Source organism: Eptesicus fuscus, chromosome 6 (assembly GCF_027574615.1).
Source record: "Eptesicus fuscus isolate TK198812 chromosome 6, DD_ASM_mEF_20220401, whole genome shotgun sequence".
Lineage (NCBI taxonomy): Eukaryota > Metazoa > Chordata > Mammalia > Chiroptera > Vespertilionidae > Eptesicus > Eptesicus fuscus.
The window spans coordinates 41,922,232-41,994,320 of record NC_072478.1 but is presented as its reverse complement, the minus strand read 5'-3'; the positions used below and the strand labels follow the sequence as shown (position 1 = coordinate 41,994,320).

General features: G+C 39.4%; 2 protein-coding genes across 3 annotated transcripts; one reads left to right on the top strand and one right to left on the bottom strand.

The window, feature by feature from the left end:
* The first annotated feature begins 20,361 nt into the window (after positions 1 to 20,361).
* CTSO (cathepsin O) lies at positions 20,362 to 36,940 on the top strand. 2 transcript variants are annotated; one of them, XM_008146779.3, is made up of 8 exons: positions 20,362 to 20,517; positions 23,707 to 23,815; positions 24,415 to 24,554; positions 27,799 to 27,966; positions 29,215 to 29,336; positions 33,384 to 33,547; positions 34,118 to 34,210; positions 36,539 to 36,940. In XM_008146779.3, exons 1-8 carry the CDS (start codon positions 20,383 to 20,385, stop codon positions 36,571 to 36,573), a joined length of 966 nt encoding a protein of 321 aa, XP_008145001.2. In that variant the 5' UTR covers positions 20,362 to 20,382; the 3' UTR covers positions 36,574 to 36,940. The 2 variants fall into 2 exon arrangements, with proteins under 2 accessions (XP_008145001.2, XP_054572927.1); XM_054716952.1 differs by lacking the exon at positions 34,118 to 34,210.
* Positions 36,941 to 42,978: 6,038 nt separating this feature from the next.
* TDO2 (tryptophan 2,3-dioxygenase) lies at positions 42,979 to 67,079 on the bottom strand. The gene is made up of 12 exons (XM_008144573.3): positions 67,004 to 67,079; positions 66,680 to 66,785; positions 65,385 to 65,475; positions 59,655 to 59,725; positions 58,225 to 58,352; positions 54,457 to 54,643; positions 52,908 to 53,015; positions 48,483 to 48,594; positions 47,526 to 47,583; positions 45,929 to 46,008; positions 45,200 to 45,290; positions 42,979 to 43,545 (listed from the first exon to the last, which is right to left on the bottom strand). Exons 1-12 carry the CDS (start codon positions 67,036 to 67,038, stop codon positions 43,392 to 43,394), a joined length of 1,221 nt encoding a protein of 406 aa, XP_008142795.2. The 5' UTR covers positions 67,039 to 67,079; the 3' UTR covers positions 42,979 to 43,391.
* Positions 67,080 to 72,089: the final 5,010 nt, after the last annotated feature.

Sequence of the window (72,089 nt, the reverse complement as noted above, 5' to 3'; positions counted from 1 at the left end):
ACTCAGAAATACCTTTCTGTGCATTGATGAGAGACTAATGCTTTGCCTACTGCTATGAAACTAGCTATTTACTGGTTGGACTAATTCCCAGGTAATTGAAATTGCTACAGATATGCAATTGGAAAAAATAAGTTCAAAATGTTTACAAATGCTAAGGCTAAAAGCATATGAGGTCTTAAGGTATAAAACTACTGAATATCTGTATTATAGAAGAAATTGGTTTCAAAGAGGAAGATATTAAAGTAGAGAATGAAAAAGATGTATTTGATGTTAATTCAGTACTAGCTCCAATGGAAAAACTATATAACTTTAAGTAAACTTAGGTTAAACATGAATGCACTCATAAGATTTCGTTAAATACTGAATACAGTGTCCAATAGAAGCCCTCAAATTAATGTGTGATTTTAGGACCTTGGAATTCTTAAGATGGGAAAATCTGAGTATCACTCAGTCAACAATCACCTTCAGAGTTGTTCTACTAAAATCTCTACATCAAAAAATTTTAAACGACCATCTTTTCTGCCCAGCCCTTCATCTTGCTTCTTTCGTCTCCACCATTCACTCTTCAAAATGGAAATGGAAACCTCAGAAATCAGAACCAGAAGCAAACAGAAAAGAAACTAGTCATTCAAAGTGAAAATGTGTCAAGAGAGAAGGTTTGAGTCAAATCCAGATGGCACTGTGCCATGAAATGCTAACATAACTACTTATTTTCAGCAGAGAGCAAGAACAGGCAGTGTTTATAATGAAGTGCTAACATCTGTCTGTGAATATCATCTCCATGGCACCAGAGTGCACCACCCAAACAATGGAAACTTACAATAAAGGCAAGACTATACTTTTTAATAGGGAATTAATATTTGAACTGTCAAAGAATCATCATATACATTTGACAAGTCTAATTAAAGTGTAGAATGATTTTCATACTAGATTAGACATGAAAAAGAAAGACACCGAGGAATTTTTAATATGGAGTTTTTTTCTAACCAATCACCTCAGTTGGTGGCAGTGGAGAGCAATAGAATAAGTACTGGTTTGACATCATATTTACCTAAATTTAATCCCAAATCCATCATTCATTTTCTGTGTGTGTCTGGGTAAGTTATTTAACTTCTCTCAGCTTCAGTTTCACTGTTTAAACGAGGAGAATTACAGGCAATTCATTGTAAGAATAAATAAGATAATGAATATTGATTCAGCAAACTATCTATTTGTTAATGTGCACTCAACAAATGTTTAGTTTCTTTCAGCTGTCCTTATAAAATAGTCTCTATTAGTTTGATCTAAAGTCATAATTGTCCATCCTTTGTAAAAGCAGATTATTAAGGCTATAAACACAAAATGGCTTTATTTTTTTCCTGTCACTACTTCCAGCCATATTCATTTGAGCCCCCTTTCCCATTCCTGAATTTCATCTCAGGCAGATTTTGTAACTTTCTGAATATTTTTCCTTATTGAAAATCAGCCCAGTCCAACTCACAGTCCAGTCTCATATCTAATTCAATGCTATCCCTTTTGCCATCTCTGGCTATGACTGTGAAATGGTCAACTCTTTCACTGCACCTCCCATGCCCTTGTAAACATGAAACCCTGGTTCACCATGATCAGGAGGATGGCTTATGGGGGGACAGGCAGATGTCATGTTAACAGATCAGTGGCAGTCCTCTGTATTGGGTGGTTAATGCTCCAGAGCCTCCTAGTGCACACACAGCTCCTAAAAGGAGAAACTTAGGTCTGATTTACTTTCCCATGTCCAGTGCCTTCCAGCTCTAGCCCCTGATAGTGCACCCTGAGCCCATTGACACTAAACTCCCCTTATGTAGTGAGCCTGCTAGAAAGACAGCTCACCTCAGTCCCTTCTGGGGTTTCCACTTGACCCATGAGAAAATACACATTCTTGCCATGCCACAATGGCAGGCAAGGTCTACTTCATTTCTGCTCCTCTCTGTGGCCTGCCTTTTCTCTCCCACATCACCTTTGCCCCTGCTCAGGTGGGCGTTGGGCAGAGAAGCAGGGGTGTTGCCTAAGCATCCAACAGCAGATAAGAATGCCAGCTTCCCTTGTTCTCCATTCTCGCACACAAGCCCTCCTCATTAACACTCCTTGCTGTCAGCAGGCACGGGGACAGGGACTGGTGTGACTCTTACTTAGTTGGAAAAGGCGGGACTCAGTTTTCACCACTATACTGACCAGGAAGCTGATGACTTTTTTTTTTTTTTTTTTTTTTTTTTTCGCCTCCTCCAGCATCTTTGCGAGAGGCAGGAGTTCTCAATGTCACAGGCTGGTTGTGTAGGTGTCCAGCTGTAGTTGTTGGTAGTTCTCTTCAAAATGTGAGAAATGTGCTGTATGGTTTCAGCTGTGGGTACAGGCCGCCAATTTTAGGGAAAAGGGAAAAGTGTTCATCAATGTTGAATTACGGTATTATCACAATTATAAAGATTGTCAAAGAAAAGACTGAGAAAAACGAAATGGATTAAATAACAGGAAACACAGATTTGGGGTGTATACATAATTTGCTTTTCCCTCTGAAGTGTGGCCACAGGCTTACTCCAACGACAGCTTCGTAAACTGACGCGGGCTTCCTCACAAACTCGCAAGCAAGATGGTAGGAAAAACTCAGCTTCTTCGTTGAGCTGCCCAACTCTCCCTCACATTCTTCTCTAAGGCAGTGTTTGGTGTGTGGATGCGAGAACACTCATGGGATCTTGAGGGAGCATGGGGAATGGATTCTCAGGTTTGTCCAGTGTCCCCAAGGGCCTTACCAGGCATCTGCCAGCCCCATATTTCTTGGGCCTCACACGCAAGATTCTGTCTCTGGGTGTTCTGATTAGCAAGATTCTGTCTCTGGTGCGGCTGAATCAGCAGCTGACTCACTAGAGATCTACTAGTGCTTAGCTCAGTTGTAGCAGGCTAGCTCCGCCCGTAGGCTCAGCCTTTACATTGCTGTTCACAGCTGGACACCCCACATTCTCCCTACTCAGTTGCCTGGACCTTGCAGTTTTTGAGGCAAGTTCATCTCACCACTACCTGAGTGTGTGCCATCTGGATTTGATGGCACACAAATCCTCAGCATGTCTGTGACAGCGCTGCTGGAAAGTTCTCTTGGGTGCAGGGGACTTACCAAAAGGGCCCACTCGCCCCCTACTCAGCATCTTTCCCATATGGGAACCAAGTGGATTAGAAGTGCCATGGGAAACCTTTGTATCTGCCCATTCTATCCCATCCTCTTAATGAGGATGCTGGCTCCTTTGTCCTCTGTGGGATGCTTTGAAACCTATGGTGTGCTGTTTTGTTTGCTTGTTGTTGTTTTTTTTATTTTGTATTTTTATTGACTTCAGAGAGAGAAAGAGAATCATTGATCAGCTGCCTCCTGCATGCCCTACACTGGGCATGTGATCTGACCAGGAATCAATCTGTGACCTTCTGGTTCATAGATCGACGCTCAACCACTGAACTATGCCAGCCAGGCAATGGTGTGCTTTTTAAATCAATTCTCTCTAAGTTTCCTTTGGAAATTTCTAATAATCGTTGGGTTAAGATACTGAACTACCAGATATTGAGTTCACTGAGACTGTTCAAAATGATCATCGCCTCCAATGTAATTTACTGAAAAAAGAAGCCATCATTATTTGTTAATTTCTAGTACAAATTTTGTAACATTATCTGTTCGTTCAATTTAGTAGAAACAAAAATCTTACTATAATGCTGTAATATGATTTTATTGCCTTCATTAAAGATTGATAAATATTGGAGGGAAAGTTTCAATAACAATAAAACTGGCAATTTTGTTACCATTGTCTTGGGGGTGGGTATTGCATAGGTACATATTACAAAATTCTATAGTACAGAGAATAAAAGTGGCACTTAAAAGTAATCACAATTACTGCAGAAAATAAACACTTCTCCATAACTGACAGAAGTTGGGTCCTTTTTGGAAAAGATATATTAACATCATTTAGAGTTTTCAAATGCATGCCCTATAATTTAATAGTTGAAAAATATAATTATGCATGGCATATAGGAAATGACACATTTGAAATGAAAATTGCTTTGTCCCAAGAAATTCTATTACATATTACAAAAACCATTTTTAAATAAAACTAGTTCCATTATCTTCCCAGCCTCTTTAATAGACATTGTCATGCAAACCCTATCATTTATAACTTTGAAAAGCCTCAAACCAATATTTTAAAGTTGTAGCTATAGTAGATTTTAAGAGTACTTATGCTTCAAACTATCTTCAAAAATATGCTTATGTTGATTTAAACCATTTCTTTGAATGTTACTAAAAAGTTTTTATGGTTGATTCCATTTTGCTACTTTTTAAAAAAATAAAACCATCAGTTATGAGTGTGTGAGATGATAATATGTTAAGCTAATCACAAAGAAATATCTCAGGGCCCTGGCATGGTAGCTCAGTTGGTTAGGACATCATCCCAATATGCCATGGTTGTGTGTTCAATCCCCAGTAAGGGCACATACAAAATAAGGGGGAGAGAGACCAACCAAAAGACTTGTATACATGCATAAAGCCTAACCAATGGACACAGACAACAGGGGGGTTGAGAGCATGAGTGGGGGTTGGGGGAGGCAATGGGGCTATAAGGACACATATGTAATACCTTAACCAATAAAGAAAAAAATCTTTAAAAAAAATCAACCAATGAATGCACAAATAAGTGGAACAAAAAAAATCGATGTTTCTCTCTCTTTTCACTTTCAAATCAATTTTAAAAAGTCTCAGAAACTCTGGATTTTTCTAGTAGTCAAAGTAATAGAATAATTTGGATTATATTTTTTTATTTATGTACCAACTGGAGCTTTCCTTCCATATATCATGATATTTACTACTTGTTATAAATACTAATGTTCAATTCTTCTAAAGGGATGATTATTATCTGGAACAAAGGTAATACGCATCCAGTCTTTGGCTCAGTAGATGATAGAATGAGTATCTGGTGATACTGTAAAAAGACATCTCTAACAAAATCTCAATTGCAAAAGAAATCAGGATGTAGCAATGTAAACCGCTTAATAAGGAGACTCGGGCTCCTCCCCAGCCTCAGAGCAGCTCCGTACCTATTTGGGCGTCTCTTCCAGGCATTGGCGCAGATGTTTTCCTGACTCAGTTACATGGCACACTCCCTTCACCTTCATTTGGTTTAGTGTTTCAGCAATGATTTTCCAAACAACAGCTTTTCTTCTGGGTTTAGCTCTGGCCTTTGCTTCACATCTGCTCTCACATCAAATCCTTCATATGTACTCACTCAACCTGGGCCAGGTTTTCCCAATGTCCAAGTTCTCACCATAAGCATTTGGCAATTAGAACCTGACAACCCGAACTCTTGACTCTCTGTTTTCTCTTTAAATTAATTATCCAACTTCTTATTGAGCATGTTTATTTAACCTTTACTATTTAACCTTGAACTATACTTTGAGATGAGCATCTAATACAGAATTCTCATGAACTGCAGCTTCATATTATTTTTTTTTTATTGACTCAGAGTCACTAATTTCAGAGAACAAACAGTGATTGGTTAGCATGCATTGGGCATTGTATGCTCTACAAAGTATGAGCCAACAGTATAGACAGGCTTCTCTCATAAAGATTATAGTTTACCGATATCATCTGCCAGGGATACAGACAAGAAAGGACAAAACAAGTTACATATTCCTTTGGGTAGTTTACTGTTATATGAAGAAGGCAGACACAGAAATGTGATCAAAAAAGGCTCCCCGTATGGGTGCTGCTTGAATAATGAAGGTCAGGGAAGATATTTGAAATCCCAAGGAAGAAAGAGATGAGCAATGTGGCTCTCCAGCCATCTGGAACTTTGTAGTGTCCAAGAGACACAGGGAAAAAAAAGGAAGGACGCTGATGTCCAGTGAGCAAAGAGGAGGGATGTGGTACCTGGTGGGCTCTATGTGGCGTGCAGGGGCCAGGTCAGTGAGGGAGTTTTGACATAGATGAAGGTGGTTTCTACAGGATTGCATATGCAGGCCAATAGAAAGAAGCAAGAAATGGGTATTTATGAACCTAATTTCTAGTAATCACTCTCATTCACTAACTATATAAAGTTGGCCAAATAAATCACTCTTATAGATCTCATTTTTCTTACCTGTAAAATGTAGTTTAAACTGTCAAAGTGCCATTATAGACTTTAAAAAAATATATTTTTGTATTGATTTCAGAGAGGAAGAGAGAGGAAGAGATAGAAACATCAATGATGAGAGAGAATCAGTGATGGGCTGCCTCCTGCATGTCCCTTCCTGGGGATGGAGCCTGCAACCTGGGCATGTGCCCTGACCAGGAATCAAACTGTGACCTCCTGGTTCATAGGTTGGCACTCAACCACTGAACCACATAGGTTACGCAGTGCTATTATAGACTTTAATAAATTAAATTGAAAAAAATTAATCATCTAACATTAATTGACAACTAACACTGTTATATTAAGCATCTGTATTTTTTATGTTAATCATACTAGGAATCTATTATATCTTTCAGCCTAAAAATGATAATATGCATATCTTGTGACTGGACAAAGTGGTATCTTAGCAACAAAAAAATAAGCACTAAGCTAATAAGGTTAATATGCTAACACATAGATGGAAGGAAAAATGCCCTGATATAAACAAAAATTCCTTCACTGGATAACTAATAGAATAGAAGTTAGAAATTTCTTTAATCAACTTTTTCATTAAATGCCCACTAAATGTCAAACACCATGATGATTACTGAAGACTTGAAGTCAATGCCCAGCATAAGGGGTTTTGGGGTTTCATATTTAATATAGTATTGATTGAATTTATGAATAATCCTAATTAGTAAATTATTCTACAACTGACATTCTGGTTTCAGTTGAAAATATGTTAAGAAGAGCCCAAGTCAGGGTTCTCCAGAAGAATCATTACCAAACAGGATGGAATAGGGTGTGTGTGTGGTGTGTGGTATGTGTATGTGTTCACAGAAATAGATAGAGAAAGATACTTATTATAAGGAATTGACTCATGTGATTATGGAGACTAGCAAGTCCTCAAATCTTCCGTGTAAGTCAGCAAGCTGGAGCCCAAGGAGAGTCCATAGCTCAAAGCCCAAAGGCCTGAGAACCAGGAAGGCTGATGCTATAATTCAGAACTGAATAAAAGCTGACTGGCTCAAAACCCAGAGTCCATCTTTCAGTTCAAGACTGAAGGCTGGAAAAGAGCCAATATCCAAGTGTTAAGACAGTCAAGGAAGAGGAATTCACCCTTACTTGGGAAGGTTAGCCATTCCATTCTATTCGTTCTGTTTAACCTTTAACTGATTGGATGTGGCCCTTGGATTGATATGATTTGAGGATGACATGATTTATCCAATATACTGACTGAACCATTAATCTTGTCCAACAGAACCTCACAAAAACACCTGGAATAATGTCTAACCAAAATATCTGTGACCCCCCCCCCGCCCCTCCCAAGGCCCAGTTAATCCATAAAATTAGCTCTCACAGTGTCCAATGTTTGAGGTTGGAGAAATGCAGAGGAGCAATAATGTTGGCAGAGGAGAAGGAAAAACTGCAAAGATTTAAAAGATAGTAGGGAGGTAGAGAGAAATGGGGGAAGGGGAGTTGTGCAGCAAGCACATCTATTGACCCAGATTAGCCAACGTTTATTCGTGAAGTTCTGTTGTACGATGAACATTATCAGTGCAAAGTTAAAGCATCTCTCCCTGCCCAAGTACTCCCACTCCGATACTGCCACTGGTGATTATGTTTTTGGTTTGTTTTGGGTTTTTTTTGCATTTCTCTGGCTGTGTATGGGTATGTATTTGTGTGACTAGGGAAGGGGCTGCTGAGAAAGTAAAAAACAAACACACAAGGGCATTTACAAGGCCAATTAGGTGTGTAATCTGCCTTTGCCAGCTCCTGCTTCTTGGAGACAGTGTTGCCGTTTCAAGGCAAGTGGCAAACACCTGGTTGTGAGCAAAATATTAATGACAACCTTGAGAGATCATGCAGTTCAATCTTTTGCCTTCAAGTTTACTCCTAGGTCTTCCAGAAATGAGATCTTTTTATTTTTCAATTTCTCCAGAAAGGAACAGTCCTGTGGCTAATTCATTATGAGAAATGTTCGATTTCCTTTAAAATACTGTCACACACAATCTTGGTGCATAATATAAAAGTCTTTTAAGCACCTACCTGCTCTGATAATACAATTATTGTTATTTTTAATGCTTGTGGACTGGTTCTTTGCACTACCCTCAACAGACATCAGTTGCATATCAGGGCTTGCTGACTAGCCTCTTTGGACCTCAGTTTTTTCAATTGTAAAATTAAAGTTTGAATTAGAGATTCATTCTGGAGTCCTCTGGTTTTATGTATCTATGATCTCGATAGCTTTAATACCAGGTTGTTTTTTTTCCTCCCTTCAATCTTCGGCTCACTTAAAAGGTACCATGCTGCCCTCATGTGGTCGGATTTGAAATAATACACAATTACTGAAACCAATAAATACATTGCTTTGTTTTAATTAATGGTAAGTGAAATCTTCTACTTTAAAATAAAATTCGTAAATGATCAGTAAAAAAATATATACATATTTGAATTGCCTATTCACTGAAAGTGTTGAGTTTTTACCCCTTAATAGTGATGCAAATTTTTCATGTAGGAATAATAATATGAATACTAATGTTGGTTAACATTAATGAGCACTAAGTATGCAGCACTATAAATACTTTACATATCCCATCTCATTTGATCCTTCAAAGATGGGCTTGTTTGTTTTTAATATGTCATTTTCCAGATGCAGAAACTGAAACACAGTTGGGGAATATTCCGGGATGTCAGAACAGATACAGGGGCAGGCCAGTCTCAGCCCAAGTTGTCTCACTCCTTAGCCAAAACTGTTCCACCCAGGTATTCTCCCTCAATCATTTTATATTTATAAGAGCTCATTTTCTAACACTCCTGCATTTCAGGAGATATTTATAAGGAAATGGACAAAAATTTTTAAAAATGCGATGAGAAAATATACATGAAAATTACACAAATGCAATGCCTGAGATAAAAATTGGAGTCCAAAGAATGTTAACTTATTTTTGAAGTATGTATCCTACAGTTAATACTGCTTTGTTTAATGATTAATATTCACTATATATCAATTGTGACATGAATCAATAAAGAGATTAAATATCTTACACCACCCAATGAGTAACCATTTTCTCAACAGAGTAACCATTTTCTAAACTTTATTGCTGGTGAGTGTAAAAAGCTCTTAGAAATGTTGTAATAAAAGGGGACTTTTTTCAGGTTTATAGCTGTACTGGATGACTTCAGTGAGATCAGCAGTAGCTATGTTTCAAATTGCAAAAATAAAGTCATCTTTAGTTTTTAAAGTGGAAGGTCATATTTACTCAAAGAGGCAGCATAAGCTATTAGAAGTATGATAGTAGGAGTCTGGATACCATGTTAACCTCTGGCTCTCCAAGTGCTAGTGAGGTGACATTATGCAGTGATGGGCAACCTTTTGAGCTTGGTGTGTCAAACTTCGCCAAAAAACTGAGCATAACTCGGGTAGTGTGTCACTTTGAGGAAAAAACTAACTCCAAGACTCTAGTCGCAAATGTTTCATCCTCAGGAGCAGCAAATGTTTCATCCTCTGCATGCGGCCGCGTGTCATCAGAAATGGCTACACGCGTGTCATAGGTTCGCCATCACTGATAGACGCTCTTCATCTCATTAGGAAATTCCTCACATGCAAATAAGGAGAATAGGCTCAAGGATTCATATATGCTCTGCTAGCTTCTATATTCCATTTTCCTAATGATTCTAAAAAGTTTTGGGTTCAGATCCACGTTATCTTTGGCCCACTTTCTTTAATAAGGTCACAGTCACTCCTTGACTGTACAGGTTAAGTTTCAGAACCCCCCTGTGGTAGAAGGACCTGTGTTTGGTTAGGCTTGATTTGACTTCCCTATTTCTCAACCACCTCTAAGAACCGAGGTTAATGGTCCTCTCTCTGCTCATAGCTACTCAATGACAAAGCAGGTGCCATCGCACAGACCGAGAGAGCTAGTGATTCGATTTCTCATATCCTCTCTCCCCAAAGGCCATGCAGAAATCATGCTTCCAGCTCTGCCATTCATCTGACTTCTACATTCTATTACAAACTTTAAGAACCCTATTTTCTTAAATGTCTCTAATCATAGACATATAAACTTCAATAAAAATGCTCTGTGTTTTCCGGGTCATTGAGAATAAGAGGAAATGATGACTGTATTTCTAAAACCTAAGCAGAATCCTCAGGAAATTGTCTTCTTTCCCTGATAATGAGAGCTAGCTCTTACACTATGTGACTACCAATACAGAGGTAACATTAGTAAAGATCACTACGATGCAGGAAAGACAGGGAAAGACTACAATCATCAAATATGCTATTATTTTTGTCTAAGGATTTAACAATGAAGGGAATAAAGTCTACAGATTTGGGGTTTGAATCTTGTCCCAAAGAGAAACGTTATGGCCCAGCAATTGTAGCTGCAATTATGAAACAACTTCTTTGACTCAAACCCTCTATTCATCATCTCCAACCCTCATAACACTAGAACTAGAAATTATTTCCAAGTTATGTATAATGAAATTGAGGTTCAAGAAGGGTAAATAATTTTAAGGCCACACAGACAATAAGCAAACAATTATAAAAACTCATGTTTACCCACATCCAAAGTTGTAGTTTAGCCAATATTGTGCCACACTTCGGCATTACATAAGGTCTTAGCTCAAGAATTACCATAAAGACTTTGAAGTGCACAAATGTGGATCAAAAATGATCATCAGGAAAAAGGTAAGTATGTCCCCTCTTACCACCCTTGTTCAAATTTTTACTGAAATTCTAGCTAAAGTGATAAAACAAGAAAAAAAAGGCTATATAGATTAGTAGGAAAGAAATAAAGTACTTTTGTTCAAAGATGACAAATTCATCTATATAGAAATTCTGGAAGAATCAACCTAAAACTACTGGAATTAATAAACAATCATAGCAAGTCTATAGCATATACGGTTAATTTACAAAAGTCAATCTCCTTCCCATATACCAGCATTAAACAAGTGGAATTTGAAATTAGAAATACAATACCATGTACATTAGGACCCCAATTCAAATAGAAATAAATCTAACAAATATATACAAAATCTATATGAGGAAAATTGGAAAATTCTGATAAAATATATCATAGGAGAAGTAAATAAATGAAAAGATACTCCATGTTCATGGATAGAAAGATTCAGTATTATCAAGGTGTCAGTTCTTCCCAATTTTATTTGTGAATTCAACACTGTATACCAATCAAAATCCTAGCAAGTTTTTTTGTGTGTGGATATGACAAACTGATTCTAAACTTTACACATAGAGGCAAAAGCCTCAGATGAGCCACCTCAATATTGAAGGAAAAGGACAAAGTCAGAGAGCTGACACTGCCTCACTTCAACACAGTATAAAGTAAAGCAATCAAGACTGTGATATTGGTAAAAGTATAAGCAAATAAATCCATGGAAGAGAATAGAAACCCCAGAAATAAGCCTACATACATACAATCAACTGATCTTTGACAAATGTGCAAAGGCAATAAAATGGAACAAAGAAAATCTTTTCAATAAATGGTGCTGCAAAAACTGGATATTCATATGCCAAAAAAATAAATCTAGACACAAATTGTGTAACTTCACAAAAATCAACTCAAAATAGATCATAAATCTAAATATAAAAAGCAAAACCATTAAATGCAAGAAGATACTATGGGGGAAAACCTAAATCACATTGGGTATGGTGATGACTTTTTAGATTCAGCACCAAAGGCACAATCTATGAAATAAATAAATCATAAGTCCAACTTCATTTAAATTCAAAAGTTCTGCCTTGGCCAGAGTTGCTCAGTTGATTGTAGCATTGTCTGTGCACCAAAGGGCTGCAGGTTTGATTCTCAGTCAGGGCACATACCGAGATTGAGGGTTTGATTCCCAGTTGGGGTGTGTTTGGGAGGCAACCGACCGATGTTTCTCTCTCGCACATCAATATTTCTCTCTCTCTCACTCCCTCCCCCTTCTTCTCTCTCTAAAATCAATAAAAACTAATCCTCAGGTGAGGGTTTTAAATAATTGAAATTTCTGCTCTGTGAAAGATAATATCAAGAGAATGAGAAGACAAGATACAGATTGGGAGGGAGAGAATATTTGCAAAAGACACATCTGATAAAGGGCTCTTTTTCCATAGACACAAAGAACTCCTAAAACTCAAAAATTAACAACCAGATGAAAAATAGGGCCAGGACCTTAACAGACACCTCATCAAAGAAGATATACAGAGAACAACTAAGCATATGAAAAATTAATTGCAAATTAAAATGAGATACTATTACACACTTATTAGAATGGCTGAAATCTGAAGTACTAATCACCAAATTCTGTCAAGGATGTGGGGGCTCAGCAACACTCATTCATTAATGGTAGGAATGCAAAATGGTACAGCTACTTTGAAAGACTGACAATTTCTTACAAAATTAAATATATTCTTACCATATGATGCAGCAACTGCACTCCTTGGTATTTACTCAAATGGAACTGAAAACTTACGTTTACACAAAACCTGTACATGAATGTTTATACTAGCTTTATTCATAATTGCCATCATTTGGAAGCCGTCAAGATGTCCTTCAGTGAATGGATAAATAAACTGTGGAACATCCAGATAAGGGATTATTATCCAGCACTAAAAAGAAATGAACTATCAAACCATGAAAAGACATGGAGGAAAGTTAAATGCATAGTACTAAGTGAAAAGGCTAGTAGATACTGTATGACTTCAATTATATGACATTCTGGAAGAGACAAAACTATGGAGACATTAAAACGATTGGTGATTGCTGGGGGTCAGCGGGTAGGAGGAAAGATTAAGAATATTTGCCAATGTTACATCTGATAAGGGGTTAACTTCCAAAATATATAAATAACTAGAGGAAAATAAACAATCCAATTTTAAAAAATGGGCAAAGACCTGAATAGACACTTCTCCAAAGAGGACATGCTGATGGCCAACATACATATGAAAAGGTGCTCAAAGTCATTAATCATCCAAGAGATGCAAATCAAAATGACAATGAGGTACCATCTCACATCTGTCAGAATGGCTATCATCAACAAATGACAAGTGTTAGAATGTAGAGAAAAAGGAACCCTCATGCACTGCTGGTAGGAATGCAGACTGGTGTAGCCACTGTGGAACCCAGTATGGAGGTTCCTCAAAAAATTAAAAATGGAACTCCCATTTGACCCAGTAATTATACTTCTAGGAATATATCCCAAGAAACCAGAAACACCAATCAGAAAGGATATATGCACCCCTATGTTCATGTGCCCATCAACAGATGAGTGGATTAAAAAATTGTGGTACATCTAGACACAAATGGAATACTACAGTGTTGTAAAAAAGAAGGGACACTTACCATTTACAACAGCATGGATGGACCTGGAGAACATTATGCTAAGTGAAATAAGCCAGTCAGAGAAAGATAAATATCACATGATCTCACTCATTTGTGGAATATAATGAACAACATAGTGGATCCAAAGACATGGAAGCATCGAACAGACCATCCAACCTCAGAGAGAAGGCGGAGGAAGAGGGGGGTAAGAGATCAACTAAAGGACTTGTGTGCATGCATATAAGCATAACCCATGGACACAGACAGTCGGGAGATGAGGGCATGTGCTGGGGGGAAAAGGAGACATATGTAATACTTTAAACAATAAAGAATTAAATAGTAAAACAAAATCTGTGGTACATTTGCACAAAGGAATATTATGCAGCTGTAAAAAAAGAATCTCTTACCCTTTGTGACAGCATGGATGGACCTGGAGAATATTATGCTAAGCAAAATAAGCCAGTCAGAGAAAGACAAATATCACATGATCTCACTTATATATGGAATCTTACAAACAAAATAAATTGACGAACAAGATAGGACCACAGACATTGAAGCCTGAAACAGACTTACATATCTCAGAGTAAAGGTGGAAGGAGGGCTAGAGGATATTAACCAAAGGATCTATAAGCATACATGCATAGCCCATGGACACAGACAAAAGACAGGTCAAGGCCTGGAGTGGGGTGGGAGATGGGTGGAAGGGGGCAAAAGGGGAGATGCAGGAAATCTGTAATACTCTCAGCAATAAACCCTAAGCTAAACTAAACCATGGACTTTGGGAAGTAATGATATGTCAATGTGACTCATCAATAGTAACAACTACATCACTCTGATGAGGGAGTTGATAGTGGGGGAGGCTGTGCATGTGTCTGTACTTTTTGCTCAATTTTGTTCTAAACCTAAAATTGCTCTAAAAACAAAAGCTTGTTATTTTTTTAAGTGGAACTGAATTAAAAATCATATAAATCAAGTAATCATTCAAAGCAATGAAACAAAATCATTCTGCAGGTAGCTGCTTCTCTGGTTTGGCGGCAAGCTGCTGCCGTTTTCATATGCTGCCTGAGTGACAGTTTTCTAGAGTTGTGAAATGTAAGATTATAGTCAAGATAGTCATCTTCATTCATACAAATTCCATCTAAAGACTGTTTTTTTCTCTGTGCTTGTCCTCTCCCTGTGAGACTTCCTTTTTTTCTTACATATGATCTCGGGATAATGTGATTTTTGCACAGGCAATAAAAGTCAAGAGGTATATAATTCTTGCAGGCTCCATCTAACTAAAGGGGAATGGAGAGCTATTAGTAACAGAATGTACATTCAGATTAATGACGCAGCCAGAATAAAGGGGACCAGGATTATTTTCTCAGATCATTCAAATGTATGCTATTTAAAATTGTTACATAAGAGAGAAGGGGCCTTTTAATCCCCTGTGAAATATTATTGTCATGTAGCTTGTGTTGTTTTTACCTACTAACCCCAGATTTTTTCCCGAAATACTTAGGACAATGGAATAGTCTGTGTCTGTGGGGAGACAACCGACACTATTTTGCTAAGAGTAGTTGATAATGGTTCTGTGTCAGATAAACCCATTAGCTCTGTGTCCACAGTGCACCTAAGGCAGCAGAGCTAAAGCGTGCCTCTGTTCACATTTATTCAAATGTCAGCAGAATAGAAATGGATTGAGGTTTCCATGGAAACCACTCATGGTTTTAGGTGTTTCCAATGGCATTTTGTCCTATTAACTATTTGGAGTAAGAAGGCATACAATATGGCTTTTCTAAAAGTTTTTATTTTTTTTAATTTTGTTTAATTTGTAAGGGTGATATTTGTTGATGAGCTTATGTGGGTTTCAAATGCAATGGTCTTTTCCCTCCTCGTGAGAAGCAGGCCAGTGGAGTACCCCTTTCTCCTTTGTTCTGCATTTTTGGCAGCCTCTGTTACAGTCTTTCCCCTCCAGCTGAGAAACTGGAATGAGCTATTTTTAAAGCCTGACAAAGCCTGCCCATTAGTGGTGGCTGTTCAGACAGCATTTCTTCTCTTTGGCCAGAAAGGAAATTTGAAAGTCTCAGACCTAGAAATGCATGCAACACATTTTTATATTCAGGATTTATGTAGTCCCCATGAAATGTTGCCAATGCAAGAGGTTAAGGACGATTGCAATGACTCTGCGAACCCAATCCACAACAATAACCAAAGGGGAGGGCATTAGTTAAATGTTCAGGGAACAATCTAGGACCAAAGATCATCAAATCTTTCAATCCAGGCAGTAGCTAATTCATTGCCTGGAGGTATAAGATCTCCCCATAACATAGGGAGAGAAATTAAAAAGGAAAGAAAAAAACCCACCTTTTTCAATGCAGAGGTAATACAATGACTCAAGGATATTACCAAATGTCAAGCTTTCCTGTAAGTTATATTAGAACAAGGAAAGTGTTTAGTGGAGTACAAATGGTACATCAATAAGAAAGACCAACATGAAATAAAAGTAATAATAAAAAACAACCACAGCACATGTCTTGGAGTAACTGAGGGCAGCCTGGCATAGCTCAAAAAGCATGCATGCTCTCTGAAGTCTGACAGCTCAATTTACATCTCTCCATGGCCACTTACTGCCTAGGATCTTCATTAAATTCCTTAATTGCCATATGAGTCAGTTTCCTCATTTGGAAAGTGAGGATAATAATTCCTGCCTTGCAGGTTTGCTGTGAGGATTAGAGGTAATTGATGAGGTTCCTTCTTATCAGTGTACTTATTACCTGCAACCCTGCAGTCAGGAGATGGTGCAGGGATGAATAATTCCTCAGATCATGAAAACAATCGCTAAGGAACTGATCTCATAACATTGATATCCACTCAAGCATTTTCCCTACTTTAACACTAGCATCATTCTCGGTTTGTTTCACATTATTTGATGATCTTCAGCTGATTATTTGAAGTTTGCAGTATCTTATGCAATTAGAGTACTCATTGATAGTACATTAATAATGCACATCTTAAAGTACAGAATTTCATGAATCACAAAAAATGCTGATGAAGTACTGGAGAGAGACATAGATTAGTGCCAGATTCTACCTGTTCAAATACTAGATCCATAAGTTACTGAATGCATAACTTTGAACGAGTACATTAACTTCTCTGTGCCTTAGTTTCCCCATCTATACAATGAAAATGATAATACTATTTACTGCAAGGCTTTTGTTATGAGAATTGAATAAAGGAAATATTTGTAAAGTGCTTAGCATAATGCCTGGTAAGTCATAATAAATACATATGTATTTACTAACTAATCAATGTTAAAACACACACACACACAATCACAACCAAATAACTCCATAGCAAAGCCATTCAAAATGAAGTAGAATGATTCAAAACTGGAGAAAACCCAGAAGGCTCATGACAGGATAGAAACAAAAGCAGATAATGACTTGATGATCACAGAAGTTGAGAAGCATTTGCAAAAATAAGTGAAGTGCAGGATTATTTTCCTATAAAAAAAAAAAAAGTGGCCATGTTTGTTACTGGGCGGCTCAAGTCGAAGATGAGTGTGTGGTAGCTGGCTTCTCAGATGGCACCCAAGAAGCCCCACTTCCTAGTATTCACACCCCATGTCATCCCCACCTCCCATATTTACCAGGGTGGGTCTGTGCAACCAAGAGTGGAAGGGATGGTATGAAACTTTCAAGATCAGGTTGTAGAAGACACAACCTGCTTCCTTCTTGTTCATCCCCTTGCCCTTTCAGTCAGTCTCTCCACTCTCTCACGCTGGGGAAGACAGTTGTCATCCCACAGCAGGTCTCTGGGGAATCCAGGTGGGAAAGATCTGAGTGAGGCCTTTGTCCAAAAGCCTGAGAAGAACCAAGGACTCCTGCTAACAGCCATGTGAGCTTGAAATCAAACCCTCCAACCCTGAGATACCTTCCAATGACTGCGGCCACTTTGACAACTTGTCTGCAACCTCGTGACAGAGGCTGGGCCAGAACCGTCTGGCTAGGTTGCTCCAACCTGCCCCACCAAAACTGTGTGAGATACTGAATGTTAGTATTTTGTAGTTACTGAGTTTGGGTTTATTTGTGATGCAGCGATACATTATTAATACAGGATTAATACTGGAGTGTGCTATTTTGCAAACTTAAAGAAAAAAATTACACCTCCCATATAGATATAATTTACAGTGTTTGTTCTGAAAATTAGCAGATACTTGCGCCTTTCACTTTTCAAGACAAAAAGAAAACTTTTCAAACTTTAAAAAACTATGTAATAAATAATTTTGATTCCCTGTTAACCTACAAAGACTTACATAATCTGTGTGCTTCTTACTTATCCCATCTTCTACTCTCTCCCTCTTTCTCTTCCCTTCATGCACACTGACTTCTTTTTTACATTTCTGGAACATGTCAGACATGCTTTCATCTCAAGGCCTTTGCACTGATTATTCCTTCTATCTTAGTTTCTCTTCCCCAAATTCCTGAATATTTCACTCTCACCTCCTTCAAGTCTTTGTTCAAATATCTCCTTCTCAGTGAGGTCTATCTGTAACACACCTGATTTAAAATTCAACCCCAGCCCTTCACACTCCTGATTCTTCTTATGCAATTGTATTGCCTCGTAACACTTCTACTAATTTTTCTGTGCATCCTTTTCACTGGATGCCAGTTCCATGAGTGTGGAAATTTTGTCTCTTTAATCATTCACACACTAATGGATCTTCATTACATAGAACAATACCTGACACTTAATAGGTGGTCAATAAGTATTTGTTGATGTGAGCTTAGGAAGTAAATTTAGTTCCATGGCTTTTTTACAGTTCCACTTATGCTTGGGTAAGGATGACTGCCTGATACTAAATTTTCTGATTCAGTAGGTTGTCAATAAACAATAGCTATGATCTGAATGCAAACCTTTGTTTTTTATTTTTTTGTGTTTTTTTAAAGGTATTAGCTTCAGTGATTTACAAGTAATAGCTAGGTGCAGAAGACTACCGAGTTGACATGAACAGATCTGTGAACTTGCTGTCTAAAGAAATCTTTATCACCATATATTCCAAGAACAATGTATCTCCTCGAACATGCATGTACAAAAGCTTCCAAGTCTTTACTTTTAATGCCCAGAACAAATGTACTTTATTTTTATTACCAATTTTGCATGAGATAATAGCTCGACTCACGGTACCTAGGTAAACACTAAAGACATAAATCAGATGATGGTTCTAAAAGGTTTAAGAGGGTCATGACATCAATTCTGAAGACTTCCGGGAAGCTTGTATAGAAAGGGTTATTACAGAAAGGCCCAGTAGAGCCGCCTTCACGGATCTGTGGCCTGAGCAGTCACACAGAACCCTGTGCTTAGAAAGACCCAGCGCTTGGTTTAACTTTCTACTGCTCCTGTCTTGGAATTCTTAATAATATAGGAAGAAGGGGCCTCCATTTTCATTTTACTGAGTATGCTAATTATGCAGCTGGTCCTGAGGTCCAATACTATTAAACTGACTACCTACTTTTCAAGGAAATAAGCAGAGATGCAATGACCAGAAAGGAATATAGAATTCCTTTGAGGGAGATACCCCAGCCCTCTTCCCAGTTTCCCTTGTAGGAGGAAAACTGGAGAAATAGGAGCAGCGAGTGGTACACTTCTTGACACTCAGCGGTGGCCTGTGCATCCAGCAGCAGCCACAGCCCCTGGGAGCTTATTAGAAAAGCAGAAGCAGAAGCAGGATTCGCTCCACAACCATTTCCTGTGCAGAATTTGCATTTCCTGTGCACTCTATTTTTTACATTATTTCTTTTTTAAATTGTTGTATTTCAATTGCAGTTGACACTCAATATTATTGTAGGATTGCTTTAGGTGCCTTGTGCACTTTACATTTGAGAAACAGAGCTACCGTTTCAAGAGCCATTCGGGGCCGGTGACAATAGGCATTTGAAGTCACCTAGTCTCTTGAAAAGGGGTTTTCTCCCCTCCCACCAGAGCATCCTCAACCTGAGCTGCTGCCAGATTGGATGTTAACTGATTTGAACATTACTTTTGTCCTTTCTGTGGCCCATTCTCTAGGATTGGGTTCAAATGAAGTGAAAATGTTTAAAAATAATAATAAAAACAAGAAGAAAGCATGAAAATGGGATATTCAGAACCAAGCTGAGCAGGTGGAAAGCAGTGTAACAACAATAAAAATGAGGGTGGGATGCCTTAAAAATAAAACAAACAGCTAACCCTGAGTACTTAAAATGTGCCAGGCACCATGCAGAGTGTTTTATGTGGGTTGCTTTATTTAAATTTCACCACAAATTTAAGAAGGAGGTACTCTATCTTCCTGTGCATCTGGAGAAACAGACTTTGAAAGTTTCAAAATGGCTGTAATATAATAAATCAAGAAATTGGGCACTATTTCCACAACCGTACTTTTTTTTTTTTTGCAACATACTGTAAACAAACATCTGCTGAGTGAATATCTCCGTGCAAATTCGCAAAGCATTTCAGAGTTACTTTCCCAGCAGAAGCAGGAGGGACCATTGCAGACACAGCAGGATTAAGGTCAAGTTAAGGTCAACTACAGCCTGAACCTTTCCATTTGAGATAAAAGGAAGACAAGTACAGGACTTAATTCTGGACGTGCAGGTCACCCCAGTTTGTATGTCCATGTCCTGTATGAAGAAGGGCTCCCGGGCTTTTTTTCTGACAGATGGAGATGAAGCCAGAAAGCACGTGGGCAAGTGCCTTAAGCTTCTTCCCCCCAAAAGCAGGGAGAAGCTCAACAGTTGGCAGCTAAGCGGACTCCCAGGTACCGAGCGTGGGAACTCTGCGAGCGTCTTCCGTCAGCTTGAACACACACCCCGCCGTGCTGCTCCCGCCCCCCAAACCCTGGCGGGGAGGAGCCGAGGAATCGAAAGGAAAGCCTTGGGGCGGGTGGCGCCTGGGGCCTGGGCTCGGGCATGGAGCCGCGGGCGCTCTGGCTGCTCTGCTGGTGCGGGTTCTGGTGCCTCGACAGAGGCCACGGAGCCGGTCCCGGTGCCACCTTCACCCCGACGGGACCTCGGAGCAGCGAGCAACAGGCAGCCGCCTTCCGGGTACCGAGCGCGCCCCCCTGTTTATTTGTTTCTTTCACGTCCTTTCCTGTCCTGAGTCTGTGCTGGGGCCGAGGGGCCTCCGAGCGCGGGGATCCCCTCGCCTGCCGTTCTGGGACTTGCTGGAGTTTCTGAGCTGGCGTTACACCCCCCAACTTCTCCCTGCGTCCCCCACGTGCCTGGCTCTCGCCCTCTCCCGTGCCTTTGCTAGCCCCAAGATTTGATTTTCCAAAGAAGTTCTGCCGCTGTGGATTTCCGTGATCCGTCCCAAGGGATCAATGGATAGGTCCGAAGTGTTCTTGCTTAGAAGCTCCCCTTTTAGCAGAACCCCTCGGCGGTTCTCACGGCCTCCCCAGCTGCCGCCTTTCAGTTACAGGAACCAGAGGCGTTAGAGACCTGCCATGCTTCTTCCGGAGGGGGGCGCTGGTCACCTCCTTCTGGGATCTGAATGGTCTCAAGTGCCTGCACTGCGCAAGCTGGGAGAACCTTGCCCGTGTATGATTTTCCTGAACGGGGGCGCCGTAGACTCGTGCACCCGCTTATTAAAAGTTCACCTGACTTGGTGGAGACTGGTTTAGAGAAAGGGAAAGCACTTATTTCTTTTTCAGATTACTTTGAAAAGGCTTCATCAATAGGTTTAGGTTTTACCCCAGCATTAAAACTCTGGAACAGACAGGTAGCTAAATATAAATAAGGTTGATTAGAGAGTTTTAAGACAAAATGTTGATTGATGTCAAAACGACATGTTTTTCCTAGTTTTATAATCATAAGATAATTTCCTCAAGTTATTTGGCCCTGGGACCTGGTGTGTCTTATTGTCACTCATTCAATTAAACACATTCAGTCAAAACAAAGGAAATATAAAAAAATTTTAAAAAATGTAAAGATATTTATTTTTCATCATGTCTGTTTAAAGGCTGTTTTGATTTATCAGTTCCCAGATTTCTAGTATGTGATCCATTTGTTTTTCAAACTTTTGCACCTTTCAAAACTGCTAATATGTATTCTGCAAAACTTGATGTCTTTTTTTATTTTTATCTAAATGTTTTATGTTCCATTACAGTTGAAATTCAATATTATATTAGTTTCAGGTCTACAGCATAGCAGTTAGACATTTATATAACTCACGATAATTCCTGCACCCCTCTGACACCATATTGTTATTAGACTATTATCGACTATATACTGTACTTTACTGTCTTTTACATCCTCAAGATTATTTTGTAGCCGCAAGTTTGTGCTTCTTCATCCCTTTGCCTTTTTCACCCGGCTCCCCAACCTCCCGCTCATCTGGCAGCCCAGGTGAACTAAATTGAAAGCACGTAAGAACTGAGCTTTCAGAACCACCCTCCTAGGATGTCTTGTTACTGATGCAAGACATTACTGTTTGAACATGTTCTGCTGATCTCAGCAGTGGCAACACCTTTACATCTTTTCTTTCATAAATGAAATTAAGGTTCAAGTCCTTCATTTTATTATTTTATATATTTAAATATTTAGAGATATTTACAGCTGATCACTGTTACATCCTCCATTCCTTATGTTAAAAACATATGCTAATTGATCCTTTCCTATGCTGATTTCGTAACCGGTTGTTAATAGGATGAGGAGTTGGTGCTCAATATAAACTCACATTTTGTGATGAGAGGAAGATTGGGAAGTGCCCTAGACTGCTGTCTAGGGTAGGAGAGGTCGTGAGGAACTCATCAATCAAAAACCAGCTTTCGGTGGAGTGCCATGTTTCCCCAAATAGGCCAGTCTTACTGCTCCGTCATTGACTAGGTGCAGCCTGTGGGAACCTTGTTTTTCCTGGGTCTCCTGGTAATTCAGCGTCAGAAGTTAAACTCCTTGTGGATGGAGGTCTTCGAGGCCCATTCTCCTGGCTGCCTTATGCTCTCTGCATTCTTAAAGTTCCACATTCTCAATGCCTTTCCTGGTTACTTCAGTTCACAAGGATGGCCAATCAAGACTTGCAGAGAAAATGAATCCTCTGAATTACTTAGCAGTAGCCATCTCTGGCTTATATTGGTTACTTGATGTATATCTAATTGCTTTGCATTCCAGTTCTGTTCTTTGTATTTATACCTCTCCTCTCCAAATTATATTCAAAGCTCTGAATCATAAGGATTATTTTTAAATGCCTGAATCTCAATGACTGTTTGTTATTATTGACTGGCAATTCTTCCCTGCATGTTCAGTAAGGAAGAAATAAGATTATGATTATTTCCAGAGATAATTTGCTTAAAAATAAACACCTTAAAGCTATTAAGGACATGATGTACATGAAAAGTCATTTATATGTTTTTTCAGCAACAGGTACTAATTAAGCATATATTGTGTGCCAGGCATGTGGGGAACACAGTGATAAATGCCAGATAGGCCTTGTCCTCATTTTGCTAATGGGTTTAAGAAATAGACACACAATAAACAGAAAAGAGCATAAAAAATATAGAAGAAATAGAGTTTGAAATGTACAAAATGGGTGGTTTCTTTAATATTTCATTTATGCTGCACAATTGATAGTATGAGGAAATTGAGGCATGTTCATGTAAAAGACATGATTATCACAAAAACTGAGAAATCTGTAAATAATGGTCATATTTTCCCTCCAGATAGGCAATTAAGACTATCTTTCTGGACCATTCCCAGGATTCCATCTCACAAAGCTTTGTGCCCTAAATGAGATAGGGATTCTATAAAGCTCAAATAGAATCGGGTTTATTTGTTATTTCCTCATTCCCTTTCCCATGTTTCATTACTTAGTGCTCAGAAATACGAAGATAAAGAAGACACACTTTCCAAATGCGTAATTGCTTCATTGCATGAGTGACTATTGGTGACTGTTTCCACTAGTACATAGTGCTTATTTGCAATTTATTTTCTTGTTTCCACTATGTTAAACAAACATATATTTAGTGCTCTCCACGTGCTTATTGGGGACAAATTAAAAATGGATAAGATATATCTTTCCCAGTCTCAAAAGTGTCCCTGAAGTCAGATAGCAGTTCTAACACAAAGCATTTATTAATATGATCTCATTATCTTATACAACCTTTCATTGTGATCTGCCACAAATAAGTCAGAGCTTAACTTTTACACCTGAAGAATATCTCCAAGTTAGTTATACACAAATTGCTTTGGAAAGTTAACATAGGTGATATAAATTACCTTTTTTTTTTTTTTTCCTTTTAGGAAAGTCTTAATAGACATCGATACTTGAATTCTTTATTTCCTAGTGAAAATGCCACTGCCGTCTATGGAATAAATCAGTTTTCATATTTGTTTCCTGAAGAGTTTAAAGGTATGGTGTAGTGATGCCATTTGTTGATTGGTTTCCTGATCTTAACTAGTTGCCTTAATTTTTGAGGAATTGTTTAATTGTGACTCTAGAACATTGAGTAATAGTTAATAATTTATTAAATATTTACTAGGTATCAAGCATGGACCAGGTGCTGACAGAAAAATAAATTCACGGTCACTCTTCTAATTATTGCTTAAGAACTAAATATTATACACATAGACACTTCCATGTTGCTGTAAGGGACAATGAGCACCTTATTCCTTCTGCGGTTTTTATTGCTGTTCCTATTCAAGTCGCCCATGATTCCATGGGTTATGATAAAACAAATGATACCAATTACACTCAGTTTCATCATTGACTTGGTTCTTTCAAACAAGTAATTTTCTGTGGCAGCTTCAGCCCTATTGTAGGAATTCTTATCTTTTATAGCTTTCAGTTGACTGCGTTTCCTGTTATGGAAAAGCACATAGAAAAATCATAAATGGCAGGCTCTCCTACAAAGCTACTGTTTCTTTTGAAACGATCCTCTAAAAAAGAACCCCAAGGGGCCCTTTCTATAATCTAATATTGTTGTCTTTTCCTTTCATATTTCTACTCAGCTATTTATTTAAGAAGCAAAACTTTCAGATTTCCCCGCTACTCCCCGGAAGTGCCAATGCTTATTTCCAACATGTCTTTGCCATCAAGATTTGACTGGAGAGATAAGCATGTTGTAACACAAGTGAGAAACCAGCAGGCGGTAAGTTCTAAGGTTTTGTTCTTTTCTAATCATCTGAGCATGGGGAGTCACCTTTGAGGTCAAGTTCACTTAGACTTGCAATGGAACCCATCATTCCTCTAGGTAAAATCACACCCCAGTCATTCAAAAAATGGCAGTAAAAAGGACTCTGTTGGCGTGGGAGGCAGATGTCAAAGCCCGACTTTTTTTCTGAGATAAGCCTTCCTTGATGTATTCTCTCACTAGTGACCATTGCCACCAGCACACTGGCTCAGGGTGCTTCCCCGTAGCTGTGTCACAGTTACCAAACCTTCTGTAGAACAGCAGGTGGAGGGAAAATTGACTACTAAATGAGAAATGACACTGACAAAGTAGCACGATACCAGGTACACTAACCAACAGTGTGGCCTGGTCTCTTAGGTTCTCAGGCCTCATCCCTTGAGCTCCAGTGGAAAACCCTGTCCCCTAAAGGATCATACACTTTCTATCTGTGACCCTTAGAAATGCCGTCTATTTTGCTATAATGTGACATATATCGACATTCCTAAAAATCACCACCACTGCAAACCCCTGCAGTAAAAACAAAAGGTGTTATGAGAGAAATTAGGTTAGAGTACAGCATTAAAAAATGTGTCACACTAAGTGACACACTTAAAAAAAGATAGAAGACAGTAAATTTGCAGCACAGGGAATGTCAGCTGACAGGACAGTTACCTAACCACATGGCTATAGTCTCAGTTTATCTGCAGTGGAAACCTCAACAGGTCATTCAACCTCCACTGGTTATTTTTTCCAATTGCAGTTGACTTTCAGGTGTACAACATAGTGATTAGACATTTATATAACTTACGAAGCAATCACCTCGCTAAATCTAGTACCCATCTGACAGTATGGCAAGTATTCTGGACCTAGCAGTTTCCACCGTTTATTTAGGGCAAGCATGTCAAATTCAAAGGCTAACACGGGCCAAATAAACAAGGTTTAAGTTTATGTGGGCTGCAAAAAAAACAAAAGGTTCAATTTTCATAGAAACGTAGGTTTATTTCAATAGAGACATGCTCAATACAAAGGGCTGAAATAAATGAGTAATTGTTAACATAAAATAATAGAACATTTTAATAAAAGTTAATATTTTTAAAAATATATTTTATTGATTTTTTACAGAGAGGAAAGGAGAGGAATAGAGAGTTAGAAACATCAATGAGAGAGAAACATCGATCAGCTGCCTCCTGCACACCCCCTACTGGGGATGTGCCTGCAACCAAGGTACAGGCCCTTGGCTGGAATTGAACCTGGGACCCTTCAGTCCACAGGCTGACGCTCTAGTCACTGAGCCAAACCGGTTAGGGCTAATATTTTTTTCTTGAACATTAACTTACCAGATACTGAATAACTGCACAAATTAATAAGCGTAATGCAAATAAACTTATTTTTCTTGTTCTCCGAAAGCGAAATATTTCCTGTTGTGCACACCAAACAAGTCAATCCAAGACTAATGATGTGTCAATCAGCTGCTAAAATATTTGCTGCTAGTATTAGTGGAGAGAAATGGTGTGCCTGCGTGTAAGGCGCATAAGGGAAATGAATGCAACACTAGTAATCAGTCATTAGTGAATGAACGTCGCAATTCGTTATTAATAACTATGTATAACATGATATTGTAAAAATTGAGTTATGAAATTTTTATTAAAACGTTTCTTACATACTGTTATATTGGCTGGGATGCAAAAATATTTGTTGTGGGCCACATGCAGCCCACGGGCCACGAGTTTGACACGGTTGATTTAGGGCAGTGGTCGGCAAACTGCGGCTCGTGAGCCACATGCGGCTCTTTGACCCCTTGAGTGTGGCTCTTCCACAAAATACCACAGCCTGGGTGAGTCTATTTTGAAGAAGTGGCGTTAGAAGAAGTTTAAGTTTAAAAAATTTGGCTCTCAAAAGAAATTTCAATCGTTGTACTGTTGATATTTGGCTCTGTTGACTAATGAATTTGCCGACCACTGATTTAGGGTGATCCTTTTTATTTCTCAGATTCTATATTTATTGTTGTCAATTAGATTTTACCAACAAATCACTTGCTTTGTTACTGGATTCATAATCAAGTGCAAAATAGTCTGACATCTAATCCTCCCAGTAGTGTCTTCATTGTATAAAAGGGGAACTTTTCATTAGGATTCTTTAATTAAAAGAGTATCCTAGAGAGAGATATCTTTGAGTAGGCACTGCCCTGCAGGGGAAGCCAAAGGTAGATTAACTAAGGCTAGCTATAGGTATGGTGTCAGCAACCTGTTTTCACGTTTCTCAGTGGATGAAGATTCTGAGGTCTAGTCCTCAGTGAATATTTTCTATGCCATAGGCATTAGAGATATGGACATAAATATGGCCACTTAAAGCCATGACATTGCTCAAAACTTCACTCCATGAAGACAGCTAGTTGTTCTTTCTTTGCCTAACTCTACAGCACATGGTCCTATGATTAGGACATTTCCACCCAATTCCAAACCTCGCTCTCTTGGATCTATCTTTCTTGTGTATGATCCTTGATACCATTTGCTCTTTCTCCCTCCTTTCTTTCAGGACCAACCCTTTTATTCTTTTGTTCTAGTTTGTCCAATAAAAGCAAGTAAATAGATCCAGAATCAGAAAGATTGCCAAGTGACATTTGAATGAGGAATGGCTAACATGGGTTTCTATCATTAGAACATTTCATGTGCATTTATAATTGGCACATGCTGGCATCTTGATAGCCTGAAATGTAACTCATTCAGCTCCTGTGTCCATCAAATAATGAGTATAACAGATAAGACATACATCTTCACCCCACCTCAACTTATCACCTCCCTTGGGGCGGACATGGTGGACGACACAGAAGCATACTATCTGGGGAGACACAAAAGGGATTGGAGAATGGGATAGGAATTGGTAAACTTCTTAGAAACAGACATTACCTATTTAACGAACTGACTTATCTTTAAAATATCAGTTTGCTTTCTCATTCTCTAAAACGTGGTTTCATCTTGCATTGTCTAATTTATAAGAATGATACTACCAATTTACTTGTAACTAACCATTGGATTTTGATGCTTAAAAGAGAATTTTTTGGTTTTCTTTTTTTCAATTTGGAAATTAAGGGGATGAGCATTTATATTTTTGTAGGCCTCTAGATTCTGCGCACTTGGTTTGATAACTTGTGATATTGAAAAATGTTGGCACCCTTGGTTTGAACATTGATAATAAATAGTATTTTGTTTCTATTTTTGAACAGTGTGGAGGATGCTGGGCTTTCAGTGTGGTAGGTGCAGTGGAATCAGCATATGCAATAAAAGGGAAGCCTTTGGAAGACCTAAGTGTGCAGCAGGTCATTGATTGCTCATATAATAATTACGGCTGCAATGGAGGGTCTACTTTTAATGCTTTGAACTGGCTAAATAAGGTAACTAGTTTCCCAGCCTTTTCAATACTTTGTTTTCTCGTTTGCTTAGTTAATGTGTGTTCCAAATTCAGACAATTTATTCTCGTTTACTAAATAATGTTTTTAGAAATTTAGATGACCAAAGCTTGAATTAATCAGATTTAAAAATGAATTGCTTCTAGGCAAGTCAACCATCAAGATCAAAGGTTAGAAAATCTTACCTGAGATCTGTTTTCCAAAAATTATTTATGTTTCTTTCTGAACATTTCTTAATAGGTAAATGTGTGGGGGAGGTTTTGTGGGCTTTTTTTGTTTGTTTGTTTTTTGTTGTTTTTTTTTTCAGATACATGTCACATAGTGACCCAGAAAGGAGAGCATATGAACAAATGATTACCCATTTCCATAGAATTTCTGAATATTAAGGTTAAAAGGGACAAAGGGACAGCTAATTTAGTAACTCTTTATATAGATGAAGATGTAAGATTCTATTGCCAAATCAGTAGCTGAGCCAGAATTGCACCTGTAGTCCTCTGCTTCCCATTGGGCATCCTTACCCACTATACCTCAATGTCAGTATCCCTCAATATTCTTAGGATACTCTCTGACCTTGTCCTAGATCCAGCATCATTTGTGTGAAACCAGCCAGTGAAGGTGCTCTTATACTTTCTAAAAGGCTGTCAAGCTAGAGTTTCCCAAATTCAAACATCCTTCCCTTATTTATTTGCTAGATTTGAGTCACTGAATGCCAAAAACTTCTCTATGTTATGGGCGACAATGAATTGCCTGTCTTCTCCCTTTCATAAGCCCAGCATTCAGAAAAGGAGGACTATGTATAAACAACTATAAACTAAGTGACATATGCCAGATGAAAGGCAGAGAGAAGTGGATAGGAAAAATGCTTGATCTAACCATTGCCTGTGCATAAACCATTGTGCTGAGTGAGTCTCAAGACTTACTAACATAGAAGCAGTTGACCTGTTATAACCTCATGAGAAAGATGACACAGCTTTATATTATTGGGTTGATAGAGGTCCAGGGAAGGAAGATCTGGGAATAATAAGAGTAAAGAGAACGAAAGCTAATGACTTTAGTTACCTAGGCTATCCATAACAAACACCTAAAGATTGAATTTCAGAGCTTATTATTAACTAAAGAATACCCACATGATGAAGGTGTGGCCAAGTTGAATCTTATTATGACACATTGCACCAAGTTCTATTTAAAACAACTGCTTGACAGAGAACACTTTGGGTGATTGTTTTCTTTTAGACGCAAGTAAAACTGGTGAGAGATTCAGAATACCCATTTAAAGAACAGAATGGCCTGTGCCATTACTTTTCTGATTCACATGCTGGATTTTCAATCAAAGGTTATTCTGCACATGACTTCAGGTAAATGTCTTATTCTACTGTGTTTTCCTTCCTATGTCCTAATTTATGATATATTGACTATTTGGAGTTGATAACTTGATTAAAGGCTTCACTGCATATTCATAATTGTTTTCATACCTACTTTTTACTAGAGAGACTATCGATCACCATGGAGTGCTATGGATGTTGTTCCTTAAATATGATCTACTTATGTTTCAAGGTGTCATTACAATAGAAATAAGCTTAAATTTAACACATTTAAATCCAGTGACAGGTATAATTTATATTTACCACCTTCCTCTTACCAAATTTAGGTGTCATAATTACCATTAGTATATTTCAATCTTCCTGTTGAATCAATGGGAAATTGCCTTGTATAGATGCTCCAGCTAATATCAAGCAGTCTGCTTAACAAGAAGCATTTTGGTACACTCTCTATGTTCCTTGCATTTTCAAGGCATCGACTACACTAAAAGCATAAACTGAAACTTTGCATTAAAAACAACTAGGACTGTATGACTGGAGGTTGATTGGGTAGCATGCCCTATATAAACACAGGGGGGTTGGGGGGTAGATAAGGATAGGCTGAGGAAGAGGATTTGTGTCAAAATTTAAAGGGCACATTGACTTTGGACAGGTTCAAGGGAAACAATCATTAAAAAATACTCTCAAAGCCAGCAAGAGAACCATTGTGGCCATTTAATACAATGCAAGATAGGTGATCAGAGATGATAAGGACAAAGACTCAACCAAAAATAAATACTATCCCAGCTTTATTTATTTATTGTTTAAGGAAGCTTTGCATAGTCTTTCTTTTGTAAAAATATATTTTTATTGATTTCAGAGAGGAAGGGAGAGAGAGAAAGAGAAAGAAACATCAATGATGCGAGAGAATAATTAATCAGTGCATCCTGCATGCCCCACACTGGGGATTGAACCCACAGTTGGGCACATGCCCTGACCGGAATTAAACTCTGACCTCCTGGTTCATAGGTTGACACTCAACCACTAAGCCAAACCGGCTGGGCTTTACACAGTCTTTTGAATCAGAACACAGAGAAATTAAATTAAATTCAGATGAGATGATAGACTGACCTCTAAGTTACTGATTCTGAATATAAAAGAATCTCTCCATCCAGATAGAGTCTGCCCATGGGATATGAAGGGAATCAAGGGTGAAATTGGACCCTTGAACCAGATGGAGCCCCTCTAAATAATATTAGTGTGTCAGAGGCTTGGCAGGTTGTCAACAGAGCTGTTGTCCACAACAGGGGCTCTCAGGGGACTCTAGGAACCATATACCAGAAAGTTCCAATTCCACAGATGGCAGGCTGTGCCGGATCTCTAATAAAAGGTGCAGGGTCACTGAGTACAGTGGTCATCATCTCCTTTGTGGGCAAAGGTAACGCAGTTTCTGAAATGAGAAAGTGTGCCTCTGTGAGCTCTCATTTCCTGAGAGTATAAGTGAAGTGTGTATGCAAGAAGGAATCAGATGTTTAAAATGTCACTAGGGAAAGATTCAGGGAATCCCTTGTCATGGGTAGCTAATGGAGGAAGTTAGGAAGAAACAAAAGAATAAGAGGCAATAGTCTGAGTTGGAGAGTGACAGAAAGAGAATGCAAAGGTCACTGGAATTGGGCCTGAAACAGGATTTATCCACCCTTTTTATTAAAAAGGAAGAGATTCCCCCAAAGAATCGCTGTGTTTACACTGAACATTAAACTCTCTAATAACACAGTGCTAAGCTAACTGTGATGATAGACTGTGCAAGACCTTTCATTGATTTATTCATTCACTCATTCAAATTGCTATTGAACACTGTTTCAGGTTATTGGGGTCCGGCAGTGAACAAAACGGACAGAAACCCTTCCTCAGGACTATATTTTAGTGAGAGAGACAGGCAACAAACAAAACAAATGAAAATATGTATGGTATGTTAGATGTAATTATTTCTAAAGAGGACAAAATAGAACAGTTGGGAGGAAGAGGAAACATCAGGGTGAGGGGAGAGGAGTAAACAGTTGTATAAAGGGTGACGAGGGAGGGTATGCCATTTGAGTCAAGACCTGAAGAAGTGTGGGAACTTAACCAGGTAGATATCCGAGGAAATACTATTCTAAGCAGAAGGAACTGTAAGTGCAAAGGCCCTGAGACAGAATATGTCTGGCATTTTTAAAGAACAGTGAGGAAGCTAATGTGACTGGAGTGAAGGCAGAATGGAGTAGACTAGTGGGAGATGAAGTAAGAAAGGTTATTCGGTAATAAACTTACAGCAAAGTGTTATAAAAACAGCCTCGGACATGAGAGATGATAGGGTAATACCACTCACAGAAAATAAAGCCCACAGGATATATTGAGGAATTTTATATGGGAGGTAAGTACGAGAGTCAAGGATGACTACCAACTTTCTAGCCTGAACAACTGAAAGAATGGAATTGAGGCATGAAAGTCTAAAGAACAGATTTAAGATGGAATATGGAGAGTTCAATTGGGACACGTAGAAAGTGACCCTGGGAACCATTGGTAGAGGTATAGGGAAATGAGATAGAACAGGGGGAAATGGGATTTCTTTATTAAGCAAATTAGTACTGAGGATATGCTGGAACTTAATCCTACTGAGGAACTCTTGGGGCCAAGGTAAAACGAATCTCAGAGTTAGCCAATGCAAGTTGATTTTCATCACCTCCTAAGATTTATTAGTTGAGGGTATGTCTGGGGTATAAGTGGCAGTGGGCTTTTTGAGAGAGAAGGGCCTCAGATAAAGAGTTGCAGGGTTTCCTTGTTGGAAGCCCAGTGTAAGGACCAGAAGATGTGGGAAGTTCTTCCCCAGCATCTGCCACGATGAGGCATATAATTTTCCCAACTTCCTTATTGAAAAATTGCCTGTATGATAACTGGACGCTATGCTAGCCAATTGCAAAACTCCACCATCTTCCTTGAAGCTAGACTTAGCCATATGACTAAATTCTAGCCGATGAGACCCATTCAGATATATGCAGAATGTCTGTGTTACTTCTGGGAAATCTTCTCAACAGGAATGCAGCACCTCTCCTTTCTACTTCCTGCTGTCTGGAATATATGTTAAGTGGCTGGAGCTCCTGAAGCCATCTTGGACCATTAATTAAACTTGGGAATGGACACCTCACATGGCAGAATCCTAATATATAAAAACCCTGGGTCGTAATGACCAGTAACCACTGGAGGCTGACCAACCAGAAGTTAGTGCTGGCCCTTCCCCCAAGCAAGCAGTTAGGGGTAATCAGGCAAGCAGGCAGAGTGGTTAGGGGTGATCAGGTAGGCAGACCAGCAGTTAGGGGAGATCAGGTAGGCAGACGGCCCCTTGCAGTGCTGGCCCTGCCCCCAAGCAAGCAGTTAGGGGTAATCAGGCAAACAGGCAGAGTGGTAAGGGGTGATCAGGTAGGCAGACCAGCAGTTAGGGGTAATCAGGTAGGTAGGTGAGCGGTTAGGGGCGATCAGGTAGGCAGACGGCCCTTTGCAGGGTCACTTTCTACATGTCCCAATAGTAGAACACTATAAATTGTGAGTCTATAAATTTCAAAGAAAAAGGGAGGCCCAGGCCAGCCAGGCCATTGCACCCCAGCCTGTCGTCTGTAGAGGGAGGTCACTGGTGGCAGGGGGGGGGGGGGGCAGCGCTGCACAGATGGCACGCAGTGGCAGCAGCGGGGTGGGGCCAGCTGCCTGCAGCCTGGGAAGGAAAGCCCCAATAGGCCCTGATCTCAGGCCAGGCCTAGTGACCCCACCCGAGGGGTCCCAGATTGTGAGAGGGTGCAGGTCGGGCTGAGGGAAACCCCCTTCCCCGCCCCCCGAGTGCATGAATTTTCATGCACTGGACCTCTAGTAATAGCATAAGTGGAGCCTGGGTTCTTGATATCTGTTGCAGTCCTGGACTGCCAATTTCCCAGACTTCTTGTTGCCTCCATTATTTAAGTCTTCTGTAATTGCAACCAAACCTATGTGTATCCATACAAAGATTAAAGTGATCATTTTAATAAATTATTCGTATCTTAAAATCTAAACTCCTTAACCAAATATTTTCTCTTTTGGTAGTGACCAAGAAGACAAAATGGCAAAAGCACTTCTTACCTTTGGTCCTTTGGTGGGGATAGTAGATGCAATGAGCTGGCAAGATTATCTGGGAGGGATAATACAGCATCATTGCTCTAGTGGAGAAGCAAATCATGCTATTATCATAACTGGGTTTGATAAAACAGGTAAGTGGTGATAAGACTAGATCGATTGCTTTTCAGCTTAAGGTGATTGACAAATCACGTTAACCATATAAAAAGTTAAAATGTGGTCGTATATCTAAGTCTTCCTAAGACCTTTACTACTTTTCAGTAGACTTTTGGGTATAAATAACCCCATTGTGTTCCTCCTTATCAATTTTGGTGGATAACTTGTTAGAATGATGATAATTACTGATTTAAATAATGTGCATTTTCCATCTGAAGTATTTAGGATAATTGTTGGGAAAATAGAAGTGCCTATTATTTTTTCTAACAATTATTTTTTCCTGTCTCTAATACCCTGGAAATGTGTATGTGTTTTCACTCTATGCAAGTTCTATATTAAGTGAAATGAATTCAAACATATTTTTCCAATAATTGGAGTGTGACACTAAGTACAGCTCTGATTTACTTAGCTAGCTTAAGTTAGCATTCTGTTACAGTTTTAATCATTTTGTCAAAGCTACTACACTGATCAAGAAATAAACTAAAAGTAAGCATGCATTCACACAAATATGAGTTTTTCGGGGTTTGTGGCCAATTTTTGTTTTGTAGGAACTACTCCATATTGGATTGTACGGAACTCATGGGGAAGTTCATGGGGAGTGGATGGCTATGCCCATGTCAAAATGGGAAGTAATATTTGCGGTGAGTCATGAATTTGTGTTTAAAACTCCAGGCTAAGTGTCAAGGAGGATATTCTGAATATATGAAAATCATAAACTTGTCCAATCCATAGTATGTTTCCAACATACTATTGCACATATTCATGTTTTAAAAAGGAAGAAAGACTGTAGTAAAAACAAATATAATAAGCAAAACATAATAAGATAAACTAATAACTTACCAAAGTTAACTACTTCAAAATCCAGAGGCTTTTGCATTTAAAAATACTCAATTTAGGAGGCTGAAGTTCTCCAAAAAGTCCCCTAGTTCCAATTTTACTTTTTATAACTGTGTGAGTTTTTCTTAATTTGTGTATTAATAATACTTGTGCAAAGATTATCAAGAATCACTTTTTCTTTGGATCAAAATTTATGAAAATGTATGAAAAAAGTATTAGGATTGCTTCTGATTTAATATACTCCTCTTCACCTCAAAATTCTAATATAGCACCCATGAATGGAGAAGCTTAAGCAAATACCAAATGTGCTCTTTTATAGAATAACAGTTTTTTGTGTGTTAACCATAAACCAAATTAAAATAGCTAGGTAAATACTTTAAACTGTATTCTAAAACTTATATCTAAACCTGTATTCTACAATTTTTTATCTGGAAAATCAACATATTTTCTGAATCAAGTTAGAATGAAACTCTATTGCATATGAGAGCAATCATTTAATTTCTCACTATAATTATTTCTAGCATACATATAACTTTTTAAAACATTGTAGAACACTATAAATTGTGAGACTGATAGAGAGAGTTATAGAAGGTTTGAGAGTTTGTGTTTTGATTCAATTAGTGAGTACTATCTAATGGTTCCATAAAGTAGAATTCATAAATGGCCTGTTTTATAACCCCAGTAAAATATTTACATCAATTACTTATTGAAGAGAACACACATCATAGAAATCTGTAAGCCAGAGTACTAGCAACCCAATCAGGCCCCCACCTTATAACATCATCTGGGGCTTTTACATTGCTAGAACATCCAAATAAATGACTTAGTTCTGCAATTCATTGAACCTTTGCTACTAAACATAAATAATTTCTAACTGTGATGCTTGGGTCTGGGCTAACTGGTGGCAGTTTTCAAAGCCTGGCTCAGTGGTTGAGTGTTGACCTAAGAACCAGGAGGTATGGTCCGATTCCTGGTTAGGGCACATGCCTGAGGGGCAGGCTCCATCCCCAGCGTGGGGCGTGCAGGAAGCGGCCAGTCAATGATTCTCTCTCATTGATGTTTCTATCTCTCTCTCCCTCTCTCTTCCTCTCTGAAATCAATAAAAATATACATTAAAAAAAATCTCTGGAAGAAAGTTACAAGAACATAATTCTGACATTGGTTCATAGTTGCCTCGATTATGACTCTGCATTCCCCACTACCACCTTTTCCCTGGACTCCAGCTCTACTGAGGACGAGTTGGAATAATTTCTTCTCTCTGTTTCCCAACTTGATTCTCCAAGGGCATGACTAGTTAGTACTTACACAAGGGTCCAAATTCTTCCTGAAAGTATTTGGTGATCACCTTACTCTTAAGAACAATGGTTTAAGATAGATAGCATTTCATGGCCTCAAGAGATTTCACAAATATAGCTATTTACAATGAAATCCACTCTTCAATGAGCTATTTATTGCATTCACCATGATATTGAGATTTATGTTCTTGTGTGCTAAGAAAGCATAGTACAGCCCTCACCAGTTTGGTTCAGTGGATAGAGCGTCAGCCTGTAGACTGAAGGGTCCCAGGTTCAATTCCTGCTAAGGGCACATGCTTACGTTGCGGGCTTGATCCCCAGTAGGAGGCGTGCAGGAGGCAGCCGATCAATGATTCTCTCTCATCATTGATGTTTCTATCTCTCTAACCCTCTCCTTTCCTCTCTGAAATCAATAAAAATATTTTTTTTAAAAAAAGAAAGCATAGTACACGTGATTTATTGAATTTTTGCTAATTAAAGTTCAAATCTTAAAGTTTTAATTTTCAAATTTTATTTAAATATTTCTGTAAATTATTTTATCGCCTCTAAACTATATATATACCATAGAGATTTCACATACCTTCGCCTATTCAGTTAGCAAGTCATTTTGTGTGTTTTTGTGTATGTATTTTTGTAGTTTCTTGAAACAAAAATATCAGTCATATCTTCTAATACCTGCTTTTTAAATTGCCATGTTTATACTGACAGCTATAACTGTTAAATTATTTTCTTAGTTGCTAACTTTTTCTGAACCTAAATGAACATTGTTTTAATTTGCTATTTACAAGGCATATAAAGAAGAAATAGACTCCTATTAATACTTTCTTTTTTTCGTAGGTATTGCAGATTTTGTTTCTGCCGTATTTGTATGATTAATTGATCGAATCAAGAGACAACTACCAAAATGAAGGTTCCTAATGAAATGTAGCATTGTATTTCATCCTCAGCATTATTCACCTTTAGGTTTTAGCAACTACCCACAGAAGGTTCTAGGGCCTAGGAGTGCTTCAGTAAAGTCATGGCATGTGCCCTTCTCATAAAGAGATGGGCACTATAGTCAGTGGGAAGAACACCAGCACCATGGCTTGGGAAACAGTTTTCTACTCTGGAGTGACTGTTGGATTAAGATATTTTAGGTCTCTTTGCTTTGAAGAGGCTATTATCTGGTTTTGTTTAATTGCTGTTTTTGTTTGTTTTTTTATTTATTTTCAATGTCATTAAAGAGCTGATAAGAATTTATTTTCCTTGTGGGATATAATTACTGCCTTAACTTACCCCTGCATACAAGAATAGCCAACCTAAAGTTATGTGTGCCTCTCACAATTATACTCTTAGCCCTCTGAGTTGAAATGTCATAAGGATTTTGAAATACCAATAGCTTTACCTCAACAAGTAGTACTCCTTGAATTGTAGAAAGATCATGAAGCAAAAAACAAAAGGACAAGACCACTTTTTAAGAGATGGAAATTAAATGACAATAAATTATATGGCAATTATGTGATAAGAAGAACTCAACTAGCATTGCCTAAGAAAAGATTATTATTTTTGAAATTTTCATTGTCAATAGGATGCCAATAGACTTCATTTCCTTACTTTGATCTCTTTATATTGAAGGACAATGTTTTCTTCCACATTTTCCCACTCTCTTTCTCTTACTCTTTACTGGGACACTCCTAAATTCTCCTGGTGGTTTACTTCCCTGGCTAAGAAGTCTCATTGTTTATTTTTCATTTCCATTCTACAGCTATTTCTTTTGATCTATCAAAGCCACCAACATCAGGCACTCACCTTTCTCTTCCTCCCATCATTTGTAGGCAACACCCCTTTCAAAGTCTAATGCCATTAATCTGGGGTATTAGCCAGAATGTGAGTTTCTCAGGCTCTCTGTTTTTTGTGTGTGTGGTGTTTTTTTTTTCTTTCTTCGGTTTTCTTCTTATGTTTCCGGGAATCCCATTCTAACTACTTTTTTATGTGCATCCATTTGGCTTTGACCTGGTTCCTGGTTCTTCATGCCCATGTTCTCTCTCTTGCTTAAGTAATTATGTGTGCCTGTGCAAGAACCTCAAAGCATAAGAGCTGATCTTTTGATTTTACAACTATATTAAATGAGTTATATGAGAATATAAGAAAATCTAATCAAATACTACATATGTAAGTATTTCTTCTCTAAAATTCATGGTCACTTCCTAATGTAAAATATATAAGAAAAAAAACACACAAAGTTTTAAATGTAGCAGCAACCACTGAAATAATTGAGAACATCCTACTTTTCCTTTTTTCCCTTTTTATTTTTAGTAGTTATCCATTCATATTATTAGAAAAATAAAATAAAAAAACAAAAACTGTATTTCTTTTTCTTACACCAACCAGAACCAATATCAAAAAAATATGTATTGACTCAGGTTTAGAAATGCTCCAGGAAGACAATATTGATAGTTTAATTGATTAATATTCTTATTGTCTAAGTTTGCCAAAATGGAATTGTGTTTGTGTTCATTTACTGATTTCTATGTGACATAAATGCTTTTCTGATACTCTTTTTCAAATACTAAACATTTTTTTATTACAAAGTGAGTAATACTTCTCAGCTGCTCTGAATTTTGATGACATTTATAATAAAACAACCTATATTTGACTGGGTTAGGAAGACTGTGTTCAGAAGTGCATGGCTTACATTTTGTGAACACAATGTTAATGTGCTCTACACTCACATAAGTTTGTTCAGTTCCAAATCCACAAACTTACTTTTTGGTTTTCTCTATAGACACCTTAACCTCAGTGTCTCCAATAAACAACCACGAACAAACAAACCAAAAACCTCCCACACCTCCTAGAGTCTCTATTTCGGTTAATAGCATCAACGTTATGTAATCACCAAATCAGTAAAATTGAGGGACATCTTAGATATTTAATCAGTCAGTTATACCTTAGTAGCTGATCACCTAGTCACCTGCCTCCTCTCCATTTCTACTGTTCCTTTCCAGATTCATGTTCTTTAGTATCTTATCTCCACTGTTTTGCAGTCAACCCGGAAACCCATGTTCCTGAAACTAGTGGTTCTCAAAGTATAGTCTCCAGACCAGAAGACACCGGAGGCTTTGGGAAACACTTTGTCTCAATCAGCCCTCCAAGTGATTCTGATGGACGTCCTTATAATCCACCTACTGTGTCCCCAGGATTTACATTTCTTAAAGAGAATGTTATCATGTCACTCCCCTGTTGCCTCAAAGATAACATGCTAAGTCTTAAGTGAGCTCTCATGGAGAAGTCCCTCTCTACCTTCTCAGCTCGGTTTCTGCTCTTCTCCATAGACAGCAGCTGTGCTCCAGCCATCACAGACTGCTTGGAGTTCACCCAATGAGGCTAAGACAAAAGCAACGAAATCTTCACATAATAATTAGGCTTCATAATGAAAATGACCAAGATGTTCCTGGATATGATTTCACAAAGACCTGAAAGTGAATACTAAATTAGACAACCTTACAATTGCTTTGTGACCATTTAAGAGTTATTATTTAACATGGATTGTCAGCACTAGAAGCAAGTTTGAATGGAGACAAGGGTAGAAACTGGCATTGCAAATTGTGTTGACATGTACATTTAGAAGTACTGTTATATCCTTTGAAAAAACCCTTTTAACTATTTAGCTTTGTAACACCAAGAAATATAGATGAAAATAGTTATATTGAAGTATTTAGCCTGTTAAAGGAATAAACCTTGACAAAATAGCATTGATTCCAAGATTCCAAGGTATCTTGGTGACAGAACACCTATTAATATATTAATGAATATTAATATATTCATTACTTTATGAAAAAAAGCAAAGATTATGAGAATTTTATCTCCATTATAAATAGATAGGAAACTGGGGCTTAACCTAGTGATTGAAGCAAAGTAATCCTATCTAATAATAGAGTAGTATGCAAATTAACCGTACCTCCGCGACAAAAATGGCGGCCCCCATAGCCACAAGATGGCGGCGACCAGTACGCTCATCCCCGCCAGAGTTCCCCAGTTCCAGGGAGGACTGCCGCTGAGAGCCGGGCAGCTCAGGGTGTCTGGCTGGGAGGCGTCCGCGCCCCCACGCCGCCATCGCCGCCTGGAGGCCGCCGGGGTGTCCAGATGGGAGGCGTCCGCGCCCCCACGCCGCCATCGCCCCCCAGAGACCGCCCGGGGTGTCCGGATGGGAGGCGTCTGCGCCCCCACACCGCCAACCCCTCCGGGAGGCCGCCCGGGGTGTCCGGATGGGAGGCGTCCGTGCCCCCACGCTGCCATCGCTGCCCAGAGACCGCCCGGGGTGTCCGGCTGGGAGGCTTCCGCGCCCCCACACCGCCAACCCCTCTGGGAGGCCGCCCGGGGTGTCGGGATGGGAGGCGTCCGCGCCCCCAAGCCGCCATCGCTGCCCGGAGACCGCCCGGGGTGTCCGGACGGGAGGCGTCCTCGCCCCCAAGCCGCCATCGCCGCCCGGAGACCGCCCGGGGTGTCGGGATGGGAGGCTTCCGCGCCCCCAAGCCGCCAACCCCTCCAGGAGGCCGCCCGGGGTGTCCGGATGGGAGGCGTCCGCGCCCCCACGCCGCCATCGCTGCCCAGAGACCGCCCGGGGTGTCCGGATGGGAGGCGTCCGCGCCCACAAGCCGCCATCACCGCCCGGAGACCGCCCGGGGTGTCCGGATGGGAGGCTTCCGCGCCCCCAAGCCGCCAACCCCTCCGGGAGGCCGCCCGGGGTGTCCGGATGGGAGGCGTCCGCGCCCCTATGCCGCCATCACTGCCCAGAGACCGCCCGGGGTGTCTGGATGGGAGGCGTCCGCGCCCCTACGCCGCCATCGCTGCCCAGAGACCGCCCGGGGTGTCCGGATGGGAGGCGTCCGCGCCCACAAGCCGCCAACCCCTCCGGGAGGCTGCCCGGGGTGTCTGGCTGGGAGGCGCCCAGGACCCAAAGCCACCATCCCCTTCCGGAGACAGCACGGGGTGTCTGGCTGGTAGGCGTCCTGACCCCACACCGCCAACACCTCCCAGAGGCAGCATGGGGTGTCTGGATAGGAGGCGCCCAGGACCCCACGCTGCCATTCCCTCCCAGAGGCAGCCCGGGGTGTCTGGATAGTAGGCGCCCAGGACCCCACACTGCCATCCCCTCCTGGAGGCAGCCCGGGGTGTCTGGATGGGAGGCGTCCTGACCCCACACTGCCATCCCCTCCCAGAGGCAGCCCAGGACCCCACACTGCCATCCCCTCCCAGAGGCACCCCTCAACCCCACCCCGCCAACCCCTCCCAGAGGCAGCCCTAGGTATCTGGCTGGGAGGCACCCGCGCCCCCCAGGGAGCGAGTCAAGTACTGATGATTCTTCCAAAGGAAAAGTTTAGAGAAAGAGAGGATAGAAAAGGAATAGAAGGAGAAAAGTAAGAAAGGACAAAAGATGGAACATCAAGAAAAAGAAAGAGAAGAAAAAAAGGAAGAAACAACCACAGGATATCACCTTTCCAAGTCTCATGAAATTCCTGTTTAAGGAGTTTATTTTATGATTCTTTTAGTTTGGGTTTACATTTTTACTGTTTTGTCAAGACCACAGCAGGTACACTGTCCAATATGTTTTTTTTTAAATAAATTTTATTGATTTTTTACAGAGAGGAAGGGAAAAGGATAGAGACTAGAAACATCTATGAGAGAGAAACATCGATCAGCTGCCTCCTGCAGTATGTGCCCCCAACCAAGGTACATGCCCTTGACCAGAATCGAACCCGGGACCCTGAGTCTGCAGGCCGACACTCCATCCACTGAGCCAAACCAGTTAGAGCAGTCCAATATGTTAAAGAAAAAACCCTATCTAATAAAGGGAGATTATGCAGGGGAGGGCATTTGGGGGTGACCGGGCTGTCAGGGGAGAACAGTTGGAGATGATCTGGCTGGCAGGGGAGCAGTTAGGCGTCGATCAGGCTGGCAGGGGAGTGGTTATGGCAGTGATGGCGAACCTATGACACGCGTGTCAGCACTGACACATAGCCATTTCTGATGACATGCGGCAGCATGTAGAGGATGAAACATTTGCTGCTCCTGAGGATGAAACATTTGCGACTAGAGTCTTGGAGTTAGTTTTTTCCTCAAAGTGACACACTACCCGAGTTATGCTCAGTTTTTTGGTGAAGTTTGACACACTAAGCTCTAAAGGTTGCCCATCACTGGGTTAGGGGGTGATCAGGCTGGCAGGCAGAAGTGGTTAGGGGCAATCAGGCAGGCAGGCGAGCAGTTGGGAGCCAGCAGTCCCGGATTGTGAAAGGGATGTCTGACTGCCTCTTTAGGCCCGATCCCTGTCGGGCCTAAAGAGGCAGTCAGACATCCCCCGAGGGGTCCCAGATTGGAGACTGTGCAGGTTAGGCTGAGGGACACCCTCCCCCAGTGCACGAATTTCGTGCACTGGGCCTCTAGTTGGTTAATAAATGGCAGAGCCAGAATTTGCTGATTTAGCCAGCATGTTACTCATCTCTATATTTTTCCATCTTAACTACCACCAGGTACTATGTACATGTGTGCACACACACATGCCATGTAGGCAAAAGCAATATGACCTTTATAAGAAAAAACGTGTAATTGAGACTAAAGAATAGTTCAGTTCCCACAAGAACTTGCTACCCTAGGTCAAAGTTGGACATTTTAGATTTCTTTGATAATATCTTGTACACCCCTCATAGCAAAATTTAATGAAATGTTGCCAATATCCAGAGCAAGCTAGAAAAAGAGGACTAAAACTCATGTCTGGTCTAAACGCTTAGTCTGATAGTTACTAGCAATGACCCGGGTCATTGTTTAGTCTGTTTACCTCCCTTTTCTTCTGGAAAGAACATTCTTCACTTGAGGGAACTCTCATCCCTACCTCAAACCTGCTGTGCACTGGGGGAGACTGTACCTCCCAGACCACAGCCGTTGGTGACTTTGGATACAGTCACTCTGGGAAGAGTGACTTTGCCCTTCTGGGAGTAGAGAGATGCTAGGATTGAGACGCAACCTGTGGGAGGAGGAGTGGGTCTACATCAGAGAACAATAAAGCCAGCACCCACAGAGAAGAGATGAGACACAGAGGATCCTCAAAGTGTTCCAGGAATAAAATACTTGAGGAGCTGGCTCCATCCCCTTTGCCTTAGAGCGCCACCAGCTCCTCTAGTTCTTTACGCTAGTAGAGTAATGTCCAGTGAATGCCCTTTGGGCCAGCTTCACATACATTCCTGTTGATCGCCAAGTGTCCTAATAAATACAAGCCATGCTTTCAAAATAATATATTACAGAAAGGATAATTTTTATTACTCAAAATTTTTGATCGAATAAGTTGGTACACAATGACATTTTATTCCATTAAATAGCTGAAGTTTACAAGCTTATAAAATATGGAACGATGAGATAATGATTAGGTTAAATGGTTACATTAAGGTAAGTATCAGGGGACAATACATTTTTAATAGGAAAAGACCATATGTACAATGTAACAGTGTAACTGAATTCATTTCTTAGTGTCTTGTATCATCACGTAAATGCTTAGTCTTACCATAATAAATGAAATAAAATTCTTTCCGGGGTTGAATCAGAGCACCACAGTGCTTTACTACATATATACATATATTATCTTAGAAGTCTGTGCATTCATGAAAATGCATAGGAAAAACCCCACAGAAATCAGCGTTCTTCGTAGACTTTGCAGATAATTTTAATCTGATTCTTCACTGCTGAAGTAAGAGCTGTCACAATATTCAGTCGTGTAAAGAAATTTACGAATAACTGGGTTCATCTTCGGTATCCAGTGTCGGGGAATCAGAAACGTTGAAAGATTAAATAAATCTACAAATACCTTGTACCTATCACTGGAAAAACATATACAGATGTTTTAGATTTATTGAAATGAAATATTTTAAAATTTTCATCAATTTTATTTCTCAAACAATATTTTGCCATCTAGTATTCAATATTGTATTTTATATTACATATTGTATATGTCATATATATTATATTAAGTACTATTAGTATTAAGATTGCCCCATTTTTTATTTTTATCCAAAGTTCATGCCTATAAAACCATATTATTGATCCGACCAAGCTGGTTCAGATTAAAACCTAGCCTTATTATTGTCTCGTGTCGGACTTTTAAACAGTATTCAAAATAATAAAGCATCCAGAGTTTTTAGTCATTCATTAGAAAATATTTCCCACCTGCAAAGTAGCTGCCAAGTAACTGACATAAATGAATTTATAAATCGAAATGCCATCTTAGATTTATAATATGTAAATGTCCAACAGAGTATTTTTGACACTAAACATTGCTTTTGTATTTCTTAGTCAACTATTTTTTTATTTTACTTATTATTTTAACTGTTGCAGTTTTATAGTGGAAGAGCATTTGCCTTTGAAGTCAAATTTGGGTTCAAATCCTGTTCTGTCACTTCCAACTCCTACAACCTTGGACGAGTTGTCTAAACCTCAGTGTCTTGGTTGCTAACTCTGTAAAATAAAAACTACAATCCCTGCTTCTGGCCAGGTCTTTGTGAAGATTTGATGAGATAATGACACACTAGAAATGCTGTTAATTAGTTTCATTATTCCCACCACTGGTGTATGTGCTCATTTTGTACAATCATTTTATCTTAGATATTTACAGAATTTATTTCCAGGGAAAGAGAAAAATATATAATGGTTGTGAAAATTTATACTGATGAATTTTCTAAATCATTCAACCTAGAGTTTCTTCCCAGGGAAAGTAGAAGTATAAAAATGATGAAAAATTGAACCTGTGCATTTTATAACTTAGCCAGTCTGGTGGTACAATTAGGAATGAAAACAATGTACTACAAGGAATTTTGGAGACTAAAGGGAACTATCTAACATATTCTTGATCTGATTATTTTTTCTCAAAGGGTTTGTAAGTTTCTCAGTTTTCGGCTGCATATATCTATGTATCCTTCTATCTATAAGGCTGTGAATATTAAATAAAATAAGAACACAAATATCCTAGAAATAGTACCTCTACCATGTTTTAAGTGCTCTGTAAATGTTGACCTTTTTCTTGTAAAAATTTTAAAAGGGCACTCCCTGGAGTAGATAGAAGTAGTTTTCATGCTATAATATATAGTCCTATCAGGAAATAAGAAACTGTATTTTTAGCTGTATCATTCATCTCACCAAGTGTACATTAGTGGACGTAATGATAACTATTTTAATCTAGTACAGACTTCAGCCAGAATGCGTTGACAATTTCTACCTGTATTGATTCCTCCATGCCCTCACAGGTATTGGTACCATGCTCCTCTTCATCACAAGATGAAAATAATAAACTTCCAGAACTAAGAATTTGTACAATGAGCTCCAAAAGTTCTAATAAGAATGCCTTAACCTCACTACAAATGTGTTGTCAGCAGACAAGAGCAAGTATAAATGACTTTTCCTAGATAATGCCACATATACATGGAGAAACAAAAACCTGGTGATTTCCACCAAGATAAAAAGGTGCATTCCCCATCTTACCTTACGGTTGAACGCAGGTACTGGTAGCCTGAGGACCCACCAGTGCCAGCTTTGCTGCCCAGCATTCTGTGCACCAGGCACACGTGGTTATCTAGGCAAACACACAAATTAACTCCATGGATATTTTTCTAAAAACCAGGGGTTGGTAATGATTATTGCTTCTGAGAAAAAGGCTCATCCCTTATCACTTAGCCATATGGAAGGTTCACCTATGAGAGTCACTTGAGACCAGCAGGTTGCCTGGCACCCCACTTGGTTCAGCACCCCATTTGACTCCATCCGTGTTTACATTTAGCCTATAAACAACATAGGAAAGAGTGGGGCCATAGTTCGATTTTAATGAGCTCTGGTTATTTTGCCTCTCTAGGTTTCTCATATTTTTAAATTGTATTGTCATAAAAATAAATAAATTACTATTATATATGTTAAAGTTTTCCTTGGACCTAAAGTTTATTTTTTCCTTCTGATTATCAAATAAAGTATCTTCATGGGCTCCAAAGTTACTGTGGGCTCTAGGTAATGTGACACTTGTGCATTGGATGAATAGACCCTCGGGGAGAATAATTGTCAAGCTGATTTAAAAAAAACAAAAACAAAAAAATACCTCACACAAAAGATGGAAGAAAAGAGAGAGCAAGAGGAAGGGCAGACAGGAGAAAAGGAGTAAAGGAGCCAGATCAGGGGAGAAGAGTTATAGGGTTGGAGCTGGGGGGCAGGGGGAACACTTACATCTCCATTTGGTCATGAGTGTGTCTATTTCCATAAGAGAAGTCAGCAACTGGAAAGGGACCTGGAATCGAGGTTCTTCCCTAAAAGAGAAATAAAACAAAGGAATATATTCAAGCAAATCCAGTGTGTTAGGAAGTGCATGGCTTTTATCATCTGTTGGCCCTGCAAACAGCTATCAACTTTGCTCTTAGGAATTGTGGCATCATCTCTGGATTACGCAATCAGTCTTAGCTTCTTCATCTCAAAAATGGGTATACTACCCCTCAACTTACAGCAATTTGTTTAAAGAGTCTAGAATATTCCATGTAATTTACAGCCAGAGTCACACCTAACATGGAATCTCATTAAAAGGCAGTAGATACCCTATCTCAGATTTCCCAGCTAATACAGTAAAAAACTTTTTCCAAAGATATTAAAAAACAAAATAAATACTGCATACACACACACTTATATAATATGTAATGTATATATTCTCTTTTTTCATCCAATCCTTCAACTAACTCAATATATTTTTTGCTTAATATGCATAAACTTGAATGGCATACATTTAGTAAGAGTTTAGAAAAAGAGTCAAAAGATTTTATTTATGTTGTTATTCTGAAGAAAGATTGGAGAGGATTATAATTTAAATAAATACAAGTAAATAATATATCCAGTAAACAGGCATTTTTGCTATCTATTCTGACTCATTTAATTCATGAAACATGAAGATGAGGCCTTCACACATATAAAGGAGTATGTGGACATTTAAAGAACACTTCAAATGTATTAAACAGTGAAATTAATTTTACTTGAAATTTTTGAATAAGCAGAACAACAGTTTACAAGGTAATTCCACTTTACAATTTTTTTTTCTTTATAAATCAGGAATAATTCTACTACATTGTTTAATGATGGAACACTTTTAATGATTAAATTTTTCAGGCAGATTGCACTGTGGTCTTTTTGGACATTTAATATCCTATGTAATAAAAGGCTAATATGCAATTGACCAAACAGAGGGACGACTGGTCGCTATGACACGTACTGACCACCAGAAGGCAGACGCTCAATGTGAGAGCTGCCCCCTGGTGGTCAGTGTGCTCCCACAGGGGGAGCACCGCTCAGCCAGAAGCTGAGCTCACGGTTGGTGAGTGCAGCAGCAGTGGCAGGAGCCTCTCCTGTCTCTGTGGCAGCGCTAAGGATGTCCAACTGCTGGCTTAGGCCCGCTCCCCATGGGCAGTGGGCCTAAGTCGGAAGTTGGTCATCCCCCGAGGGCTCCTGGACTGCAAGAGGGCCCAGGCTGGGATGAGGGACACCCCCCCTCAAGTGCACGAATTTCATACCCCTGGCCTCTAGGAACATTATAAAATTATAAAAAGAATATTTTATTAATTTGAGTGGTGTTTTTTTAACCAACTACAGAGATAAAGTTAAACTTTTACTATTTAAAAGGAAAGAAAACCTCATGAAACCCTCACAATTATTTTCTAAGCTTTCCATCAAAACGAATTAACTTAATAGAACTATGATTGAAATTTATAAGCTTTATATTTGATACATTATCTATAGCTAATCCTCAATTTTAACTTGTGTTTCTCTTCTAATTTGCTTTTACCTGTAAAAATATATCATCAAGGCCCCCTGAAGCGCTCTGTATGAGAGTCGCCTTTCACCTGCAAAATACATAGCAAGTTTTAATTTAATAGGTTATTTAGGGTAGTCGTATTAATTTGGCACCATCACCTTACATAATTGTTGTATGTTTTTAGAAAGCAATGTAAGTTTTAGTTTAAAATTTTATCCTTAGTTTGAAATTTGAAAAATATTATATAAAACATTGTTTTAATATTGGATTTTAAAAGGAGACTGAAATATATCTAGGATGTTCCAAAAAAAATTTTAACAGCTGATAACATTTAATTTTCACACCTTTTCAGGTTTAAGTTATTTGAACTAATGGGTGAAACCAGACTAAGCTTTGAACACAAAAAAATTTATCCTAAAGTTTCACTTGATTTTTTTAAATGGAGATACATAAAAGATAAAGTTTACAGTACAAAACCAGCAACAGTTGACAAATTGAGGGCACACAAATACCAAACAAAATGATTCTTGATGTTTGGGATTCCATTGCTTCGAGTTATCAGCAGTACCTGGACCAGAATGGTCATCAATTTGAAAACAGGCATTGACAAAAAATTACTCATTTCTGTGGATTCTTTGAAATTTTGAAAATGAACTGTATGCTCTAATAACACTGACTTTATAATTATTCAAAATATGTATATATTTTTGGGAGTATATATTAGGCTCTGAACTACTTGAGAAGCCATTATCCATGTACCTTGGTATCCCTCATATTTGACATATTATGAAAGTTTCTACCAATGTTTTTGAGACAAAATGACCATTTAAAACTGTTAATATAATGTTATCCTATATAACACTAACCAATGTTTGTTTCTATGAGTAGAATATCAATTTTCATTTTATTTCCCCAAGTGGGATTTGATCTTTTGATGCCACAATAGTACAGTGCCAAGAAACAATCCTTAAGAATAAAATTACCTACCTTTACTAAGAAGGTGCTCATGACGTTTCTCATCAAATAATAAGAGTAACACCTCTTTTTGTTTGTGAAATTCAGCCATTTGTTCCTCCTTTTCCTCTGACTCGTTTTTAGCCTTTGGAGAAAATACTTCATTAATATTCCCACAACAGAGAATAGATTCTTATTTTACAAAACATTGCCTTTGAGAAGTAGACTGGCCAGGTGCAGAAAAGGTGTACTTGGAATATTTACCATTTCACCTAATATTACAACTTGAAAATTATGGTTTATGAGAAGGAATCTTCCTCATAGTCACTGGTTCTATTCTTCAAGTTCAATTTAAGTGATTTATCAATCTTAAACATCTTATCTAATAAAGAGGGAATATGCTAATTAACCCTCATGCCATCACAAAGATGGCAGCACCCACAGCCAATAAGGAGGGAATATGCTAATTGACTCCCATGCCCTCAAACATGGTGGTGCCCAGTCCCCTCAGCCCCCAGGGGTGGCAGGCACATGGCAAGGCTAGGCCCACCCCAAAATGGGCCCAGCTGCTGCACACACCTGCCTCCAGAGTCCCCCAGTCCCCTCAGCCCCCCAGCCGCCCAGGTCCAGCCCAAGGTGCAGGCAAACCTCGGATGGCAGCTGCCCAGCCGCCCAGGGCCACCCAAGGCTCAGGTAACCAGGGCCAGCTGAGGCTTGTGCTGCTGGCAATGCAGCAGCAGAGGTGTGATGGGGCGTCACCTTCCCCTGATCGCCAGGTCGCCTCCCACCGCTGAGGGCTCTCAGACTGTGAGAGGGGGCAGGTTGGGCTGAGGCACCCCCCCTCCAGTGCATGAATTTTCATGCATCAAGCCTCTAGTTATCTTAATAAATATCATGAGTCCTGGGCTTAGTTGGGTATAACTGGATACAAGTGGTCAATATGACCAAATATTTGACAAAAATTATTTAGCACAGTAAGGTTATTCCACTCAGGAAAATTAAGAATTCCTAGTCAGGAAAAATATTAATGCTACTGAAATACTATTAACCTGTAAATGTAATTTCTTAGATATATTTCATACTTTTCTTTTTATTCATTTCATATCAATTGATTTGTTTAAGAAAATTCTTATTTTTCTGCCTACAGCACATACTCTACTTATAAGCTAATTAATTAAGTTGAAAAAAAATTAGTTAACACAATTATCTTCAAGTTCTCAGAAGAACCAAACTGTTAAAAAGTTGTATGTTTACTATTGCCAAGTAAATATTCCTTTTTTAAGCAAATGTCTTGCACAGGTGATAAATAAAATAGTGAGCAAAAATTGAGTCCCATGATCTTATTCAATATATTATGTAGTGGGAATAAGACGTAGAACAAATAATCACCTGAACATTAAATGTTGAACACTCAGGAGTGTCCCATACCATAGTGTTATGCAGAAGCAGTATAGTGCCATGATAACATAGTAGTAAGGGAGTCAGAAAAGGCTTTCCTGAAGACCTTGAGACAAGACCTTATTTTAATGAAGAATGAAAAGGAGTTACCTGGGGAAGAATATTCCAAACCCAGAGAATAACATAAAAAGACTGGTGATAAATTCAAAGAACTAAATTCAGCCTAAAGGAAATTCAGTATGACTGGCCCACAGGAGATCATAAAATGCCTTGAAGATTATATTAAGGATTTTTATTGTTATGCTGAAAGCAATGGGAAAACATCAAAGTGTTTTATGCAGAAGTCAAATGTGACTAGATTTGCATTTTGAAAAGATTACTCAAACTGCAATGTGGACAATAAATTGGAATGGAGCCATATTGTAAGCCTTGTCAAATAGTTGAGAGAATATGACTTTAGTCCAGGTGGAAAACAATGACAGTCTGCACTTGATGGATGGTGGTAGATCAAAGAGAGATACTTGAGAACTATTTAGAAGGTTAAGTCAATAGCATTTGGTGATAGCTTGATAAAGTCAGTTGAGGAAGAGGGAGTTACCAAGAACCAATAATACCAGTCTGACTTGACACACTAGTTTATAAGAGAAAAACTTGGGAGAAGACCAAGTTGATACAGGAGTGGATGAAAGGGAATTTTTTTCTTTTAATCAGTGTATGTTTGAGAGGACCAGTAGGAAATATAAATTAAGGTGTTAAGTATATGATCTGAAATTTAAGAGGATATCTATACTAGAGGTATTTGTTTGAGAATTACTGGTGCATAAATAGCTATTGAAGCAGTGGGTATAAATGAGTTAATGTAGTGAAATAATATATACAAAGGATACAAAGGCTATAAACCAATGAGTTGGGAAATCCCACCATTTATTTGTCTAATGAGCCAGTAATGGAGGCAGAGAAATTAGACATTTAGATGAAGATACAATATTCATCTAAATATGTACCAAATCTAAGAGGGGTGGGGGGAATGTTCAAAAAAAAAAAAAAAGAGTTAAATAGCCATTAGTATTGAACGTTACTATTAGCTCAAGATAAATGAAGATAAAAAAATGGCCATTGGATTTATGTACATGGAGGTTATTTGTGAATGAAGGGACAAGAAGACAGACTGGATTGAGTTGAAGATTGGATGAGAAATAAAGGAATAATTATACTAACTACTGTTCTAAAAAGACTTTACAAGTATTAATCTAATTTAGTGCTCATAAATAATCCCATGAGGTAGATACTCTTATTTTCTACTAGAGGCCCAGTGCATGAAATTTGTGCACGGAGGGGGGTTGTCCCTCAGCCCAGCCTGTACCCTCTCCAATCTGGGACCCCTCAAGGGATGTCCGACTGTCCGTTTAGGCCCGATCCCACTGGATTGGGCCTAAATGGGCAGTCGGACATCCCTCTCACAATCTAGGACTGCTGGCTCCCAACTGCTTGCCTGCCTGCTTTCCTGATTGCCCCTAAACGCTTCTGCCTGCCAGCCTGATCACCCCCTAACCACTCTGCTGCCAGCCTGTTTGCCCCCAACTCCCCTCCTCTGCCGGCCTGGTCACCCCTAACTGCCCTCTCCTGCAGGGTTGATCACCTCCAACTGTCCTCCCTTGCAGGCCTGGTCCTTCTCAACTGCCCTCCCTTGCAGGCCGGGTGTCTCCCAACTGCTTTCTCCTGCTGGCCATCTTGTGGTGGCCATCTTGTGTCTACATGGGGGCAGGATCTTTGACCACATGGGGGCAGCTATATTGTGTGTTGCAGTGATGATCAATCTGCATAGTACTCTTTTATTAGATAGGACAGAGGCCTGGTACAGGGATGGGGGCCAGCTGGTTTGCCCTGAAGGGTGTCCCTGATCAGGGTGGGGTTCCCTTGGGGCGTGGGGCGGCCTGAGCGAGGGGCCTGTGGTGGTTTTCAGGCAGGTCATGCACCCTGGCAACGCAAGCAGAGGCCCTGGTATCTGGAATTTATTTTCCTTCTACAATTGAAACTTTGTAGCCTGGAGCAGAGCCAAACCTGGGGCTCCCTCCGAGGCCTGCAGCCATTTGTGTTGGGATTATAATTGAAACTTTGTTGCCTTAAGCGGGTGGGCCCGGCCAGGGTGTGTGGAAAGCTTTGCTTCCCCTGTTGCCGGCGGCAACCCTGGCCTGCTCTCTCAAGCTCCATTCTGCCACCATTTGTTTGAATTTGTTTACCTTCTATAATTGAAACTTTGTAGCTTGAGTGGAGGCTTAGGCCTGCAAGGGCAGGCGGAAAGCTTGGCTTCCTCTGTTACCTAGGAAACCTTGCTCTCTGTGGCTGTAGCCATCTTGGTTTGGGTTAATTTGCATACTCGCTCTGATTGGATAGTGGGTGTGGCTTGTGGGCGTGGCTTGTGGGCGTGTCGGAGGTATGGTCAATTTGCATATTTGTCTATTATAAAATAGGATTGTATCAATGATGGAAGTGAAACAAAGAGAAGTCAAATACATTCAATGTCACACAATTAAGAAGTACAGGTGGAACTTGAGCACATGCAGTGTGACTTCAAGACATTAAGCACTACTGATAAAGCCTCTCAAGACATAGAATTAAAACAACTCCTTCAAGAAATTTAGTCATGAAAAAGGAAGAAAGGCCTGTAATTTGAAGGAAATGAGGAATCAAGAAATCAACAATATTTTCTCAAAACTTGACATTGTCTGAGAACCAATAGGAAAAACTGAGCCTTTGTGAACCTACTTCTGTCTAGAATTAGTCATAATCTTGAAATGTTCAATAGAAATAAAAAGGTATATTAACCTCACCTATTTATCAAAGAAACTCTTGCTTACAATGAAATTCTTAATTTAATTTTTATTGTATATAAATAAAATTAAATCAATCATATAATAGATTCTAAGTATATGCTTTTGTGAAAAGAAATAACATAAGAAAAAAATGTAAGTTTAAGAGATAAGTGGAGAATTATTAAAATAAAATTTTCAATACTTCTTTCTGTAGTAAACTTATATTTACTTAAGGCATCATAAATACCTGAATCATACTGAATTCTTCTTCCAGGCCTTTAACAATATTTTTTTCCAACTTTTCCCAGAAGTTAAATCCATGTCGCTCTAAACCTGGTGTTCTTTCCAGCCATGCCTTAAGTAAACATTATTTTTAAGTTAATATATTGTAAAATTTTAAATATGTGAGATACATTATAACTGACATTTATGAACTTGAAACAGAATATTTTCATGGTTTTGAGAAACATATATAATAAGGTACTTTTCATGTGTAAATATTTTCTTTCCCTTCAATTTCTTCATTTAAAAATAGAAATCAATTCTATTCCATCTCTTACTTTTTAATGAAATCATATTACAGCTGTTTAATCTTTATTTATTAAGAACTATGACTGGCTGGAGTCGCTCAGTGGTTGAGCATCAACCTATGAATCTGGAGGTCATGGTTCAATTCCCAGTCAGGTCACAGGTCAGGGTTGTAGGCTCCATTCCCAGTAGGGGGCATGAAGGAAGTAACCAATCAATGATCCTCTCTCATCATTGATGTTTCTATCTCTCTTTCCCTTCCATTCCTCTCTGAAATCAATAATATATATGTACATATATATATATATATTTTTTAAAAGAAATATATTATAAAAATTCCAATTTTATTCTATAAATCTATGAACATATGTAAATGTTATTTTAATGCAGTCTCTGGTTTATTCTCAAAGTACTTTATGTCTTAAGGTCTGAAGGAATTAAAACATGTTTAATATATGATCTTTTCTAAATGCAGGAGCATGGTATAATTAGCAACTTTGAAATACACTAACTACTCAATTATTTTAATATTCCACAAGACTTTTTAATCAGAAATAACACCTAATTAATACATCCCTGTGGGTTTTCATTTGGGTTTGAAATTAGCTTTCTGATTCTTTCTATCCCTATCTTTATAAGCTGTTATATATACATATACATAGGGAATTAGTGTGCAGAATATAATTCACCAAAAGAAAAGTTTAATCTGCAAATGAAAAGCCTCTATAAAGTAAATCAAGACAATACAATACTTATTTAATAATTTATTTATGAAGAAACAAATTAGTAATTTCTCAAGACCATTATAGACCCTTGGGGAAGTAAAACATAAAAAGAAAAATTTTAAAGAGCATATACTCTTAGTAATATGATTTGACAAAAAATACACAACTTGTGGGACTTTTCAATTACAAATTATTTTGAAGAAATAAAGCTTATTAAATAATTAAGCACACTTACTTTAAAAATCCTCAAATTAAATTTGCTTAGTAGGGATGTTTAAAAGAATTGCTTTAATAAGATGAGGAGGTTATTGAATATTAACATATAATTGGTTATATAAATGTTTTTAAAATTCTGAAGAGAGTTCTTAATATTTAAATACTTTAATTAGTTGAATTTATCAACTTAAGCATTTTATAAATTATTTATGTTTTTATTTATAATTAATGTGACCAAACTTTGATATTAGTTGTACAATTCTTATCTAGCAGAAGCTAAATTAAAAAGAGGCATGTAGACCTTAGAAAGAGTTCTTGAGCACGTACCTCCACTAGTTGCAAAAGTGTTTTATCCTGCTCCGACTTCAGTAGCAGTTCATTTTCTTCTCCTTTGAAGTTATCACGATAATGTCTCCTGTTGTAAGGGACTCTTAAACTCTGAAAAACACCCAACTTGTTTTCTAATAGTCGGAACTGTAAACTCTGGAAGCCTGATGCTGGAGATAAGTACTCTCTTTGAGAATAAATGAGGGAAGAGAAGAAAAAGAGAGCAATGTGTTGACATTGTAAATCACAGTTTTACTCTCCTAGATATCATCAAGAACACGAACACATAGCTGCCTAGAATTGGACCTGTGGTTTGGGCATCACTGAAATAAGGAAAATGAGCTACCTAAACACCATTGTTGATATCTGTCAACCAATTTAAAGTTGAAATGTCTGTATAGTTTGTAAAGTGTCATATGTATATAGACATGCAGAAATACATATACACATATATGTGTATGTGTGCATACTAAATGTCTTCTTAAAATAAAAACAGGTGGGCATTGAACAATATACTTTTTTCAATTGTGCTAAAAGACTCTTCATAATTTATAAATATTATTCAATCCCTCCTAAACTTATACTGTGTGTGTGTCTATGAGGCTTTTATTTTTCTTAATCCATTTAACTTTTTCACCTAGCCCCCTATTTGCTCCCCTCTGACAGCTGTCAGTCTATTCTCTGTATCTATGAATCTGTTTCTACTTTGTTTGTTAGTTTATTTTGTTCATTAGATTCCACATATGAGTGAAATCATATGGTATTTGTCTTTCTCTGACTGGCTTAATTCACTTAGGATAATGCTCTCCAGGTCCATCCATAATGTCACAATGGGTAAGATTTCCTTTTATTTCTAGCTGAGTAGTATTCCATTGTCTAAAACTTACATTCCATCATTGATGTCACTACCTACTATTATTATGAGCACCAATGACATACTGTAAGTATAATACAGGGGATGTTGCCTAAGACAAAAAACAGGCAATCAAAATGTTATTACTCCTACACTACACAGCTATACAACATCTTACATTTTTGTAAGTGTCTTTCATCTAATTGGTACTAAGACTTCAATTTTTTTAATCCACCACAAAGGAATTTTGCTACATTTCTTTGAATGTCAAACATGTTGGTCTATATATTAAATTATCAAATGCACCTAATGTTCTAGGAAAATCTATTTTTAAATTTGGTATGATAAAAGCTTTTTTCTGAGTATATATGTATATATGTCATATATACATACATATATACATGTATACATATATGCATGTATTCATACATACACATATACATGTATGTGTGTACATATACACACATACACACCCTATATAATAAAGAGGAAATATGCAAATTGACCATCACTCCAACACACAATATGGCCGCCCCCATGTGGTCAAAGATGGCCGCTCCCATGTGGACACAAGATGGCCACCACAAGTTGGCCGGCAGGGAAGGGCAGTTGTGGGCAATCAGGCCAACATGGGGGAGCAGTTGGGAGGGACCAGGCCTGCAGGGGAGGGCAGTTAGGGGCAACCAGGCTGGCAAGGGAGGGCAGTTAGGAGTGACCGGGCCAGCAGGGAAGGGCAGTTGAGGATGACCAGGCCTGCAGGGTAGGACAGTTAGGGGCAACCAACCCAGCAACGGAGGGCAGTTAGGGGCAATCGGGCCCGCAGGGGAGCAGTTAGGTGTCAATCAGGCTGGCAGGGGAGTGGTTAGGGGATGATCAGGCTGGCAGGCAGGTGAACAGTTGGGAGCCAGCAGTCCTGGATTGTGAGAGGGATGCCCATTTAAATGGGTAGTCGGACATCCCTCAAGGGGTCCCAGATGAGAGGGTACAGGATGGGCTGAGGGACACCCCTCCCCCCGTGCATGAATTTTGTGCACCGGGCCTCTAGTGTGTGTGTGTATACATACATTCATATACATATGTATATATGTGTGTGTATGTATGTGTGTGTGTGTGTGTGTGTATGTGTGTGTGTATGTGTATCCTATCTAATAAAATAGTAATATGCAAATTAACCATCACTCCATTACACCCACAAAGCCACGCCCACCAGCCAATCAGAGCGAGTATGCAAATTAACCCAACCAAGATGACTGCAGCCACAGAGAGAGCAGGAGAGAGGCTTGGGTTTCCCCAGCGATGGAGGAAGCCAAGCTTCCTGCACACCCTGGCCGGCCCAAGCCTCCACTCAAGGCTACAAAGTTTCAATTATAGAAGATAAATAAATCCCAGATATCAGGGCCTCCACTTGGGTCGCCAGGGGGCGTGGCTGGCCTGCAAACCACCACAGGCCCCTCGACCAGGCCACCCCACACCCCAAGGGAACCCCCACCCTGATCTAGGAACCCTTCAGGGCAAACCAGCTGGCTCCCACCCATGCACCAGGCCTCTATCCCGGTGGTCGGCAAACTGCGGCTCGCAGGCCACATGCGGCTCTTTGGCCCCTTGAGTTTTTGGCTTGCTAGCCACAGTTTGCCAACCACTGCTCTAAGGTATCACCCAAATCATTGTCCTAAAGCAGTGGTAGGCAAACCTCAGCTCGCAAGCCACAAACTCAAGGGGCCAAAGAACCGCATGTAGCTCGTGAGCCGCAGTTTGCGACCACTGCTCTATCCTATCTAATAAAAGAGTAATATGCAGATTGACCTTCACTCCAACTCACAAGATGGCTGCCCCCATGTGGTCAAAGATCCTGTCCCCATGTGGACACAAGATGGCCACCACAAGGTGGCCAGCAGGGGAGGGCAGTTGGGAGGGACTAGGCCTGCAAGGGATGGCAGTTGGGGGCAATCAAACCTGCAGGGGAGGGCAGTTAGAGATGACCAGGCTGGCAGAGGAGGGAAGTTGGGGGTGACCGGGCCTGCAGGGAAGGGTAGTTGGGGGGGACCCAGGCCTGCAGGGGAGAGCACCTGGGGGGGACCAGGCCTGCAGGGGAGGGAAGTTAGGGGTGATCAGGCCTGCAGGGGAGGGCAGTTAGGGACAAACAGTCTGGCAGGGGAGCAGTTAGGCATCAATCAGGCTGGCAGGGGAGTGGTTAGGGGGTGATCAGGCTGGCAGGCAGAAGCTGTTAGGGGCAATCAGGAAGGCAGGCAGGCAAGCAGTTGGGAGCCAGCAGTCCTGGATTGTGAGAGGGATGTCCAACTGCCCGTTTAGGCCCGATCCAACCTGGATTGGGCCTAAACAGGCAGTCGGACACCCCTCAAGGGGTCCCAGATTGGAGAGGGTGCAGGCTGGGCTGAGGGACACCCACCCCATGCACAAATTTCGTGCACCAGGCCTCTAGTATATATATATATATATATATATATATATATATATATATATATGGCTTTGGCTGCCTGGAAATGTAGAACTAAAATTGATAATTCAATCAATGACTTATTCTGATGCTTTTTCTGACATCCTTCTTTATCTATCACCCCAGTTTCTCTTTTATTTTTAGCTTTTAGTTTTTACAAAATTTGTTATATGTATTATATTAGCCATTTTAGCCATTTTGATAAGTAGTCTAAAATTATTTTGGGATAAAAACAGGGCACTGCGATGAGTTGAAATTCATCATATTATGTTTGTATGTAAAAACAAGTGATGAAAAGTTTTTAATAACTTCTCAAATTCTTTATGATTAAGACTCCCAAGTGCTGATAGTGACAGTGTAAGACAGGCTCCTCATGTCACACACCACACGTGCCCTCCTTTACCCCACCAAAGTGAGGAGGTGAACCCCACTGAGCTATCACAAAGCCACAGGTGCATACCTGAAGTCCTTGAAATCCAAGGCTGTCATTGTTTCCAGGACAGAAAACTGCTCTACCAGTAGTTTAAGGATCACCACCACTCGATGCATTCGGGTAACAATCTTAAGCATATTCCTTTCATCCCTGACCTGATGGTTAAGAAATGAGATACTAAGAAATCAATTCTGATTTTTAGAAGTTACAAAATAGACTAGAAACAATAGTACATTCCTATGAACTTTATCTTTATTTCAGAAAGAAACATCAGAAGTGTAATTCTGTGGATATTGAGCTAATGATAACTGAATTGCTTGTAAGGAATGTCTACAAAATCAGAATCATATATCTTTCTTTAAAAATAGAAAATCACAGCCCAGCCAGCATGGCTCAGTGGTTGAGCATCCACCTATGAACCAGGAGGTCTCAGTTGGATTCCCAGGTCAGGGCACATGCCTAGGTTGCGGGTTGGAACCCCAGTGTGTGGTGTGAGGGAGGTAGCCGATCAATGATTCTCTCTCATCATTGATGTTTCTTTCTCTCCCTCTCCCTTCCTCTCTGAAATCAATTTTAAAAAATAGAAAATTACATGGAGGCAAGTTAGAAGTAAATTCTGGAAAGCAACACTCATTTTAAAGCAAGTTTCTCTCTATGTTTGCTTCAAGGAATAAAGGTCACAGTAGCATGGGAACTTCTGGGTAAGGGTGAAGCAACACCAGAATAAATCTGCTCTTTACTGAGGGACAAAGTTGCCAATGACATAAAAGGAAATTGCAAGCACATATAGAAGAGGATTGCCTGTGTATGACTGTTCTCTTTTCCCCAGCCCCTCCTGAGTACCGAAGGCTGTACCCTGTGTCTGGGAGGCATGTAAGGCTGTACCCTGTGTCTGGGAGCAGAAAGCAGGGCAGGAGGCAGGAGAATGCAGTTCAGACTCTGCCATTACCGGAGGTTCCACTGTTAGCACCCCAGTCCCTCTTGTCCTTTTCTGCCTTATGCTCCCCACTTCCTCGACTTTTTTCTTTGTTTCTTTCTCCTGCTACTATTTTTTAAACCTCTTCCTTTTTACTTTCTTCATTATTGTTCCTATCTTCCCACAGCAAATATTCATTAGAAATACAACTCAGGTACTTATTCATTGCCAGCTATTCTGGCAATCTACCATCAGCTAAAACAACTATTCTTAACAGCAAAAAAAAAAAAAAAAAATTAACAATAAGTGAGTTCTAAATAAGGGGCTTGAAACTGAAATTCGAAAGGAACTTGAATGAAATGTGAAGCTCTGGGGTAGCAATGGCATTGGGAAAATGTGACTAAGCTCTTGTCCAGTGGAGGGAAAATTTTTTTTTCATGAAGTAATAACCACCATTTGTTGTTAAATTTTTTCTCATTAGGTATATTTTTTACATTCTCCAAAAATAGCCTGGAACCAATATTGTGATATAACAACTTACATGGCCATTCTGAAAGATCTCACAAACAGAATCTAATTCCCAGAGGATTTGCTTAAACCAGAGTTCATAAGCTGCAATGAAAAAAAAAAAAAAAAAACACATTGTCAGTTGGAAAGTTTTGGGAGTCTCTTTGACCATCTATCTTACCTAATAATAGACAAACATGTAAATTGACCGTACCTTTGCTACGCCCATAGCCAATCAGAGTGACTATGCAAATTAACCCAAAAAAAGATGGCGGTTAATTTACATACATAGGCGCCCAGCGCCTATGTCTGAGGAACATCCTGGCACCCAGGTCACTGTGAGGTAAGGCCTGGGCAGAAGCGGACCCCCTGCGATTGATCGCAGGGAGCTGGCGGTCCGCTCCTGTGATCGATTGCAGGGAGCTGGGGGTCTGCTTTCTGCCTGGGCAGGAGCGGACCCCTCGCGATCGATCGCAGGGAGCTGGGGGTCCATTCCTGATCACAGGGAGCTGGGGTCTGCTCCTGCCCAAGAGGCTTTCGGCCTGGGCAGGCCTGGGCAGGGGCGGAGTCGGCTATCAGAGGTAGCTGGAGGGCCCCTGCCCAGGCCTAAAGCTTCGGCCAGAGGCTTTAGGCCTGGGGAGGGCCCAGCCCACGATTGGTGTGAACTATACAGGAAACACCATTTCTGACTGCACATTGGCTAAGCTTCCTGTATGCCACTGGTAATATCCTTAGTAACTTGGGTAATAAGAATCCAAAAAGGTGATCTAGGGTTTTTCCACCACACTTCTGGAGAAAAAAACGAAGGTGCGCTGCTGGAAGGCTAAAGAAATATCATATCCTGCCCTAGCAGGTTTGACTCAGTGGATAATGCCTTGCCCTGCAGTTAGCAGGGTCTGGGTTTGATTCTGATCAAAGGCATGTACCTAGGTTGCAGGCTCCTCCCTGGCTGGGCTCCAGATCAGGGCTCATGCAGGAGGCAACCAATCAAAGTGTTCCTCTCACTTTGATGTTTCTCTCTGTCTTTCCCTTTCTCTTCCACATTCTCTAAAAGTCGATGGAAACATATCCTCAGGTGAGGATTAAAAAAAAAGAAAGGAAGAAAGAAATGCCTATCCTATGAAAGACACATCTTGAAAATGCCTAAAGAAAGTTGTCCTTTTTTCTTGGTGAAGGGACTGGAGTCCATGTTGATGAAAAAACCTTGGTGACTGTGGTGATTAGCAGTGGCTGCAGCAGCGGGGTGATGGGGCTGGTGCCTTCCCCTGATCAGCCCAGTTGCCTCCCACAAAGGGAGGCCAGATTGCAGCTTAGGCCCGCTCCCTGTGGGCCTAAGTAGGACATCCTCTGAGGGCTTCCAGTAAGGGAGAGGAGGCAGGTTGGGCTGAGGGACTCCCCACCCCCAGTGCATGAATTTCGTGCACCGGGCCCCCAGTGTGTGTGTGTGTGTGTGTGTGTGTGTGTGTGTGTGTGTGTGTGTGTGTGTATATATATATATATATATATATATATATATATATAAAAGCCTAATAGACCAAATGACCAAACGCCAGGTCGATCAGTTGCTATGACATGCACTGACCACCAGGGGTCAGATATTCAATGCAGGAGCTGTCCCCTGGTGGTCAATGCACTCCCACAGCCAACCTCCCACAGCCAGCCAACCTCCTGTGGTCCCTTCCCCTGGCCAACCTCCCACAGCCCTGTTAGCTGGCCAGTCAAGGGACCCCATCTGTGCATGAATTCATGCACTGGGCCTCTGCTAATTATATAAAAGACATGTTTAACACATTGAAAGAAATAAAAATGTAATTTAAAAATCAAGAAATACCAATATAGCCCTAATTTATGCTATAACCAAATATTAGTGATAAATGTATAATAGTGCCATTTATTGACTATTTTAATATGCTATGCATATTATCTATATGCTTTGTAGTTGTTATTATTATACTGATTTCTCTCAACAAATATGCTATTTAAGTCTTTTTAGGATATAGCACATAATCTAATTCTACAGTCCCCTTGGAAGATAGAGGTATACAGAGAAGCAGAACTGACACTCAACTTCATCTATAAACTGAAACATCAATATTTACTAATCTGATGAATATGACAAAACATTGTGTTCCAGGGGCTTAGAAAATTTGGGGGATGACAAGCTTGTGAGTAGTTTAAATCTAAAACTTTGTCTTATTCATCTCTTTCCCTCAGTATCTAGCACAGTGTTGGTATAGGATAAACCCAGGTGATTATTTTATGAATAAATGAATTAAATAGCCAATGGAGTTATTAGCTGAGCAGAGAAAACCAATAATCTTAGAGATCTCTAGTGCATTCTACTTGGTGCTACCGTTTGGTTGCAGGCTATGTTTCTGCACTAATTAGGGGAATCAAATTATATTTTAAATTACATTTCAGGATACTTTTGGAATTTAATTTTCATAGTTGGACAAAGAGCAAAGCAGATATTTCCTTGATCAGTTTACGTAGCGATTTTTTTTTAGGTTTAGCTTTTTGTGGCTTGCCCCATGACTCACTGATTATGTTTTGTAACTGAAGAAGGAAGGGAAAGTCTCCCTATCAAATAATGATAGCTACCATTTGCTGTATGCGTATTATGTGCTATACCTTGGGCTAAGTGCTTAATGCGCATTACCTCATTTCATCTTCACAAGAACTCTATGAATGATAAAATACAACAATTTTCTCCATTTTACACATGGGGAAATGGAAAGAGTTACTGGTTGAGGAACCTGACCAAGCTTTCCCAATTTATAACGGTAGAGATGGGATTCTAAACAATTTTCTGATTCCAAATTTTTGCTACCTGGCCATGATTTCCCCCCTATTGATCTTGTCTTTGTATACACCACCAATACAAATTAAGTAAATTATTTTCTGTTTTTAATTTTTACTCAAAGGAGTGAATCCTTTTAGCCAGTCAATGAAGCAAACTACCATTTGAGGAAAAAACACAAAGAATTGGTAAGCCAAGAAATCATATCTAGAAATGGACCAATGACTAGCTTGAGTCATTGGGTCCTGGACAATCAGAGGATAGTATTAGGACACCAACAATTTTAGAGTAAATCTTAATATATTGGGGTCACAGACCTCTTTAAGACACATTCACAAAGTTTTGCACACAATTTCAGAGTTCATAGACTTTTTAAACTCTCAAAGTCATGGACTCCTACGTGAAAAACTACTGCTCATGTTGTACCACCACTGCCACTAACCTCGACCAGCCTCCAGTTATTCCCTCTCAAGGTGACCTTCTGGGGCACCTTATAAACCTTGACCTCTATCCCCCAGTCAATGTGCCACAGATATTCTCCATGCAGGTGGGAGCAGTGGGTCTCTTGGGAGGAGGACTAGAGAGTCTAGTGAGACAATCCTTTATTCCATCATCAGTGCCTGCAACCTTTGCTCCTTCACCTACTCCTGCTATGGTTAGCAGTGATCTCAATGATCCACAGTAAACCCTCAATTTTGCAGACCTCAATTTAACAGACTGGACTTCAGATTTAACAGACAAAATTTCCAGTCTGTATGTCATATGCGAAAATTAATACTCTGTTAATTTTTAAATGCTTTTAACCAAGATTTGCTTATAATTAAATTAACAGGTTGTTGGGTTTTTTTGTTAGTAATCCATTGTTATTTTTAACAAATTTTAGTGAATAGGCCATATGTTGGGAAAAAAACCTGTAGTAATTTTGCCAACATAAATAAACATTGCATATCTACAACTAAAGTCTACATATTGAAATCCAAGAGTCACCGCTTATAAATAAAGTTCACTGAATGATTAACACGTGATCACACCCCATCAGGCATGATAATTGGTTATGTTATCCCCTGGTGTGATTTTCTGCAGCAGTTTTAACATCTGCAGCAGATGTTCCCAACATGTGCTAAGCCGCTCCCCAGTCCTGTGCATTTGTTTACTCGCAGTGACTGGTGAATGCACGCATTTACTAGATCTATTCAGCATACATTTCAAATTACAGTAACACATAGCGAAAACTTTTCTTCGAAATTAAACTTTTCATATATAATTAGTTTTAATTCCACAAACATGTCTACATAAGTAAAAACAGGTAAGCTAACTAATTTGTCAAATTTTTAACATTCAGAAAACCTACTTCATTATAAAACAGACCTTCAGCTTTAACGGACTGCCCCTTGCCGGAATTAGTCTGTTATATCGAGGTTTTACTGTATTTGAACTCTCTACAGGGATTGGCATGGCACCTGGTGGCTCCTAAGGTGGGTTGGCTGCCTGCAGGAGAGGCTAAAGGCTTGGAGACTTCTGAAACATGTGCTCATCACCAAGGACACTTCTATTGGGAAATGAGCTTCAGCAGAGCTCTACAGCACATGAGACTGCAATCTAGTTGAACAAGGACAGCTTTGGTGTTGTCCCCAGCTCTCCTCTGGCCATCCAGACACCACTGATGCCAGACCAGAGCAACGATGTCTCCCTGCCTCTCAGTCATGGGCCCAGCCATGAAGACGGAGCCTCTGAGTGACCTGCAGGTGGCTGTGCAAAACAATATTGATGTGTCCTACTTCAGCTGCCTCATCCCACTCAACGTGCTTTCTGTAGAAGATGGCAAAAGAGAGCGTCAGGCCTTTCTTGCAACATGAAAGGATATTCCCAATGAAAATGAACTTCAGTTTCAGATTAAGGAATGCCAGTTAAATGCGGACACTGTTGCCAGCAAGTTGTAAAACAGCTATTCTAGAGAATTGTGGAAGGGCAGACAGGACACGCTGTATCAATCTCTGATGCTCACTAATGGCATGTGGATCTTGGCTAAGCTAAGTATCAGCCAGGATATGCCCAACAGATGCAGTCACTGAAGTGAAGAGATGCTGACGTCTCTCAATACATCTATCAGGTCTACGACAGCATTTTGAAAAACGAATAGACTGCTCCAGTGCCATCAGGCCATCAGTTCAAATCAAGGACTCTTAAATGGAAGGAAGTGTAAAATCTGAACCCAAATATACTGAGGCTACCCACCGAGGTAGTGGCTAGTTTAACCTGTGCTAACATTAGGGCACAACCTGTTGGATAGTTTTAGCTTCCTGTGAAGGTTTGTAGCCACAGCTTCAATCACTTCCCACCTCTTGCCACCTGCTGCTGCTATCTGTCCTTACTGTGAGCATCTCTGTACTGGGTCAATGCAGTTTGACATTTTGTAATTGGGGGCTCATTTCAAAAGCAGAAAAAGACAAAATATATTTAATCAAGGAACAGTATCACTGAAACATTAAAAAAAAAGGAAAGAAAACACTGCCCAGAGGTTTTAAGTCTGAAAAGGATAAACACACATTTTCAACAAGATTTAGATTTTTATTAAGTACCAGATTTATATGGGAGTATATAAAGTCACAATAAATTTGAGTGTTCTATTTCTTGAAAGTAATTTTTTTAACTTCCAAGTTGAAAAAATAGTAACATCTTACTTAAAAATTCTTTGTCAATTCCAAGATAAAAGTCTCCTTGGACATAGGGGAAAGCTCAAAGTTCAACCTGATTCAACTAGTAGGGAAGTAACATTAAAGAAGACTTACTAATCGCAGGAGGTCCTATGAGAACTGATCTGACAGTAAAATATTGTTGAGAATTTCTAACAAACATGATTCCTTGATCTTTCACCATTTGACAGTTAAAAGAATTGTAGTTCTCCTCATTATTGATGGGGAATGCTTACGGAATAGTTATTGTCCAAACGTTTGTGCAACTTACCTTGATGAGTTATGATGAAAAGGTGTTCATCATGGATTTTATTTCCCTTTAGTTCACTTTGAAGCTCCTGTGCATTCAAAATTTTTTCTAACTTTAAACAAAAAATAAATAAATAAACACCTGATTTTATACAAACTTCCAGCTATAAGATAAATGAGTTATGGAAATCTAATGTATAACACGTGATTATATTAATAACACTGTATTATATATATAAAACGTACTAAAAGAGTAGATCTTAAATGTTCTCACCAAAAAATGGCAATGATATGACATAATAGGCATGTTAGCTAAATGTTATACCAGTAATCATATAGAAATATATAAAGGTATCAAATCAACAGGTTGTGCATCTTCATCTTGCACAATATTATGTAACAGTTATATCTCATAAAACTAAAAAAGGTGTCTGATTTTGAAATTGTAAAACTTGTTTTTTTTTATCAACTTTAATACAAAGTAGAATACAATACTGAAAAAAAAAAACACCAAATTCTCAAATTCTCAGGATCCATTCTATTTACTTTTAAAAAATAAATGAGTCTTATTATAAATAAACAGTAAGTTGAATTTATGGTTTTTACTTTTTCTGAAGAATATTATATTTGGTAGGATTCCATGATAACAAATGCCATCACACTATTGAGAAGTCATTGTTCTTGTATCTCTTAAAATGAGTATGATAAAAGCTTGTCAAGTTGCTTAGCTGACTGTGTGTCTTCCACTATTCTATTCCCCTAAAGAGCCTTTTTGAAGAAGATTTTTACCATTCTTGATCAGCTTATCTTTAGAAACCCATAGATGAAGGCATCCAGAGCTCCAACTATTTCACTTCTTAAACGATATAGAAGGCAAACAGGCTGAAACATACCCCAGAATAATCTCCAGTATCTCCTTTGTATCATCCTTCTTTTATTTATTAATGATTTCAAGAAAGCATGGGCCTTTAACATTTCTGTTTTTTAAAAAGGGATTTAAAAGAGAATTTTTTCTGGAACAGTTGTAATTACCTAGTCTAGGATTTAGTGAAGTTGTCATATCTATACAAGTTGTACAATGCCTGCCAATTACCTACACTAATCTGATCATTTACACTCTTGAGCCCAGATTCTGGGTTCTCTGCTGAATTTTCGTATGAGTCTCTTGAATTATTCTAACAAAGTTGAGAAAGCATAGATTTATATGGAAATGGATATCATTAGGTCCAGAAAACTATTTGATGAGTGAGAAAAAAAAACTAGACAAAATATATGCCCAACAATAGAAGCTAAACACTATGATACTCAGTCACTTACATGCAGATAATTCCCATAGATAAGTCCTCCTTTGCTGGCTTTATTTACACCAATTTGTGAGTTGTCTTCTTCATTGCCTTCTAAAGATAGTTTTCTTAAATCATATCTGCAGATTAAATATGTGATGTAAGAAAATAGATCTTGAGTAAGCACAGTAACTAATAATATGAGTCATTAACATTCTCTTACTGCTATTTTTTTCAAGAGTATTAACAAGGGAATAAAGGTGACAGTTTTCAATGCTCTTGAAATTCAGAAACTAAAGTCTTCATACTTAGCATTTTTAAGAGCCTAACCATATTTAGAATAGAGATAAATACTTACACAAAGTCATTTCTTAAGAATGGGCAGCCACTCATGGTGAAAACACACTGTCTGAAAAGGTTTGGCTCCAAATGGAAGATATCATTGACCTTCCCAGATGTTCTACTGCTGCCTTTTATTTATCCTGGTCACCCTGATCCTGCCAATCAGCTTTCTCTGTTTACTCTTACTAGGCTCTCATTTCCATTGGTTCAGAAGTTGAACCTCTGTAAACTTCAGAATGCACTTATGCTGGGGACAGTTTGTTGACTAGAATAATGACTATTCTGCCAAATTGAATCATTTCACTTGACCAGTTCTGTTTTTGTGTCACAAATAACAAACACTAAATAAACCAATAGAGGCCAAGTTAAGAAAAAAATATATTTTTAACTATTCTACTCCCAGGACACATTTGGCATAGTGTTAAGACATGTAAGATGATGAGCTTGTAAATAAAACAAATATTTACTCTCTCAGTCATAGGTATGAATATTCTTATAAGTCCTAAGGCAAAAACTAAACTGGGATATCTCTGGGGAAAGAAAATCATTATAGAACAGAGGCAGGGTACGTGCTCCAACCCCAATTCCATCTCATCTTCACAGTTCTTCTGGCCTAAATCTCATAATTAGCAGTAGTTGTGGGATGCTCTATTGTATTGGAACTTAAATAGACATGATGGATTTATTCTTCAACTATGGCATCCCAATTACAGGCCATTTGGAGTCATCCAAATTGGGAAGCTTTGTCTCTAGATAAAAACAATAACATGTCCACAATTTAAAACAGTATCAGTGACTAAATATTCTTCATGGACAATATTACGTATTGGTTAAGTTCTTTTGAGGACTATTCAGCCAGGACAGAAAACTCCATCACCCTGCCCTTAGTACACCACTGCTAAGAAGCTAAAGACAGCATTTCTCATTATTTGACCCTCTAAAATGGTCGATCTATGTGTAATTTACCAAAGTAATTAAAGGCCAAAAACTTTATCTAGTCTTGGCTGTACCAATAACTTACTGTGTGACACTAAACAAAACTCAATGTGACTTCTATACATACCAACTTCATCAGCAAAAAAACAAAGATACTTAAAATTTATTTTAATTTCAAAGATCCTAGTCCATCCTAAAATCCTGATTTTGTGACTCTAAAATAAATTATAATGTTTAATGCAGATTTATAGAAGGGTATAAGCATGAAGGCCATGTTATAAGAGAACTGGGAACTCATCAAAATCACATAGTAGACCCGTCATGTTCCACGTGGGTTTTTATAGGACACTGGCAATTGCTTACTGTGTGAAGCTCACTTTCAAGATGTTATATAGCTCCAGTGGTGAAGGCGTTAGGGAGATGTTGAACTACCTGTGACTTGAACTCTTTGAGAATGTTTAACCCTCTGTAAACTTTCATTTGGCAAACTACTCAAAAAACCGGAATGCCACCCAAAGACAAATGTCATGTCCTCCAGAAGGAAGTTAATGAACACATAGAGTGTAATCTCTGCCTGATGTTACCTTTTAACTTCACTTGTAACATTGTTCTCTCAAGGGGTCTACACAACTACCTGCCATTTGGTTTTGCCATTAACCTCTGTTCTGAACCCCCTTTAAAAAGAAACTCTGTCCTAGGAGGGGTATACACTGAGTGGCCAGATTATTATGATCTCTGAATGCATAATAATCTGGCCACTCAGTATATATATATATATATATTAGAGTTCCAGTGCATGAATTTGTGCATGGGTGGGGTCCGGCCAGCCTGGCCAGGGGGAGGGGACATGGGCAGTTGGTCGGCCTGCCTGCTGGTCGAACTCCTAGTGAAGAGGACAATTTGCATATTAGCCTTTTATTATATAGGCTATATGTGTTCAGACATCATAATAATCTGGCACTCAGTGTAGTCTTCCTGGCCTGCCAGCACTGGGAGCTCCTGATTTGCCCAGGTATGTAAGTTTCTCCTATTAAAGCTCTTATAAATTTAAATTAGTCTGTGTGTTGGTTCTTCACAATCCATCCTGAATTTAGACTTTTGGGACTTTCCCCAACAACTGGTGCTGTGAGCAAGCAGGATTCTGAAGAACCCATGTAAGCCAGAGGCAAAATAGGGGGAAAACGGACTGAGCCAGGGGAAATCCCAGGATGTCCAAACACTATGCTTTGGGCCAGTTGGCACAACATTGGAGACTTGGGGACAGGTGTGTGAGTATAGGATGCTCCAAAGATGCCTGCTGGAGTAGCAGAGTAATGGAAGAGCTTAAGGTAGATAAAGAATACAAAGATGTAAAAGCAACAGTGGCTGCTGAGTCCTGGCCTCTCCTGTGTACTTGGAGGTTCTCTTTGGAAGAGGCGCTAGTGCTGGCCTCTAGGAATTGCCATTTGGAAGATGACCTCCATTTGGAAAGGGAAACTCACCTGGCACAGGCAGCTACTACTGAAGGGCTCTCACAACGTTTGTGGGTAGTATCAGTAAGACAGTGTTGCTTACCTGGGGCACATGGAGAGATCACTGATACAGTTAAAGAGCTAGACAGATTGGACATAATTTGTCCCACCCATAGTCCTTTTCACAGCCCCGTCTGGCCAGTCTGTAAGTCAAATGGATTGGAGAATGATGTTGGACTACTGGGAGCTTAATAAAGTAGTTTCTCCAATCCATGCTGCAGTTCTAATAACACCCAATTATTAAATGAAGTAAGCAAATCTTAAGAACCTATCATTTTTTATTAGATCTGGCTAATGCCTTACTCAGTATTTCTACGGATATGCAAAGTCAAGATCAGTTCACCTGCAGATGGAACAGAGAACACTGGATGTTTTAGGTTCTGCCCTCAGGCTATCTACATAGCCCCACCATTTTCCATGGTTTAATAATAAAAGATATATCTGTATGGAATGGTGGGAAAGAGGTGACATTGCATCATGGTATTGATTACATTACACTAACTGGTAATGATCTTACCATTTTACATAGGATGGCAGGGTATCTACTGGAGTATCCAGAAATAGAGATGGGCCAGAAATTGCAAGAAGGTGCAATGGTCCAGGGCCTCTGTCATTGGGGAGTTGTCTGGTCCAGTAAGACAAAAGTTATTCCCACTGCTGTGCTGGATAAGATATTCAAAATTATTCTATGCCAGAAACAGTAAAACAATTGCAAACATTTTTGGAATTACTTGGATATTGAAGCCTTTTATTCCCCATCTAGCTCCGCTCTTACATCCCTTATACAGATTAGCAAAGAAATGAACAATGTGGGATTGGAGACAAGAGCACACTGATGCCCTTACCAGTGCAAAGGTGGCAGTAAACAAACACAAAAATTAGGGGCAGGGGCATGAATTCAACCAACCCTTGTAAATTAAATGTTTCTGTTTATCCAAAGGGCTTGGGAGGGGCTTATGGCAAAAGTAAGATGGGAGGAAGGTGCCCCTAGGTTTCTGGTCCCAATTATGAAGAAAGGTATAGTCCTAAGGAAAGACAAGGCTTGGCAGTGTACCTTAGTCTACAGCATGTAAAGAGTATCACAGCCAAAACAGGTTTGGCTCAGTGGATAGAGCGTCGGTCTGCGGACTGGAAGGTCCCAGGTTCGATTCCGGTCAAGGGCATGTACATTGGTTGCGGGCACATCCCCCGGTGGGGGGTGTGCAGGAGGCAGCTGGTCGATGTCTCTCTCTCATCGATGTTTCTAGCTCTCTATCCCTCTCCTTTCCTCTCTGTGAAAAATCAATAAAATATATTTAAAAAAAAAAAAAAGAGTATCACAAAAGCCCTGCAGTGATGCTAAAGACACGGTACTCCATTGCTAGATAAATCCGGGAATTTTCCATATCCCAGCTCACTACCTTACATAAGTAGTATGCATATTTGCAGCAACAATGTACTATATCAACTAGCATGTACTACTGAGCTGCATGGCCTCATGGGCCCAGTCACATATATTAGCAAAGTGCCTGAAAACACTGACCTGGGTGTATGGACACATATTAAGGAAGGTCAGGTTGCAGTCCCCATGACTGCATGGTACACCAATGGGCCTGCTAAGGGCAATCCATGCTGTTGGACCACAGTAACAATACAGCCAAATACAAACACTATATGCCTGGATGGAGAAAGCCAACAAAGCAGTCAATGGGCTGATCTGCAAGCAGCTTGGATGATACTGATACATAAACCAAGCCCTGTCACTTTGGTAACCTACAATCGGGCTGGCTACAAAGGCCTCACTTTGTGGATGGGGCAGTGGCAAAAGAACAGCTGGGAAGTTCAATAGTGCCCACTTTAGAAAGCTAAAATGTGGAATGAGATCTGGGAAAAGACAAAAGGCATCAAGGTCATTGTGTACCGTGTACTGGCCCACGGTGTTTGTTTGTTTTTTTCAATTTTTTTATTAAGGTATTATATGTGTACATATCTTACCATTGCCACCCCCCACCCCATTCCCATATATGCCCTCACCCCCCAGAGTTTTGCATCCATTGGTTATGCTTATATGCATGCATACAAGTCCTTTGATTGATCTCTTATCTCCCCCACCTCTCCCTAACCTTCCCCCTGTAACTTGACAGTCTGTTTGATGCTTTACTGTCTCTGTATCTATCTTTTTGTTCAAGTTTATAATGTTCTTTATTATCCATAAATGAATGAGATCATGTGGTATTTTTCTTTCATTGACTGGCTTATTTCACTTAACATAATGTTCTCCAATTCCATCCAGGTTGCTGCAAATGATGAGAAAATAAAAAGATTTTTCACAGCAAAAGAAACCATCAACAAAACAACAAGAAGGCCCACTGCATGGGAGAACATATTTGCAAATGGCATCACTGATAAAGGTTTAATCTCCAACATCTACAGGCAGCTTATACAACTTAACAAAAGGAAGATAAATGATCCAATAACAAAATGGGCAACAGACCTAAATAGAATCTTTTCAAAAGAAGACAGAAGGAAAGCCAAGAGACACATGAAAACATGCTCAACGTCACTAATTATCCGAGAGATGCAAATCAAAACAACAATGCAGTACCATCTCACACCTGTCAGAATGGCTATCATCAACAAATCAACAAACGACAAGTGTTGGCGAGGATGCGGAGA

Excerpts from the sequence above, each read along its gene's own strand:
- CTSO (XM_008146779.3), top strand. The coding sequence starts at position 20,383 with ATGGAGCCGCGGGCGCTCTGGCTGCTCTGCTGGTGCGGGTTCTGGTGC. Across the intron at positions 24,555-27,798 it reads AAGTGAGAAACCAGCAGGCG|TGTGGAGGATGCTGGGCTTT; the intron begins GTAAGTTCTAAG and ends ATTTTTGAACAG. Across the intron at positions 29,337-33,383 it reads TATTCTGCACATGACTTCAG|TGACCAAGAAGACAAAATGG; the intron begins GTAAATGTCTTA and ends CTCTTTTGGTAG.
- TDO2 (XM_008144573.3), bottom strand. The coding sequence starts at position 67,038 with ATGAGTGGCTGCCCATTCTTAAGAAATGACTTTGT. Across the intron at positions 48,595-52,907 it reads AAGAATTCAGTATGATTCAG|GCTAAAAACGAGTCAGAGGA; the intron begins GTATTTATGATG and ends TTTTCTCCAAAG. Across the intron at positions 46,009-47,525 it reads TTGATGATATATTTTTACAG|GGAAGAACCTCGATTCCAGG; the intron begins GTAAAAGCAAAT and ends TTTCTCTTTTAG.